General features: G+C 41.4%; 1 protein-coding gene across 1 annotated transcript; it reads right to left on the bottom strand.

Annotated features, from left to right (window-relative positions):
- Positions 1-5,767: 5,767 nt before the first annotated feature.
- Positions 5,768-37,074, bottom strand: PEAK1 (pseudopodium-enriched atypical kinase 1). The gene is made up of 4 exons (XM_010019940.1): positions 33,905-37,074; positions 24,459-24,655; positions 15,401-16,149; positions 5,768-6,925 (listed from the first exon to the last, which is right to left on the bottom strand). Exons 1-4 carry the CDS (start codon positions 37,072-37,074, stop codon positions 5,768-5,770), a joined length of 5,274 nt encoding a protein of 1,757 aa, XP_010018242.1.
- Between the last annotated feature and the right edge of the window lie 22,068 nt (positions 37,075-59,142).

The raw sequence follows: 59,142 nt of genomic DNA, 5'->3' as shown, positions 1-59,142 counted from the left end.
TATATACAATATATAATATATATATTTTCAAGCAAAAGGGGCAAAGACTACTTTTGGGATACAAAAATTCATATACATACATATATATATTAAAACATGCCCACACGCACGAGTGTATATATATATATGCATATATATGAACAAATATTTCCTCCATATAAAAAAAGTTCCAACCTCTTCTAAATCCCTGAAATCTTCCCCTTGGACTAATGGAAAAAAAAAAATCTTTATAGTCTGAAGTACAAACCAAATTTCCAAATTCTGTCGAGTGGTAAAATGCTTTCGTACAGGTAAGTCGAGTACTTCACTTCTCACTGGCAACTCTGCTCGATCTGAAAGCATTCTGTGGGTTCCAGCTAAATGCTGAGTGGAGCACCAGCGCACGGAGACTTACAGGAACTCGGTTCAGTTACATTCTACACCTATTCAAACTCTCCATCCTTCTAATACTGCATCCAGGTGAATAATAAAAGCCATACAGATCTCTACTAGAAATCCTCTGCCACAGAGCAGTGGGAAAGACTCGCTCCTTCTCTTGGAGCTGAGGGTGCCCTAAAGAAATTTCTCCCCAGTATTTCTTTTTAAGAGTATTTTTTGTGTATTCCTCCCTTGAAGTGTTTGGAATCCAGATGGTTGTTTACGGAGTATTTCCACAGGTGCATTTTTACAGAGGTATTAGAAATTCTGTTCTGCGCTTCTCCGATGTTATCTTACTGCGTAAGTACAACATCAGCAGCACATCTCTCTCTACATGGACTGAAGGGGGCTGATTGTGCTCTAGGTTTTACAGGAGTTTTAACAGAACCAGCATCACCCCTGCAAAATCAGAGTAAAATAGATAGCCCACTCATGCAGGGAGTAAGGGTCACATACTGCTTCTCCAGAGAAACAGCTAAATTCCTATCTGGGGAAAGAGGGAAAGGAAAGTGCATTAAAAGGTCTGATTCAGTTTCCATTGTATCCCTCAGAAAAGTTACAACTGATTTAAATAAATCCAGGTCTATTTAATTTATATTTACACATGAATTTAATTGCTATCACGAACAGAAGAATTAATTTAGGTGGGGCATGTCAGCACAAGAATCGAGAAACATACGTTTAATTTTAGCAGCAAATACTATTTTTAGATGCTAAAGTTAAGGACCTACAGTGTGAAGCTGCTGAATAAATTCTCCAAGAAGCTGAACCCTAACACACACGTGATTTATTTAAATAATGTATTTTCTCTCTCGAAAATGTGGGAATTCCCCTGCGTTAACATGTCAAGATGATCCATTCATACCTTGTAGGTGCTGCCGGGATGTGTGGAACAAAAAAGATTTAAGGTGGAACATTTCTGTCATTGCTAGCTTGAGTTATTGATTTCATCATGTCTGGGTATTGAAGGAAGATTTGGCTTCTCTATTTGGACATTCCAGAAGCTCCAGAATAAAGTTCTGGATTTCCTCACTCCTGAAAATTTGTAGGGAAGTTTTTACCAGTAGATTCTCTTTATATTCACCTGGTTATGCATGTTAACTGGATCAGGTCTGAGGCTGGAAAGATAACTAGTGAATAAGTAATTCCCATTTAAGAAATACAAACCAAAACCATTTTCCATACTATCTTAGGAGTTGTTTTGTAGAATTCCTGTTTTAACAGAGGTTTGCATTTCACACCACAGAGTATGGAATGCAGCACGTCCACTACCTGCAGCAGGAGCAGCACATCTTACCTTCGCCGCTTCTTCCAGACTAATCACATTCCTCATCTCCTAGAAGCTGAGTGTGTCTGCAGCAGATTGTCAAAGCAATAGGCTTCTTTTGATGCTGTGGTCAGTCTGGACGATTGACTTGTTATCCACTACTATTCTCCCTGTGCAGATCCCAAATTTGAAAACCCAGGATTTTGTTAGTTCAGGTTTATGCTGTACTACAAGCAACCTAAAGGAACTCATTCACAGAAACACTAAGACAAATCTCACTGAGTAGATCAACTCAGTGTCATACAAAGTACAGCATTTAATTGTGTGGAAGTCTTTTGCATCTTCATGTGGGCAGTATTATTTCTAGGGCTATTATGAAAAGAATAAGATGTCCACCAACTGACCGGCTACATTTGAGTTTCTTGACAAGGCACTAAACGTTGTGAATCCAATCACTGTGCTCTCTCTGTAACATTAGAGAGGTTTTAATGGCTCTAATAGGATCGGAAACCACTCATCATAATTCTTCAAACAAGCATTTGATTTTCCCAGAAATTAGTTTCCACTGGAAAAATCTTTAGAGTTCATGTTAAAAATATTTGAATGACAGCTTTTATTAATAGAAAAATATATATTTACAGTCAATACTGTTATCTTAGATTTGCAGCTCTTCCTGTTTCTTGAGCTCAACTGAAAGTGCGACATTGCTAAAAACAAACATAATTCAAGATCTGTGCACATACTCCAGTAAGTTGTAACATGCACAGCCAGGGGGTTCGTTCCTGCCATACACAGGATCCCAGTTACAAACAGAGCGGGTTTTTTTCCTTTGCTTAGCAATTATGCTGTAGCATTCTTAGGATGTGTTTACAATCAGTTTAATGCATACATTCTTGTATATTTATGTGGCACTACGTGTTGCCAGGATGGAGAACCACCACAAACACAGTTACAATCATCAGTTATGGGCATATCTGCAAAGTCAGACTCAAGCTCGCCAAGGAATAGCTCAGGCCAGATTGTGTTTGACTACTTTGACCATTCTTTCTTTTTGAAAGAAAAAAACCACACAACATTACAAATTGCTAAAGTTTACCCAGTGCTGCACAAGAAAGAGATTGGTAGTGAACATCTATCCATGCTTGGTTATACTGCAGAGCTAAAATGAGTATTGGTTCATCACAAAAAGATACAAACTGAAATGAGCTAGCTAGAGATACAAAGGCTTCGGACCAGCTGCATTAAATACAGATGGTTGTAAAACATTCAGAATTCAGCTTTGCATGTGCATGTCGACGTGAAAGCGACACTGAGAACACGTGTCCGTGGACACAGAAACACCTACCGGCTTCAAGGAATCAGCCCACTGCAATGGCAAGTGGTCCAGGAATTGCTCGTACAGCCTGTATGAGTTACGTGAGAGGTTATGTGCACACACACACTACAAAACAAACACAAAACCAGACCACAGAGAACAAGAAGCCCTACTTGTAGCTCAACACATTGTGACTAATAGCTAGTAGATAGTACGGAAGTGATTTGTCATGCTCAGTGTATTTAAACTATGAGAGCATTGCCCTCCTGTGTCCAGATAAAGCAGGGCTGCATTGAACACGTGTGTGATTCTTTGTCAAGGTTCTTCTACAAGCTGCTCAGCAGTAGCGTGGAAACTTGCTTTCCCAATGTAGTGGAAGTACCTCAACTACATACATTGCACTTGGGCTTTTAATGCACTGTCTTCTTTTTCTGCATCAATGCCACCATCCTAACCTTTTTGCCAAAAAGAGAAAAAATATATATATCACATTAAAATATATTATCCTTATCCTTGCCTGATCCTTCACTGATACAGGTGAATCAAACAACAGAATAATCATCAGAAGTTTAAAAGAAAATATCTTTAGAAAGGTCACAAAACCAGTCTATACTACGGCACAATCGATGTAGGCTTCCACACACTATTCAGCTTAGCTCTGAAAGACGCCAGAGAAGAATAATAGAGCATTTCAACCCCTCCAGATGTACGGTGTGGATCCAGAGCTAGTTTTGCTGACTTTAAGCCTGCAGGACTGTTTGTTCAGTTTCCACGTATCTGGTCCAAGCGTGCATATGCTGTATAAAGTGGCTATTTGTTTCAAGGCTGAAGTGAATTGATTCCTCACAGTTTTAACAGTTTAAATGAAACATCAATCCATAAAAAGAACACATGGATATCTGTGCATTTATGTGCCAGGAAAAGTAAAGGAAGGGGCTGCAGATCTAGCATCAGGTAAAGGCTGGTGTGTAAAGTGAACACTGTAATGTACAGCTTTAAAAAAATACATACAAGAATTGCACATAGATCCATAGGAGCGAAGCACAGGCTCGAAACTAGGGCTGGCTGCTTCCCGCGACCCAGGTCAGAATATCGGCTATCACTTTTCCCCCTGCATCCAGACCAGTTCTTCAGAGCGCTTCAGGAAGCAAGTCAGAGCCTAGCAATACTGAGCAAAGCTACTGTCTGTACAGCTGCAGAGGTTCCAGAGGAAACGGCCCTGAGGTCAGGGGAGGGAGGGAGGAAGGGAGGAAAGAAGGAAGGGGGGAAGGCAGGAAGGGAGGAAGTCAGCCAGCAATGGCCTCTCAAAGCGAAAAGCTCCTTCAGGTTGAGTTTTTAAAAATGCTGTCTCCGATCCTAATTCCTGCTCTAGTCCAAAACTCCGCAATGCTCTTTGTGCTGTCCTAACAACATCCCAATTCTAGGGTCTTGTCTATAGCAATCTTAGGAAACACTAGTTACAACAGTCAAGAGAGAAGCAGCCAAACACCGCGGTGGGGAAAGCGGATCTCGATACTGTTAGTTGTGGCTGCCAAACCTAACAGCTCCCTCAATAATTAAACAAGTGTTTTTGCCCCCTTGTTTTTACCCTTCAGAGAACTGTGTCTGCAGTAAAAGCGTCTCCATGTGGCCTGTTAGCTACACACAGACAAGCTCCAAACATTTCTATCTCCTGCCAACATACCAGCAGAGCCAATTTCAGTCCCACTTTGCAATATGGCACAAGTGACAAGAGCAGACCAAAATAAAACAGCAGAGGTGGCTGTTATTTTTATCCCAGATTCGTAGCAGTGATTGTCAGAGAAGGTTATGCATGTCCTATCCATTTCAAGTCAGGCTTTAGTGCCTTTTGAGATGGAAGGGGAATTTCAATTGCCCACCATGTGTTGTATTGTTCTTGTATAAACATGGTTATAGCTACAGTACATCAACAACCCAGGCTGGTGAATGTCACGCAGGAAATGGGATAGACAAAGTGTGCATAGGCTGCTTTTTAATGCAGAGGTCTTAAGCTAAGGGTAATGGTCTGATTAAGGCAGTGTTGTTGAAATCATGGCTCTGTGATTGGAAAGGAGATGGGCAGGCAGCGAGTCAGAGAAGGAGGGAGGAGGACTGAGCACAGATGCTTACTGCCCACTGAGACTTGCTGCAGTCAGCAGGGGAGCCACAGCTGGGGAGGGAGAAAAAGAAGGCAGGAAGTGCAAGAGGAAGATCAGGATCTGTTTGGTTGAGACCACAGGAAAGAGGAGTCACCTGCCTCGGGGGGCGCTGACCAAGCTGAGGGCAAATTCTGCGTGGTATATGGAATGGAAGCAACAAGTGTTTTGTGGCGTGGTGGATCATTCATCTCACACAACTAATCCATCTCTGCTTATGGTCGCTGCTATTCCCTAACCAATGCTCCATACGGAAATGACAGAAGCTAACCAGCAGAGGAGGGCAATTTGCTTACTGCAGTGGTAGGAATAGTGGTATCAAAGTTTGCTCTCCTTTTCAGCCAGCTATGAATCAAGTTACGTACTGTCTGATCCAAATGCAGTCATGTACATATAACCAATCCCTAACAGGCCTGGCAAAAAAGTAAAGTTTCTGTCATACTGGGTACAGGATGCGCTTTCTCCAGTTAGAAGCTATTTGCTCAGAGTTGCTGGCTTTGATATCTAGGCTATTTCTTAACACTTGTATGAAGTGTGAGCCCTGGGGCAAGCTGGAGGGAGGGCTGGGGTGGTTTTGGGAGGTGCTTCATGAAAAGCAACAGGCTCTACAAACTAGTGCTGCTGCATGATTCTCACAATGCGGTGAAGTGAGTCTGTAGTGGCAAAAGCCAGGTACTGACAACAAAGCCAGTCTTCCAGAATGACTCCACAGTCCCTCTCCAAGGACTTTTCTGCAAATTTGATCATCAGCAGCGTCCTTTTTATATCCAGCCAGTTCTGAAGTACAGCATCTCTCCGCGAGGGGTTGGAAGATGTACTTAGAGCGTGGAACAAGTCCTCACGTGGACCCCAAAGCAAACACTGAAGGATTCCCTTTGCTTCTGATATCAGGATCCTCTCTGAAGGGTTGGGATTCAGCAAGCAGCTGGCGAGTTGTTGAAGCCCTTGAGAGTAGAGGGAACGGCAAGGAATCTTGGGGAGATCAGCACGAGTATACTCCTTCTCCTTCAGCTCTGGATTCTCATCAAAGGGGTTGGGTAAGTGCAGCATTTCATAGATGAGGATGCCAGTCTGGAACTCATCACACTTTTTGTACTGTGTTGCAGTGATGATTTCTGGAGCAAGGCGGGACTGATCCCGTAGGACCTCAGGATCCACCATATGACTCTTCTGTTTGGCCTGGGAGAAATTGCTCACTATTAATCTGGCTGGGCAAGCAGTGTTGGGACCGGGTTCCATGGACTCAGAGGTCGGAGGGCTGCCTCCTGGTCTGGAATGAACGAGCAGCAGGTTCTCTAAGCGCAGATCACAGTGGGTGATATGATAGGGTTTCAGGTGCTCCAGGCCCAAACACAGCTGTAGAAGCAGCAGACAGACCTGCCTCTCATACAAATCTGGGCTCTTTGCGTGGCGGGGGGCAGATTCCCGCACAAAGTCGGCCACTGTTAAGTATGGGACCTCCCGCGTGATGACCACAACGCGGCTGCGTGGCTTGCTGATGGTCCCCTGGTTGCTTGAGCTGTCTTTCTGTGAAGCCTCTGGACTGACTGGAGTGTCTCTGTTCTTTTGCTCAGGCTCTTTCTCTTCTTCTTCCTGCTCTTCTTCTTCCACGTCTGGTGCATCAGCATCCTCCCACGGCAGGAGCCGAACTGGCACTTCCGCAAGGAAATGGCCACAGTCCTGTTGGATGTTGAAGTTGATAGCCAGGCTCTGCCGGATTGACAGGCTGTGATAATACTGCTGGGATTCCTTAGCTTTGCTCTTACAAATCTGGGGGAAGAAAATAAACAGAACAGACATAACTCTTAAATCTGTAAATGATATATATCTCTCTGTGTATTTAATATGTACTTTGTTGATGGGTATCTACAGTCTCGCCCTAAGCACAAACACCAATAAAGTTTTCCCTGAACTGACCTTGGCAGCCTATCTTAAGGCAGATGAACAGTTTCCATTGCATAGTGAGCAAGTGCAGACCAACACGTGCAGACAGCTCGCCCTGTGCCTGTATCATTCACTGGAAAACACAGTTCAGGCAGGTTGTACTGCTGGTCAGAATAGCAGCTGACACACGGCAAATGCACACTGAAGCTTACTTGACAATTACTCTTTATCCGTACAGCTTTATTTTGTGTTCTTCTCTCAGCTTTGTGTGAAGCTTGAACAAGATAAAAATAATCAACAGCAATAGGAGATACAAACAGTAGAATACCTGAGGGTATGATCAAATGATTGCAGGACTGAGTTAGCACAGCGTAACACCTGTGAGCTGAGCTAAGTGACTGGATTCATGCTCCTTGCCCGCTGTAACTGGGAAGGGAAATCTATCAGCTGCAGCTGTGTCAAGCCAACACATCATGTCTGCAGTGAAGGGTGTATCTGTGCATGGCAGAGGTTGCTGGCAAGCGGACTTGCTGTGCCTGCGATGAGGAATGGAAACCAAATAGAACATGGTACCTTAACTGCGTCGAGCCTAAGTATATGTTTTTATTTTGCCATCTAGAGCTGTATATAATTCTGTCCAGCAATATCTTGTTGATACGTATATTATCACCATAATAATTATCCTTAATAATTGTTGGCACTGCCATCGCAAGTGGCTGCTCCAACCCCCTGACAACAGTCACTGGACAACTTCTATTAGGGCCTCTGTCCTAAGGCATTTACTGATTAACATTACAGCCTGACAAAGACTCAGGTGTGTTGAACTTTGCTCGTTAAGCTTAGTTCTCCTGACTTCAGGGAGATCATTTGAAGTGTATGTTCCAAACTTTACAAGCTTAGAGCCCAAGCATTCAGTTGGTATAATGCACCAACAGGTCTTAACTGCAAAGCTCAAAGGAAGAGGAAATCATCTCACCAAAAAAACCCCAAAACTTTAATCTTTTATATGCTTATGTGGTTAAGAAGTGTATTTTAATGGGAGATTTAGTCCTATGCTTGTTGATGAGAAAAGTGCATTGGCAAATAATCATACGAAAGTAGACACAGGTAGTAACAGTATTTTGATTGTCCTCCCGTCTTTGATACTGTGCATTTAAATTGCCCGGTGTAATACGTACAAATGGCTTAAACTGTTTGTAACTGCCATGCAGAAACAAATGTGAAAAATGCACTTTCTAGTCAATTTAATTTGAGTGAGGCAAGTCACAATTCTGTGGAAATGCTCAGCATTGCCCTGTTTGGACAGTGGCTCTTGCCAATTCCTATTTCAATTCTATTTTATCCTGTTGGAGGTGAAGTCAGTTCCTGGTGAAAAGTCCCCCACTCCCTTCTCTCAAGGGTTACAAAAGTTTAAACAAATATAGTAAAAAGACAGCATTAACCTTTGAATTATACATAAAAAGAAAATGCCAGCTGATTGTGTCTTGGAGACACAGATTTATTACAGACTTAATACTGCACACAAGGCAGAAGTAGAAAAGTGTTATATAGACCCTACCAGCATGTATCAAATCGGAGTGGGAGAACAGCTATTAAGGAAAACGGAATAGCCTTCCATGCCCTGCAAGTCCATGGCCTTTTTCTTGTACAGCCAACCATGGGAATAATAAATTCCAACTGCAGAAAAAGTTCACTGTGTTGTAATCCAGCCTTTAGTTATAAAAATACTGAAGTGACCTAATCCAAAATATAAACCCATTCTGAAAGACTTTAATTTTAAGGTCACGCTTACTTGCTGGTAAGAAAAGTGCAAACAAGCACTTGCCCTTAGCTTTTGTACTAGTATTATATTCTATTAGGAATATATAATCCACAGAGTATTTGTTCTTAAAACAACTAATACTTCTCAATTTGGTGAATACAAAAAGCTTATGACAAGGATTTCTCCTTGCCAACAGAAAAAGCAAAGGAAATGAGACTTGTTTCCTTGTTTCTAATTTCAGTCCCAGGCAGCCTATTTTTCCTGCTTCAGAAAAGGGTACAAAAGCAGCTCTCACAGGCCTCTGTGGAGGTGGTAGTGCTTCCTTCTGATTTACAAAAGACTGGCCATGCACCTCCGCATTCAGCTCTTAGGGCAGAGTACGCTGCCTTTACACCCATTCCCTTTTCCTCCGAGCCAGCAGAACTGGCCTGATCTGTACACTGCCAGCTGGATCATTCCTGAGGAATGCCTTTCCAACCTACTGAAAACACCCCAGAAGTGAGTTGTCCTTCTCTATCTTCTCCTTTCTCTTTCTTCCTGTTATTCAATCTTAAGCCTATTTTACAAATTAAACTGATGCCCCTTCTAGCTGGTATATTAAAAAACATTGATTCTTATCTTTTAAGATTCTACCTGTACACTTGGGAAAATGTAATTTTTCCCTTCTTTTCCCTCATTCCTCTTATCTTTATTTCTAACTCTCCAATTCTTGTTGCTCTTTTCTGGACTCTCCCCATTTATTACATCTTTCCGAAGAGTGGTACCCTATAATGAACACACTATTCCAGTGAAGACCTCTCCAGCATCAAGCAGAACAGAGCTTTGTATGGAATGATCCTTGTAACTTCCCAGGGTGAACAAGTCACATTATTAGCTCCATTGTTATTGTGGTCCAGGAAAACCTTCAGAGCAGTGTCCACTCTAGAATCTGAATCAACAGCACAAACTTTTCCTCATGTAACTTCCCGGAGTTTCAGACTCCTCTCTTTATACCAACAAAACAGAAATGAAAGGCTAAATACTATTATGATTAAAATCAAAACTAAATTGACTGCGTTCATTAAAACAGTTGTCCCCTCCTTATTCTGCTGTTAAAGAGGATAACCAATAAACCCACAGATGTCCTATAGCGATGGCTTTTGGGCAGTTTTACTTCTCTTGTTTGAGACAGGGAAGTATATGGGTACATGAACATGCGTGCGCTATCTACAAAGTCAAGAGAGCTGAGATCTGATTAGAGCGGTGTTTTCTGCTTCTTGCTTTTGGGTCATGTAAGAGCTGGGCTGTCTACAAGCTGCACCCCAAACCCAGAGGATGACACCAAATGGTCACCTGTCTGAATTCAGAAAACACTTTCTAAAAGACAAACCTGCAATAAACTAACGTTCCTGTAAGCACCTGGCTGCTCTTCAGACTTCTGCTGTGAAATGCAGTTGTGCGAGCCCAGGTAACTCCCAGGGCTTTAGATTGCACAGCTCAGATTCCGATGTACCTCATTTGGATGAGGAGAATGTACTGAAAGCAGTGGAGACAGATCAAGTTTTCTTACTGGTCTGTTCGAAGACAGCTTATAGAACGTAAATTTAATTTACCAACAAACTTCTTGTACTATTTATCCTTTTCTGAGTTGCAGATTCTACTCAGAACTCTATTTTATATTCTCATTTTGCAACAGAGCGCTGAGTGTGTTTAATACTATTGACGGGTAACGATGCTCACCTTAGCATTTTGTATTGGAATAACTCTGCTATCCCCTAAAACTGTCATCAGAATCCCAAGATGTAACATTTTCAGAATGGTTAGAGTCAGGAATGCACCCAAAGTCTAGATTTACATTTGAAAAGGAGCAGTGTTTTAGGCTGCTTGCGATGCATTGCTAAAGGAGCGGATACAGAGCTTTTCTGTTTGTGACAGTTAATGCTGCGTCAAAACTGTCAGTAAATATATGGCCCAGTTTTCTTTGCATGATTTTTAAAGCTTTTGTCTGTTCCAGTTAATTACTCTAAAAAAACCTGGAGAACCTGTTGCCTTTTACACACCTAGTATGTTGAATTCCGATTATTTTGGGCATGGGAAAATAAAAACGTGAAAATACTTGGACGGAAACACCAACAGAAAGTAGGATCAATCAGTCATTTACCATTTGCTTTAATGAAATACAATCAGCTGAGCTATGAAGATATGGTATGTGATAGTAGCTGAAAGGAAGGTGTTGATAAGGGCTTGGCAAACCTTATTTTGAAAGCTGATAAAGAGCTGGTTGTTCAAAAGGTGAAGCAATGTTGGTGAAAAGCCCTTCCACATGATGCAAGAAAGCAATGAGAAAAAAAGGGAGAGATCCGAGTAGGAAGGAATGGAAACTTTCCATCTTCCTTTTCACTGGAATGCACTGGCATCATGGATCTTTTCTTCACTGCATCCATATGAACTAAACTTCAGTCACATTTTAGGGGTGGGAACAAGTTTCTATATATCTCACTGTTGCCACTTTCTCCCCTCTGCCCCCATCCCTAAGAAGCAAGATTTTAATCGTTCAGAGCCTCTAAAAACTGCTCTGCATTAGCTTTTCTTTTTTCTTTATGAGGCCAGTAGCCTACTGTGCCATCAGCTGACTTCCACTTTACCAGCAGGGAATCTCATTTCCACTCTGTCCTATGCATTTTCCAGGGCGTCAGTGAACTTAAAGCACAATGAATATTGTGGGAAACGAATTTACAACTGCTGAAAATGAGAACCACGGAAGATCACAAAGACTGCACCATCTGTGCTCCTGCGTTGTATTGCACAGAGGGACAACTGCAAATGAAATTCTGGGTAGAGTGAAAGCTTGCTAATCCCAAATTGATAGCTTGTTCTTGGCACAACCTTGTTTTCCAAGAAGGCCGGTTTGATCTCTGATTGACCTCATTTTCTTGATCTGGCCTTGGAATAGAGCTTTGACTTCCTAATGAAGTGCCAAAATACAGAATTCTACACTGCTGTGACTGAACTCGGAACGGGCTGAAAGCTGAACCTGGTTTTCATCTGAAGCACAAAGTTCTGGGATGACCTTTAGTAACGCTTGTGCCAAGCAGCTCCACTAGGAAACTGAATGACCAAAACCCCACCTTAGCACACTGTGACAAACTAAACAGAACTGGAAAGGAACTGTCAGCTGCAACAAGGAAACTGTCAGCCAAATTCAGCCCAATAACGATTTACTTCTGCATTGCTCTGGTTTATGCTTGCGACAGGAACCGTAGCAGAAAGCCTAAGGTTTCACTGCTCAAAGGACTGATGCTGCTGCCCTGTGTCAGTCAAAGCAATAAATTTTAACTGCTCCTTTTGAGCTGTTTGCACCTTTGCAGTTCCTGTCATCCTACCTGAGCTGCATTGCAACACGTGCCCGTGGCCAGAACACACAAGCTGCGGGCCATAACTGTGCCGGATTTGACAGCTGTATTGTTCCGTGTGGACTCTGAATCATGATTTTGATGTGTCTGTTTATGATATTGTACAGTAATTTCCTTGTGAATTTAATACCGAAAGTGGCAGTAGTTTACAGCAGTGACACAGTAATTACCTTGTCTAACTGTTACTCATTCTGAGTAATCTTTTTTTCCCCCCAATAAAAAAGATCTGTCATATCACTGCCTTAGTCTCTGTACAGATACTAAGAATTAAATGCATCCAGTCCACCTTGTACAAAAAGCTTGTGCTCTCTTCTGCTTCTACTTCAATGTAACCTTTCTACCACATATTTGGAATTACTGATAAGACTGTGGTTTCAGATGAATGTTTATCCATATTGTCCTAGATCTACCTTAGTGGTACTGCACTTAGTGAAGGGAAAATACTTCAGGGACGAGAATTTTATGGAAGCCTTTCTGGTTAGGGAGCTTCTGGATTTTCCATTTGGAAAAGCAGTTTTCTGCTCATGACTTATTTACTGGTTTTACTTACGTTTCAGTCACAATAATTTCCCCATGACTTCCTGCAACATTTTTTGCACAGCGTGTTTACTGGCAGGTGAGGTGGGAGTGAAGCAAAAAGCATAATACAATGCTTTGAACCAACACACCCCTTCAAGCAATGTTTCCTCAAGCATTCACACCAACAGAACAAGTTGTGCCCTTCATCGAGTTTATCAGAGCATCTCTGGTGATACCACCAAAATACACTGGTACATGCATCTGCACAAAAGGTTCATTCTGCTTCGTTTAATTCAGCAGTAGTCAAATAGTTAAAGCTTAATTTTTAACAGCACTTTTGTAATTCTACTTTTGGAGATACAATCTTAAAATGTAATTTTTTTTTACTTATGTATTAAGACTTGACACTCTTTGGGGGTGAATCTCTTGTTTTCTACAAAGGGAGTAAGAATTCAGAAATTCCACTGTCACATTTTTTCTCAGATCTGGTATTAAAGGCGTAGAACTTAAGAAGTGTCTGACTTGTTGCTTGAGTAGTTGTACAAAACTCGAAAGAGCTACAGAAATTTACACTGACCAAAGGTGTGGCTCCAGGTACACTTTCAAAGTATATTTCTAAGACTTGATAAAAACTAATAGGAAGACTGTATTTTGGATTCAATAGGCCAGTAATTTAAATCTCACTATTTCTGCCACCCTTTTTTGGGGATAAGGGATTTAAAATGGCAGGAATACATAGCTTATTTGTTGGAGAGATTCTATTACCTAATTTGACTCACTCAAAAAATACCCATGATGCTCAAACTGGTGTATCTGTAAAAGCTAAATTCCCAAGTCTCTGTGTAATGTAAGAGCAATCTGTTGTCATGAGATTTTGTACAAATCTGCTCCTGATGACTGATGACTTAGAAGTCAAAGATCATCTTGGAGCAAATGTGAAGACGAGAGAGTATCTTCATTTACCACATTAAGCAACAGGGAGGGGATTTTCAAGAGTAACTTCCTCTCATTGTAACAGCACAACAGCTCACGGTGACCTCCAGCTCAAGGCTATTTTGTGGATCCTTTGCTCGCTCTCAAGGCCATCACACCTATTACACTGCAGTAAATTTTGTTAGTCTGAGAAATACTTTTAAGATATCTGAATGATGAGAGAGAAAAATAGCCCATGTTTAACCATGCTACATTGCTGTTCTTTCTTCAAGCTTTCTACAACTGATTTAGGAGAACAGTAGATAAGAAAACAACTACATAGGGCTTGCCTATCAGGGAAAACTTTAAGGGCACATCCATACTGTGCAAAGAAGAATCAGATTAATGATAACCCAAACCTGCCTATATTGAAAAATACCACGTTGGGTCCTAGAAGCAACCATTTTTACATCATCCTACTGAAACAAAAAACCCTGAACTGAGTAATGCCAGACTGCTGATTCTGCAACCAGAGTAGATTGCCAGATATATCCATGGTCTGGGTTTGAGCCGTCTCGTACCACTGGACGTGGCGTCCACAAGACATCCATATTTCACTGCACATCTTATCAAAAAGAGGTCCTTGATAATTAAAGAAATACAAATGTTAGGCCAACAAATCTGCCTTAAAATGATGCCTTCTCAAGTCTCAGAAGAGCGTATCAGTGGTACCAATCTTACCTTTTCTATCGTTCTTGTAAACGACGATGCAGGAGTGATAACATTTTGTTCCAGGAAAGCACCACCCTTCTGGGAATGTCAACATGCTCTATAAGCAATAATCGATTGGGCCTCACACACCTATGCTGGGTAATAAATGCTTTATCTCAAGTTTCAACAAGGAGGAGTCAGACATTCAATGATTTACTCAAGGGCGCACAGGAAGCCTGATAGCGCCAAGTCTCAGCTGTCTTTCTTGCTATCATCCTACAGATAAGCACCGAGACCTGTAGAGATACTGCGCTCAGAATGAACAACCTATATAAAAGTCCATAAATTAACAACATCTAGTGAGACAACTGCCAACTCTTCATTAAGAGATAAGAAGTAAAACTAGCAAATCTTACTTCTGTTACGTGTTAGCTGAAGACTAAACTCGACCCAAATCAATTGTTTGTTTAGTAAAAGTCCACAAAACACTAACAAGTCCCACTTTTTTTTAGTTTAGCTTCTAAGACAACACTGATGGTTTGAGAGCGCTTCTGAAAGGCTGGTGATTAACACTGGTAAAAATACAAGACTTTGTATGGGAGCATAAAGATATATTAGCCTAGACTCCATGTAAAATTACATGGCTCTGCAAACTGAGAGCTTTGAAATCTTTCCTAAGAGAGGTGATTCAGTATCATTGCATGCAGATGAACCAAAGGATTATGTATTGCAAGTTTCCAAAAAGCTGCAGACACACGTAAGAATAGTACAGCTTTTTCTTCAGTATGTGATTAAACACTGACCATGGTAAAGACTGAGGTGTGTAGATTCTGTTTTATAGTGATTTTGGGGCTGCAACAAAACCTGATGAAACTCAACCAGCAGACACCAATGCCACCCAGGGTCCCGTGAGCAGGAAGGGCTTGTGTCCTGGGAATCTTACTTTTCATGCAGTGTTGCCGCAAGAACCATGCACTTGTACTCGTAGAGCTTATCACTACTGGCTGTGCTGCAGATTATTCTGTTACTGATGTGGAGGGTGACCGCTTTTCCAGCCCCTCTTACCTTGACTGCATAATTGTTGAGAGGATCTTTTGCGTAAGAGGCCGGGTAGTAAACTGCGTCGCCTGCCTCGCAGCACGGCTTGTCACTGGTCAGCCTGAAATCCGACCAGCTGTCCACCCCGAATCGCAGCTGGTCTTTCTGTCCAGCCATGAACAAGTCTTCACATTTAAGTGCCAGCTTCTTCAGTGAATCAGCGTGAAGGCTTCGGATCTTACTGACCACCTCTTCCCGGTTTTCAATTCCTCGATAAAGTGCTTGTCTCTGTGGCTTCTGGACACCTTTGCCCTGCTTCGTGTGCGAGATGCGTCTCCCTGTTAGAGACTCCATGCTGTTGGAACATCGGTCCTTAATACTGATAGTGGTTAGACTGGAAACACTGTTAGTTGCTGAGGTGGCTGCTCTTAGCTTTTCTGTAGGCCTGTCCAAGGAATCTCCTGACTCGTTGTCCAGTATCTTGAGCTCCAGGCTGACCGAAGAGCAGGCGCTGCTTGCTTCCCAATTGGTGTCAATATCATAGGTGGGATTGGCCACAATGCACAGGTTGTTCTCCAGAGCCTGCTTCTGGAGATCTCTGGGAGTCGGCTCTGTGTTAGCTCTCAAAATGGTTTTCTTTGGCAGTGGAGGTGGTGTTGGCTGCAAGATGTTCATTGTCTCCTGGTCTACTAGTCCTCCAAAGGCAATGGCATCATCCAAAGCTCCCTTCGGCTGCCTCGGCTGTTTTGGAGGTATCATGGCTGCTCTGGACTGTCCTGTGTAATAAGAAGATAACAGTAATAGAAGATTAAAGTACTTTGCATCTGCTGCTCAGATTTGCACTCTACAAAGAATTTTAAGGAAAACGAAATAAATTAAAAAAATCTCACTAGGATCCCCCAATATTTGAAGAAAACCTAAATATATATCTGGGAAAAAAGAACTCATTAGAGAGCAAAATGACCAAATCACGTATCGTCACATACAGCCAGTCTTTATTTGATCATGGTCTATATATTCAAATCTATATATTCAAATCAGTGCCAGCAATGCTGGCATTTTGCATCCCATAGGATTAATGGCAAAAAGCATAAGCAAAACCCAAACCTCCATTTCCGCACTCGGGCAAAATCCCAGTGTCAGTAATTACAGCCAGCCTCCCACAATTCCTTCTCCAGGCAATCCAGTGTAATATTCCTCCTTACTTCCTATTTAAATGTGCTAAAACTATGGGTGGATGCTGCTAAGTGGCTCTGTGCACTATTTCTCTGAGATTCCAAATGGCAGGTTCCATACCCAAAAGCATGGGATTCACCCTGAGAGGATGGTTTCAAACATTTGTGTGCCTCTAGGGAAGAGAAACTTCCAGTCATGTGTTTTGATGGCTTTTAGAGAGGACAATTATGCTTTCTAACTGCCAGAGTCCTTGGAAATGAAGAATAAATAAATGACTCTAATATAATAGAGAATAAACCCCACTAAACAGACAATACAAATAACCAGCTCGCTGCTCTGGGACAATTAAGCAGTTGTTATTCATATAAAAATGAGATTTTTCTACTCTTAATAATCAACCACTATTTTCAGAGAAATTATTCTCTAAGTTTTCTACTGCTCCTGTGAGGTTCATTGACTAAAGTAGGTAAAGGAGGAAGCCAGTTCTTACAGTTGCAGCACAGCAGCCATGAGATGGATGCTCTCTATAACTGCAGCTGAGTGTATCTTCTAATAAGGGAGCAGCAGGTAGAAAGACACTGTGACTATCTGACTGTTTGTAATATCTGCTGAATCACAGAATCATTGACGTTGGGAAACTTTTAAGAGCATGGAGTCCAACCATTAACCCAGCACTGCCAAGTCCACCAAATCCTTGTAAAGAGAAGACTGAACTGGAATGCTGAACTGAACTGGGGGGAATCTCAGATTCGAATTGGAATTACATCACTTTGGTCCATAATTAACAATAAACGACTTTGCAGGCCATGAAAAGAAAACACAATAGCTTCCTTTGCACTGCAAGATAGGTTGTTACAGTTTTTATGAACACTACAGAATCTAAGATCCTCTTGGCCAGAATGCACAAAAACCTGGAATGCTGGGTTAGAATGCTGAAAAGGACTTCCTAGTTTCAGAAGATCAGGGAGGGCTGTGTTGTTATATGTATCCACAAACAGAACAGCCTTGGCTCTTGAATTCTTAACAATCTCTTTTCAGTCATTCTAGAGCAGATGGCATCACAAATGGAAGCTGTGTCTCTATATTTTGTTTAAGCTCAAGAAACCCTCAGAAGAGTCTTATGGACTTTGTGATGTGCATGGGTATTGTGATAAACCTGCACGTGACAGGAGGGCTGGAACTAGATGTTCTTTAAGGTCCCTTCCAAGCCATTCTGTAATTCCAGTATTTAAAGAACTGAATTTTGAGCAGGACATTCTGTTAGCTTTGTACCTGCCTGTTTGTCAGGGAAGATTGCACAGGACTGCTCCTCTGGGTCATCACTTCTTAGCTCCCATAAAACACAATTGTTCAAAGGCCAGCAGCACTGCAGAGTCCCTCATCTCACCATTTGATATGCTGAAGCATACACCACTGGGGCCAGCTGAGCAGTACAGGATCTCTATCACAAAGCTACCTTTTGCAGAGACAGAGAGTGGCACGATTCAGAATCAAAAGCAGAACTGATGTCTGCATGCCAAACACACACAGCCAGATGCCACAGGCTTTTGCTTAATCCTCAGACAAGTTCACTTATACTTCATATCCAACGTTCTTACTCATCCAAACATGTGTAGTCGTCCACAATTGCTTGCTCTTACAAAATCTGTGACCTATGTACTTGTACCCCGGCAATATTCTGTGTTAAAGATCCCTTGCCCATTTTCTCATTTGTACCCTCTTCCCCACTGTGCTAAAATAGCCTAACTGCTGCTCATTTCAGGAGGCAGTTTCCCAATACATGTTGCTTCTGTGACCCGCTCATCGAAGGACTACGCAGATGCTAGAGGGAAACAGTAAGATGCACATCTCAAGCAGTAACAGGAGAAGGTCTTTCCGAGAAAGGTAAGATTTACAACAGTGTTTCTTCTCGATTCCCTTACTTGCCATCTGCTTTAATGGCTCTGCCCTCCAAAAGCCTTTCATACAGAAAGGAGTGTTGCCAATGCAACCAGTGACTTTTGCATAGCTGTTGGAACTGCGACATCCGAATTGAAGGTGGTTTTCATAACCAGAAGTTGTCTTTGCAGATGTCCGGTGGGGGTGGCAGGACCCAGAGAACTGCATGTACAAGTCCTTATGTAGTTACTTGTCAAGTATTCTCATCTGAGGAAAATGAGTTTGTAAAACATGTCATGTTACAGGACTGTTTCTTCCCACAGGGACAAATCTTCCATATTGTAATCTATCCATCTGTATCATGTGATTGAAAAGCTTCATATGTGAACTGGTTTTATGCTCAGTTCTTAATGCTGTACATTTCTTTCATGCCCAATGGCCTATGCTTTCCAGCTCAGCTTTCCCCAAGCATGGCACGATATTACATTTTAAATTCATTGCCTGGCAAAACAAAAGGTTGTCTTAAATTCTGTCCCTGCCAAAGGCACAAGAATGTTCTTTTGCATACAGGTGCTGACAGACCATTTGCTTCTCTTACTTGCTTGTCATCTCCTTCTCCTGTTGCAATGCTTAAACCCCATCATTTCCTTACCTGCTGCTCAGACTCTCCAACATTATAAGGTTGGAAGGCAAATGAAAAGGAGGAACAGGCATAATATTAGGCTACCACTTACAGCCATTTAAAGCGGCTTCCAGACTGCTCAAAGACAGAAAGAAAATTAACTCTTTATAGACAGCATCTTTCTAGAAAGCTTTAAGTAATTCCACAGTTCAGTAACATCTTCTATTACAGACTCTCTCTATACTATTTAGATACTGAAGTCTCCAGATACCATGCAGAGCTCTGAAACTCTAAATCAGCCCTAAAGCATTTAACTTTTCTTTTTGTGGGTAACTGATTTATCATCAGACTTTGCATTGCAACCTCTTTATGTCAGTGCATGAACCTATTCAATCCGACACACTGAACTCAGCTTGAATCCAAATTCATATTCCATAAGCATGTTTTTCTTAGAGTAATGGCATGATTATTGTTTAGATTTCTTGACAGCCCATCCATGTTTTTTGCTTAGACCAGATCAGCTGTATGCATTGTCAGGAAATTTCAGAACTGTGAAGGAAAATGCTTCTTTAATTGGGAAGCCAAGTAATGGTGAATCAGGGAAGCCAAGGGGGTGACACGCTGCATGCTTCCAGCCTGCCCTGAACGCATATTGTTCTACAAAACATATGTTAGGCCAATACACCAATGACAGCAGGCTGCTTCTGTACTTTCTCCAAACTCATTTTACTCTTGACATGGTAATCTATCCTACATTCCTCTTGATTCCTGAAAGTGGTTTTCTGATTATATGGCATTACCACCTCTCATCCAAGGATAACATCCCTTGTGGGAAGATGCGAATTAGAAGACAGAGCTGTAAACAATACTCCAGCATTCACAGTAGTAACTAGGTGACTGCCATGATTACTAACTGTTCTCAGTTTTAGTGATCATTATAGTACTACTCAGTCCCTAATCCCCTAGTGCAAGGATTTAGATGAACGAACAAGACCCAGAGGGCTGAAATGGCCAAAATGGCTCTCACCTCCGCCATTCTCAAACTGAACACACCAGTTTGACAAAAATTCCTCATTTTATATTACAAAGGACAACAAAAATATAATAATCGTGCATGTACAACATGGATTACTGATATCCCAAGGCCACATCTATGAAACCCCCAACTGAACTAAAATCAAAACTGTGGACTCTTTATCTTTACAGTGGAGACAAGGAGAAAGAGGAATTTCTGGTGGCTCTCAGGTGTCTGCAGGAAACCCACTGCAAGTCAGGGCTGGGCTGATCACACAGCTGGATCTTACAAAATCCAGTTGTAAAAAGCTGATCAAAGTATTCACTAAGTAAAATCCACACTGTACAAATTCTGCCTCTCTACCCTTGTCCTGATACTTCCCCCTCTTCCCTTTGTACTTGGATATTCATCATCCTTTGCAATCTGCATTTTTATTGCTATACAGAGCCTGGAAAAGATTTCTCTGTATAAGCAGCAGATCAATTATACTGATCTTTAATACCAGCACAAAATACCCTCACTGAGAAAAATAACCAAACCATGAAACACCCTGCAAATGTGTGAAGTGTCTTCCAACCACTGCAGAAGCTCCCAGCATACTTCATAGCCCCAAATCCAAGAAATGCATGTTTATCACTTCTAAGGATGATAATATATGTAACAGAGAGACATCACTTCTTAAGTAACATTCATGATGCACCTCCAGTTTCCTACCAATAATCTGAGACCCTGCACAGAACTACAGCGAGATGGGCTGCAAGTACTAGATAAATAAAAACTTCAGATGCAACAGCTTGTCTGCCTTGGTGACTTGTCAGGTCTTGCTGCCCGCCCTCCATTACACCATGTTAAAGATATTACCTGTACTAATTATATATTATACAAAATGCCTCAGACTGATACTGTAATCACTGCCTGTCACTGAACTGTCAGTTTTAGTCAGCAATGATTTCACTACCTTATTTATAGCCTGGCTAAAGCACATTGCTCTGGTCTAACTTACTGACTGAGGCAATACTCCATGGCAGATGGTGTTATTTGGGTTTTTTTCCAGTGTCAACAATCATAAAACCTAGAAACTTAGTCTCTTTTTCTCACCTTTCTTTAGGTGTAAGGAGAAAAATAGCTGATGATAACATGACCTAGTCTTTTTTAAATGATAGAAACACTATCCCGAGTATATTGAGAATATCTTCATCTATTTACAGCAATGCAAGTTCAATCAAGTCTATTTCCTTAACAAATTCAAAGACATAAAAAATTAAAGATTTATAAAGGAAAATACTTTAACAATCTAGTCTCTTGTCTTCCTTATCCTAAGCTACAAGGCTTACCTGAATTAACTTCTGTTAGAATAAGGGCACACCATAAAAAAGAAACATCCAGGCCTGACCTTACACATCTGAACATTTGTTTCTGCATCTAGATTCCACTGGCAGCTACTGGGGTTTTAAAATGTGCTGGCTGTTGATAGCAAAGGTATCCCTCATCAGAGTTCTGCTCATCACTTGAGCATCCAACCACGCCAGGATCGAGCCAGACTGTTTCTTTGATAAGCTAAACAGATTCAGCTTCTTCAATTAGTCCCTGTAAAGTGCCTGCCACAATACTAGGCATTTGCAAAGCTTTTCTTTAGAGCCTGTGCAGTGTTTTCTTAGCCATTCTTCTTAAACTCCTCCTGCTCAAACACCCAGAACACCTCTTTTATCCAGGGCTCTTTTATCCTGTCATCATGGTGGGACCTCAGGTTTCCTGAAAGCCCCAAGTCTTTTACACCATATCTGATTCCCAGAGAAGAATCCTTTACCTTTGTAAGGCTTGCATTTATTTCTTTAATTCCTAGATGGATGATGTTACAGGTTGGATGAAATAACAAATACAGCCCAGATTTTATACATGAGCTAGTCTCAAACTCTGCATCTGCAGTTTGTTTCCTGACAAGTATCTGCAGGCACACTCACAGGTTTTGCAGGCAGGACTGTAAACTGATGATGGCACAACTCCTGTGGGAGCAGGAGAAGGCCAAAACCAGCTATATTTGAGGGCAATACCCAATATAAACTACTACCTGACTGCAGATGGAAGTTTACCAAAGCTTGCCATAATTTCTGTTCATAAAATTTCATGTGACATGTCACAACTGCAGATTAGATGTCTACCAAAGTAATGACACAGTATTGCCTGCTTTTCAATAAAACCCCCATAGAATATGTATTATATCAGTATTTAAAAAGTGGATATTGTGAATTATGCTGCAAATTGAAATGGCCACAATATATTTTCCAAACTCCAAAGTGTAGTATGTAGCTATAAAAAAGGTAACTGTAGAAACAACTGCAGTTGAAGCAAGAGTCAAATGCGATGTAAATTCTTGTTGTATCCTTTCTTTCAGTTATGTAGATCAGTATTTGTTAACTCTATGAAATAGATGATTTTGCTGCTCGGTGATGTAAGATGTGCAAACAAGTAGGAATTACTCTCTATCCCTACCTAGTAATCTCTTGATAGCTATCTGCATTAGTGAGGCTGTTTTAATAAACCAGAGAAAGGCTTGAACGGCAGCCAGAGAACTCAGTGCCATTTAGGGTAGCATTGCTTTTAACAACAAGTAGCAAGCTTGCCAAGCCAGACGCAAGCCAAGCCTAAAAGTTAGTTTAACTCTTTCAAACCTAAAATTTACTTTGGTGACAGCAAACCAAGGTAACCAAGGATGAGGAGAAGATTTTGAATACAATGCTATGAGTTCAGTTTTATACAGTTTTACACAGGAAAAACACTGCCAAAAATAAGGACTGATGGAAGTGATTTAGGTGAAGCATTTAGGTTGGAAGGGACTCCTGAGATGGTCAGGTCCAACCTTCTCTGCTCAGTCAGAGCCACAGCTGGACCAGGGTGTCCAGGACCATGTCCAGTTGGGTTTTGTGTATCTCCACAGGTGGAGACTCTACAACTTCCCTGGGCAACCTGTTCCAGTGTTTAATGGTATTTTATTGCCTTTCCCATGATAGGCAATTTAGCTACGAAATACAAGTAGTCTCTGGACTGTACGAGTACTCTGGCTAAAAACCAGAGATCTCACCATGAGGAGTAAGTGATATTTCATACGTCAAATGATACCTTAGCTTGATCCTTTTATATGTCTGTCTGGTAAGGAACATGGGCTAACCGTGCCATAAATAGTTTTGATGTAGCTAGATGTACTGACTGGATTCTATCTGTAACATCGTTATGTCCTAAATTCAGAAAATATACAGATACACATATATGTATATCATATATATATATGAAAGCAACTCATTGGATCTTTCAATAATTCACCATAAAAATATAAATATTAGTTTTCTTCCTTGAAGTTACAATTTCTTGGTAGAGGTTAATAGCACTCTTGGGCAGGATATTTTCCCTCCTGATGCTTTACAAACAACATCTAATGAATGTTTTGGTAGCAGAAGACATTAATAAGTTGGCCACTAATTCACATTTTGGGAAAAAAAATGCAACAATATCACTAAGTGTCTGAGGAATGTATACACCTGAGGCTTTGAAATGTAGTCCTTGATCCCTCAAACCTGTGTGGACGTGCCAAACCCCCTGTACGTGTGAGCCATCTCAGTGCAGTCAGGTTACTCTTGTCCAAATGCTTAATAAATTGTCCAGATGCTTAATACATAATACAAGTTGGAGCACTACAGAAACACCTGCATTCAGATGTTCTTGAACATCATAAATGAGAGATTTTTGTTCACTTCAAAATGCTTTACAAAATGAGGCTGGTAATATTGATTGATATTATATCTCAAGAGATGCTTCTTTTTCTTGCTCACTTATTTCCCAGAGAAGCCCTGCTCACATGTATCTTTTTAATACGTGTCAGGAATTTAGTGGTAGTTGAATAGACTGCGCAGTACCTTCAGGACATTCATACCTTCAACTGTTCTGAAGGAGCAACAGTAAACTCACAGGCTGGGATAAGAAATGTTTTCATAAACAAAAGATGGCTATAAATATTTTAGATGTTATTGATGCTCTAAAATAAAACGTCCTAAAAGTCGATCTGCTCTGTATGTTAAACTTCTTGGATAAAATCTCCTCCAAACAGATCAAACAACGTGCCTTGTGAAAGTATTTGAGATGTTTATCATTAAGGGCAATTAAAAGATAGCTTTAAAATCATAGGAAAGAAAAACCTTTGAGTGTGTGGAATCTTCATTGTCTTGGTTGTGTACCTCAGAATGAGGCAACAAAACTATCTTCTATAAACTAATATGTAAAAGATTGTCCTTAAAAACTAACCTTACAGAAGTGCACTGAGCTGTTCTGAAGGTTCTTCATGCCCCAGAAAGGTGTGTAAGACCTGAGATAACTTAGATTTTCTGCTGTGAGAACACACTTACCTAAATTGCTGTATGTAGCGCTGCAAACATTTAAGTCAGGAGAATTTGAGGTTTCTTCCTTTTCTTCCTCCCCCTGTGGGCCACGGACAGATGATACTGGTATGACCGAGGCACTGCCACCATTGTCCTGCTTCACAAACACAGCTCTGGGAACACGAGGGGACAAATCCTCCAGTGTCGTATCATCGGGCACTTGACTGAAACAAAACAAGGCAAAATCACCTGGAGAACAAAGCTGGGTGCTAGATCCTACTGGCAGAATACCAGATGAGGCATTAAATGTCTTCAGGAAAGGGAACGAACGGGTAAAGCAGTAAAGCTCTTTTCAGCCTGCTTGTTAAAAAACAACTTTCTATAATATTTATTTTCCTTAATAAGAAGAAACAACTTTTGACTGAAATAGTAACATGTTCATGCCTTTCATACAAAAGGGGTCATAAAATGTTTAACAGTCGACTACAATCAAGATACGTGTGCCTGTATATGCAGGCATGATTCTGCATAAAACATGTAGGACTCACAGGACAGCAGCAGAGTTTAAGGTGCTTTTTACTAATCAGTGATTTTGCCTTAATCGAAGATACAAGGTATAGCATGGGGGCTGTTAAATCTTAACAAATGCATGAAACTCTAATCATACATCTTCATATACTGGTAGGATTTGGAGAATTGACACTTTGGGAAACAGACCAGTAGCTTATCTAAGCCAGTCATGTATTTCCCAGGTAAAATTCTCCAGGATTAAAATCCATCTGCATTAGACCAATTGTAAAAGGCCATGAAGACATTCCTCTGTGCTTGCTCTTAGCTATGAAGTTTTAATCAAATTGTGATGACTTATAAACTTAAAAAGTGTGACAATCAGGGATTCAATCGGTTGCCATGGATATATTTATTGCAGTATGATTTCAAAATTATGCAATATAGGTATTAAAAAAATATCCAGGTTTATTAAAAAAACCCCAATCCTAATGAAAACAACAGCAATTATCAATAATATGCCACAAAACCACGTCAGAGCAAAAATATTTTTGTGCCTTTATGCTCTCTCTCTCTCACAGAAACAAATACTCACGATAAGCCAATCTCAGTGTCCTGCTCACTAATCAAACAGAAGCAAGAATTTAAGTACTCCTGACTTCCACAAGGGATAGGAGTAACACTTCCTTCACAAGCTGAGCACCACATCATACATCTGGGCAGATAATTAATTTGTGTGGTACAGATTTAAAACTTCCTCAAAGACTTTACATAAATTACAGGCTTATGTCTCTCTATGTCAAAGCCAAACTACTGAAAATCATGATACATAATCTTCTAGCAATCCCAGACTACAAAGATTAAAACATGCCAGTGCTTTGCATAACACAAGGCTCCGTGTACGGTGCAGTGCGCACATGCTGTTTCTACTCAGACTCATGAGTTCTAACTGCAGGCTGATACAAACCAAACTCATTAGAAGTTGTTAGTAAAAGAGGGGAAAATGGCATAAGTTCAAAAAGATGTAATCTTTAATCAGAATCAATTTTTTTTGTACATTTTTAGTACCATGCATAGGAATGGTGTGAAGAACATTCCATGTGCCATAAATATATCCACGTGAAAGAGTTAACCTCGTATAATTCCAGAGCAAAGCATACATGAAATTAAAGCAGTAACAAGGCTCTCAAGATGATGAAAAAAATCATCTAAAGGCTTGTAGTTGCTGTAAATCACATACATACCTGCATTCCTCAACAATAATATTTCCTTTAGGAAGAAGGAGGTTCTAATGGCTTTACAGTTCTGTCATTGCCACAAACCAGGAATTACCGTATCTCGAAGTAAGTTTTTAGTATCGACCGGTGAGGTACAGAACATTCTCATTCTCCAAACCAGACACATGCAAGCACATTCACTAAACCTAAGCTCAGAAGCATTTTGCCAAAGTAAACCAACAGCTAGAAAGGAAGAAAGAAAAAAATACCAACTCACCCACTGTACTCACTCACACAATTCCCCATTAAAGGAAATTCTTTCAGGGCCTTCTTGAGTCTTTTAATCATGTCTTGAAACTCTGGCGAGCCATTGATCCCACAGTGTTCTGATGTGCTACAAGTTGTGCAAGCTGTAAGCAACAGGCTGAACTCTGCACAGAGTGATACACCTCCTGCACCTTAGTGTTTACCTTAGGGGTTGGGCCCAGGGACTTGCCAAAGCGCCCCAGGAAACCAGTTAGCTACAGCCCTGCCTTCTTAACTCTTCCACTGCCTCCTGAGCTGAAAACAGTTCACAGTCTACTACATCACTGTTCTGGTATGACAGCTATGGTCTTAGTCATGGTAATTAGTTAAGGAAAAGCAGGTTCCAGTTTCAAGAGGAGTTTTAAGAACTTAGACTAAGCCACTGGTAAAAGTAAGTGAATCGCTCACATCTGTATTCCGACCAGTCTCAGTGTATGAATCTAATACATTTTAAATCTTAGCACTTCGGTGTCAGGCCATGAAATCCCTGGGGAAAAGCTTCCCTGTAACTGAAAAGAAAAGATGGAGACATCCAGCATCCATACGCGGTGCAGCGACCCACGAGCAAAATGCCAACCCATGACCAGCGCCGACAGACCCCAGAAGGAACAAATGGGGAAAACATCCTCACCCTGCAAGCTGCAGGACCCAAATTCCCACTTCCTTTTGCTTCATGGGTAGCCTAAACAGTTAAAACTAGCAGTTTTCAAGAGAAGCGGAGCAGCTGATAAACAAGCAGCTCTCCGAGATTAGAGCTATTAAAGCCTGATTTTGCCTAACTTTGTATCTGCTTGTTGATAGCAAGTGATACTTAAAGCTATCTCCTTATTTGGGATATTTATAGCTATTTTGCCAGGATGGATTCTTTGATGCCTTGCATAAGAGCACATATTTAGCTTTTACCATAGTGGGTGCAGCCTCCTCTGTCCAAGCCTTGTTCTCTTCCCTTTTTTATTTCAAACCCAAACTTCATAGGAAATGAATTACCTCAGAGAACTCTGCTCGCCAGAAAAATGACTGTCCTTCAGACTAACATCCCACTGAACTCACATGCTTGTCATTCCCACGCACATAAGCTCAAAATGGTTTTAAAAGTGGTTTTCTTCTGTGGGGACAAATGCCCCTGACTCCTTCCCTCCAGCTCTCCTCCTCCACAGTTTTTGGAGGGTAGCCAAAAGATGATGTGCTCTAACTTGCCCTGGTCTTTTTGGAATAATAAGAATCCAGAAGGCAGCCCGTGCAGTGTGTTGGTTTTCATGAGGACAGTGGAATCACAGCTAGTGTGTGACCTGTGTTTTTCTCTATTCACATCACGCCTTCTCAATTAGAGTGATTCATAAGCAGCGATGAATATAAGGGAGAGGAAGTGGAATATTTGTAAGAAGTGATTCTGAGAGTGCATTCCTGAATTAGGGTCAGCTCTAGAGGTCAAGCTGAGGGAGTACAGCTCTGTGCAAGACAGCACATAAATCCAAGTGGCAGAAACTAGTGACAGCAACAGAGGAAAGCTGATGTGGCCTTCGACCCAGCTGAGACTAGGATCTCCTCCCTCAGTGGACATCAGCAAAGCAGTAGGCAGGTTGAGATGAGAGAGCCAGACAAGGAAGACGACTCAGTTTTACACAAAAAAATCTGTGTAATTTCTAGATATAGTTAGTTTCAAAGACATCCCTTTGAGATCCCCTCAGGCCTAACACTTTTAAACTAATAAAACTAATATAAAGCCTAAATTGACTGAGTAATGCTTGAGGAAAAATGCAGAGAGGTTCATGGCTTGGAGGCGGTCAAGGCCTCCTTACACAGGAACTTCTACCCAGAACACAGATCACTTTATTTCTGCAAAACACTAAGCAAAGTCCATCAGTGCCCAGGTTTCAGTCAGAGTACATATGGGTGTACATATGCAATGGCTCATGCACTTCAGTTCCTCATCACCCGAAATAGCCAGAAATAGTCACTTAAGAAGAAAGTGGAAGAAACTTCTCAAATGATAACCTGAAATAACTAAGCCATCAAGGGTATTCCTATTTCTTAATGATTTAGAAGTTGGATTAATCCTGAAGCATGGGAATTTATGTATTTTGTTTTAAATCTGGTATAAAGCGATGTTTGCATGGATAAAGGGAGTACATTTGATAATCCAGTAAAGACATCCTGCTAAGCTCTTTAGTGTCAGTGAAACTTAACATCAGTGAGTTCCACAGATTAACTGTGCATTCTAAAAAAGACATTTGTCTTTATCCATGTTAAGTTCTCAGTCTTCCCCTTTTCCAGACTGTATCAGAGGAGTTAAGAACAATAATACACGATTTACCATTGCTTAATCTAAATTTATAAAACAATAAATGGTAAAATCCCTTCTACTTGGTTCTTTAACAGTGTTTGGTGTTTACAAGTATTCACATAAAAGGTTACTAAACTTCTTGCTTAACGAATGTGCGTGATTCCCAATTCTGTTAGCAGAGAGATGTTCTAAAGAAAAATCTCACACAAGTTTTTCGTTGATGAAACCAGGTAAGATAGATGGTTAATCCTTTTAAAAGCACTGTTGAGTGCTGTTAGGGTAAATAAACCTTGCTAATACCTAAATCAAGACAGATTTGAGAAGGTGGGGGAGCTGATAGTTCCACATGAACGCTGCAGTTGGGAATTTCTCCCATTTCAGTAGACTTGCTCGAGCAAGATTATTCTTTTGTTCTATAACATCCTTGAATTCTCCTCCCAAATTTATGCAAGCTACTCTTACAGTGTTTTGGATTGAGGTGAGAACCTTACCTTAAGACTTACACAAGAGGTTCTCTAAACTGGGAAGGACTTTGTTTTGAACAGAGCCCTACTGTGATTGAAAAGATTTTGTTCTCAAGTAGTTTCTGAAGCAGCTGTGGAATCTGCAGGATTGGATCAATGACAGTGAGAAAGTGGAATGTGGCAGTGGTAGTTATTCCTGCCTGTCTCTGGATGCAATCCTGGTCTTAATATATGACTGTATTTCTGAAGAACAATGATTGCAGTTGTTTTCACTGAGTAATCTGTTACAACATCCATATTCCTCTCGACACACAGAGAACTCACAGTAATTTCATGGCTCCTATCCCACTGACTCAGGAGAGCTCCATTCCTTATGCTGCTCGGGTTCAGAAGGCCCAGGCCACAGATGATGGGCACTGTGGCACTCCCCGAGCCTCAGTCACCCATTTTATCTTTTTTTCCCCTTAAATAACAGTTAATGTCATAAATAAAATTGCTACAAAACCTACTGAAGAAATAGCCCATTTGGGGCCTTTTAAGTCTTGGTGCTCTAAATGACCTCACTGGAATTGTCTTTCTTCATTGCCTGCATATGGAAATTCAACGCCTAGCTCAGATTCTAGAAATCACATTTGACTTAGTGTAATGTAAAGCAGACAGTGGGAGCAGTCATCAGCAACCTCAAGGCAGTCAGCACAACAAACAGCATTTGAGAATCACTTATACTCCTGAAATGCTCCCATAGCAGGCGGGAACTGTGCAAGGTTTTGGCCAATTTTCTCCTGTCACTGACATTTATGTTCATTCCAGGAGCAGCAATCTGTCTGGAAGTGACTCAAGGTGTGAACTTCATCCTACAAGTGTGTCACTGGGGTAAGATTTGAAGGATAGCAAGGCATTTCCAAAAGCTTTGATATCTATGTCGTCTGATAAATAGAGAGCCCATGAAAAGTGTCCACTGAAACACCCAGGAGCTGTTTTAACAAGGAAAAATGGCCTTAAAAGAATGCCAATGGCTGGGGTAGTGTGTAACTGTGATGCTTTTTAAGAAAAAGGTTCAAAACAAATCTTTAAAGTATGTATAAGCATTTCACCCCTTTTGGAAGCAAGACACAACAATAGGGTAGTGACCTTCTGCAGCTACGGAACAACAGAACTCAGATCTAGAGATTACGAGCTCCAATGCTTTTGACACAGTTAACATCTTTATAGGAATTAGACTGGTAATCCCAACTTTAACCATGAATTAACGTTTTCTTATCTAAACCAGAATGGACCCAATATGCAGACCTCACTATCTGAAGGAAGTACTTCAGTAAACATACAGTTTATCTTTACTTCATCCAAGTCTGGCCCAAAGATCCTATAAAGGAAAGTTATGGCTGATTTGTAGCTATGAAAGGAAGCTATTCAGTTTAATACATAACTGAAATGGAAATGGCTGTGCACAAATCAGTTGTACCTTGATTTACAAAGGCACTGCCATCTAAACCAGTGCTGAATGATGTTTCAGTTCAGCTCTGCTGTGGTTTATGAAGATAGGAAAAGAAGAATCAGAAGGCTGTTCTGCAGTTTTCTTTTAGGAAACATCTCAATCTAAAAATCTGCTACAGTGATCTCTCTATAAAGGTGAAAAGAAGCCTTTATCTTGTGAAATTCCAGTAGCAACAGCCTAATCCACTAGATAACAAAGCCTTTGATGAATCTCTTTTTGTTTAAACGTGTGCTGTGTGGATGCCACGCTGTGCTGTACCACCTACATCAACTACAATGAGGTAGACAAAAATAGCACATTATATTTTGAGAGATAAATTTCAGGTTTTGCCTGAGAACAATTGCTGCATCATTAACCATGGTGCTCTAAACCCATCTCATTTTCATTCCAATTAATGATAAAGCTGATGTGAGTACTGATTTTTAGCAACAATTAATCTGTCTTGCCAGCACAAGAGTGGGGCACTAAGGAGGTGGGAGCAAGTGCATCTCCTGATGGTAATGCTGCTAGAAACAAAAATGTTGGTACAACCTCATTTTCTTTAGGTTCCCCTGGAGATAACAGAAAGAACTGGTTCCTCTAAAGAGGGGTTGAGAGCACAAACTTCTCCAGTTGTTTAACTTGCTCTCTAAAGTTACCTACTTCTTCCCATTTGATTTAGGGTAAGTCTAGAGAGACTAGGCTCCTATCAAAGGTTATTGTAGCCCTGGGTACATTCCCCAGTCTTAAGCCTTAACCTGTAAATACCCTCTTTTGTCATCGCCCACAGCCCTGTGTTACTGTGGTGCCATACATCTTGCAGAGATGCTGAACGCTTACAGCTCCATAACTGCTTCGTGTTTCTGAAACTGCCCCCCCCAGATTGTACTGGGACTTTTTAAACCCTATTTGTTAATTTTCAAGTACTTTTTTTTCTTTTTAAAGTAAAATCCTTGACCCTGAGACTGCAGTTCAACCGAGTCTGTAGTGACAGGCAGTATACTGAGGTTTTGAAGAGCATCCTATCTTGTATTTGGGGCAATTACTTCAAATGTAAATCTACAGAAACCAGCTTTACATCATACCATGATAAACCCTATCACCACCTTACATTACAAACCCCAATGCTGTCCACATCTGACAAAAGGCAAACAGTCTGAAAAGTAGTCCTGATCTTTGTCAGAATGCTGTTCCCAAGATGTGATGTAAAAGTGATTTCATTACTTGGTGCAAATGGTCACTCTCGGTTAGTTTGAACAGTTATTTCTCTTTAAGACAAGCAGTAATAGGTGTATGGTAAACTCAAAACTGTGCTCATGAAGAGAATTCTACCAGTTAAGTCAATTTTTAAACCATTTTAACTAAAATTCACTGCAACTCTCTTGTATAGACAATGGAGAAAGAAAACCAAACACTGCTGTGATACATATTCTGAGGCTCACACATAGCTCAAGCGTCACAACATTTTTCACTTCCTACCACTATGTTATTGTGATAATGAATTAAATAATGCAAGTTTGAAGCTATTTTGGAATTGATGTGTATAATAACATTGGAAGACATTCTAATACATCCACAGCTGTGGTCTCTACGTAGTGAAATGCCTACTCTGCCCGTGGGACTGACTGCAACAAGCGTCTCCAGCCCTCTTAGGTTATGCACTGCCATGAGCTGTAGGAGCTCAGTGGTATGTTGAAAACAATGCATATCTGGAAGTAAACACACTCCTTCATGTTCAGAGACAGCCAAGAAAGCATGTGTACCCTTGATAAGGGAACAAACAGACCCTTAGACTAACAGACAGATCTAAGACATTGAACTGTCACAGAGTTATAGGAGTAAAATAAGTATCTACTGGCCAAACACTTTCACAGAAACCGAAACAGTGAATCACAGAATGGTTTGGGTTGGAAAGGACCTTAAGATCATCTAGTTCCAACCCCTCTGTCATGGGCAGGGACGCCTCACACTAGACCATGTCACCCAAGGCTCTGTCCATCCTGGCCTTGAATGTTGCCAGGGATGGAGCATTCGCCACTTCTCGGGGTAACTTGTGCCAGCGCCTCAGCACGCTCACAGTAAAGAACTTCCTTACGTGTAACCTGAACTTCCCCTGTTTCGGTTTAAACCCATTGCCCCTTCTCCAGGCTGAACAGCCCCAACTTTCTCAGCCTGTCTTCATACAGGAAGTGCTCCAGCCGCTCATCATCCCTGCGGCCCTCCTCTGGACTTGCTCCAGCAGCTCCATGTCCTTCTCACTTTAAGGACACCAGAGCTGCACGCAGTGCTGCAAGTGGGGTCTCACGAGAGCAGAGCAGAGGGGCAGGATCACCTCCCTCAACCTGCTGGTCATGGTTCTTTTGATGCAGCCCAATATATGGTTGGCTTTCTGGGCTGACAGTGCACACTGAAGCTGGGTCCTGTTCACTGACACCCCCAAGTCCTTCTCCGCAGGGCTGCTCTGAATCGCTTGTCTGCCCAACCTGTAGTTGTGCCTGGGGTTGCCCCGACCCAGGTGCAGGACCTTGCACTTGCCCATGGTGAACTCCATGAGGCTGGCATTGGCCACCTCTCAAATGTGTCAACGAAAACACCAAACAAAATTGTCAGGCTTAACTGGAGCGACCAGCTCTACTGAATCCAGTGCAGATAGGGACCAAAGTATATTCATCACTAAAGGCCTTACAAGATGCAGATATTTTACAGATAATCTAACTCTATTATTACTTTTTTTACATGGTTTATTTTGGGAGTGCTGCAGTGATGTTGCAGTGTAGCATCAGGTTAATTTGCATCTATTGTGTTCTCGGGTATGCAAGATAAAGTTAGCACACCACCTTTTGTGAGTCATGGACCTTTTCATTTCCATTATCCTTTTCAATAGCTGCCTTCTATTTCTGCAGGGAAAGTCTTCATAGAACACTTAAACTAAAAGTTCAGGGAAATGTATCCAACTCAATGTAACATGGCTATTGTGACATGTTAGTGAACCTGCAATGCAAACTCCAAATATCAGCTACTGTTCCTAGCCAATTTTTCTTAATCTTTTCTGATACCCAATACAACTCAAAGATTCTAAAAATATGCTTTAAGTTACATGAAATAAATACACTTCCAAAAAACTAAACTTAATGTAATAAACCTCCTTATCTTCTCCCCTTCTCAGCAGTATATACAGGACAGTTCACTACGAGTAAATGACTAAAAAAGATGAGCAGTACCTGGGGATTTTCTTGGGAATCTGAGGTGGTGATGAATGGCTCACTGTTTTCTGATCCAAGTTCTCTGGTGACTTCTCCTGTGTTTCTCCTTTGTCTCTCGCTAGCGCATCTGCGATAGCAGATTCCACTCCACTCTTGTTCTGATGCTCAGCCTTTGGTTCAGCTTGTGCTGGTTCACATCTATACATGAAAACAATCGACGGCTTCTCACTGGAGTCTGACTTGGCCTCAGCGAACCAGTGATGACGCTGAACTGGAGGAGGGGGGAGCATGTGTATAACAGTTCCATCAAGACCCACCAGTTTTCCTTTCTCTCGTTCCTTCTCTTTGTCTTCCTCATCATCAGCTTTTCTGCGGCGGAAGAAGCTCTTAAACGATATCCAGCGTTTGGGTTTCGCATCAGCAGCTCGCCGACCTTCTGAATGAAGGATTGACTCGGCCTCTGTCGACCTGGTGGGACTGTTTGGTTTGCTCCAGTTGCTGAAATGTTTTTGCAGCAAGTTACTTGCATGATAGGGTGAAGAAGTGGACCGTGGAGGAGGAAATGGTGGTGCTTGCTCTGTTTTGGGACTTGCGGTATTTGGGGAGGCTCTCACTGGCTTTGGAGAGTGAGTGGCAACTGGCTGCGAAAGTGAATCTTTCTGCATCTTAATGGCAGCGTTTTCCACTGTCTTGGATGACTCTACTTCAGACTGTGATGTAAACAGAGATTTGGGTCGTACCAGGGTGTTTTTAGTAGCATCTCCATCAGGGGGTAAGGAATACAGTTCTTCTACGCTACAGGACTTGGGTCCAGACTGAGGCGTTTCAGGAGGAGACTGCGGGGGCTGGATAGAAGCCACAATCTGTGAAAGCACCGTGCTTGCGTTCTCTCTGCTGCTGCTGCTGCTGCTGCCAGCAGAAGCCTCTGGTGTTATGTCTGGTTTTGCTGCAGGCTCCTGTGTTGTCTTCTGAACCCTTGGTGGGGAGCTGTGGTCAGAACTATGACTTCTCTGTGGCGATATCTGACTTTTACCGAGACAGCTATTAAACTCTTGGACCTTTTGAGCCACAGAACCCAGCCTGCATTCAGAGCTATTAGCCACCCCTTTTGCTTGGGAAAGTTCAGTGGGTTTGCTTCCTACGGCTTCAGTCATTTTGCTTTCTGTTTCTATTTCTTCATACGTGTGGCTTATTACACTGGTAGTTTTATCTTTGATGGACAGCTCTCCACTGGTCCCCAGGAAACTTTTATAGATAGCCAGGTTATCATAGGCATTTGGATTGATCACAATAGGAACTTTAATAGCATTTTTGGAACTCTTAGCATAGGTGGGCTCATCATGAATGATAATAGGAAAAGGTGGCATGCCAGCATTGTTGTAGCTGTTGAATTTTATCTCAGATAAATTGGGAGACTTAACTGGGATAGTTTTGGAAGAAATGTTTGTAGCTGTAGGTGAAGTAGGAGCTGACTTGTGGCTTGTCTTCCTGGGAGGAACAGAAGGTCCTGAGCTGTTGGAAATTAACTCCACCTTAGGTATCTTCTGTCTTGGACTAGTGCTAGAAGTCCACACTTCTTGATACCTGATTGCACTGGATTTTTTCAGGTTAGCATTCACTCGTACAGGCGATGCAGCAGAGGATGTAATAGGTGTGCCTGGAGTTACTGGTGAGCTTGGGCTAGATGATGTATTTTTGGTTTCTGAGATTTCAGTCTGATTCTCCTTACATTCATTGGTCATGGCAGCTGATACATCTACTACAGTATATGGCTTGCAAACTGGTTGTTCCATATTGACCACCCTGTAAGGTTTAGCTTGCTCTTCCACAGGCACCAGATTTATAGTTACAGCTTGACCAGCAACATCTGAAGAACTTTTATTCTCTTGTTTATCAGTCTGCACAGCAATTTTCCCATCCTTCTCTTCCAGTCGAAGTGCAAGGACTGCCTTGTGAGTTTCCAGACTTTTCGGCACATTTCGGGGAGCTTTTGACACATCTTTCACTTGCTGACTGTCACAAAGACTTTCATATTCTGGTTCAATCAGTTTGAGATCCTGAGGAGTACCTGGAGACAACCCTCCATTACAGAGTTTCTGAGAAGAACTGCTGGTTGTTCCAGAACGAGATTCTTCTGTCAAAGAAGAATCAGGGGATGTAGAATCAGAAGATACCATGCTCTGCATGCTCTCTTGCCCATAAAGAATCACAGCCTCTTCCCCATAACCATTTAAAATCTCATCGTAACTGTCGTCATAATCTACTGCACAGATCCGCTGGAGAGACTTGTTTCTGAGGGGCACGGTATTCCATTTCTTGTCAACACAGAACTGAACAGGAGACAGGGTGTTAGCTCTAAAATTAGCAAAGCGAGGTTGGCCCCTCATACGAATTTCCATTGCTAGCAACTCCTCATCACTTTCATCCCAGCTCTCATGTTCTTCTTGCATGCTGCCAAAAAACGTGTCATCCTCACTCTCATCTCCGCTGGAGAACTCTGGGTAACAGAAACGTCCACCTTCATTGCTTATGACTTCAGTGCTTCCACTCAGAATAACGTGCTTACCGTGTGAATCCTTCATTCCACCCATCATGCAGCTTGGAGGGATCTTTCTTTCTAATGATTTTTTATAGCAATTATTTATTCTTCCCAAGAAGTTTTCTCTCGAGTTCGTTTCATTTCCCGATAGCTGAGGTGTGCTATCCAAACCCGCAATCTCCTTCAAAACTTCTGTCAGTCCATTATTATTGTTATTTGGTATCTTACCTACACCATCATTGTCACCATAAGGCCTATGAACATGGCTATAACCTTCAATTTCATCTTCATTATTATTGTTCAGTGGTTTCTTGTTCAAGACAGCTTTGTTTCGGTTCCAGCCTGCAGGCACTGCTTTGTTCTCACAATGATCCGGCGTGCTGAGCTCGCCACATACACCCTGCCCATCCACTACCATCATGGTGGGTTTCACAGCTATGGTGGGTTTCTTTGCCACGGGCGGTCGGAAGCTTCCTGTATTTCTCCCACGCTGGCTGTTGCTTTGGTTTGCATTGGCTTTCAGATTTCCATGGGAGAGGGCTTTCTTTTCTGACACGGGGGGTAACTGATGCAAGCTTTTGGGCTTAAAGCAGTTCTTACATTCACCAGGTTTCCAGACGTGTTCAGTGAAAGTGCTGCAAGCAGACATTTTCCCAGAGCTCTGCGCCGGCTGCTGTGCTCTTCAGTGCATGGTAAGAATTCCACCCATATGTTTCCGCTCTGTTCACTTAGTATGACTCCTGGCTTGAGCAGTGATCATTCTGAAACACAAAGGAGAATGAGGATAAGAACAGGGAAAAAACAGGTTGATCACTATACATATATTTTCTATGCTATGAACACCCTGGCACGAGCAAGTAGCTTTTTGCTGATGTGCTAGCTCATTTTACCTACATTTACAAAACTATGCAACTGAAATGCAAGAAGAGTTGCAAGTATCATTCATGTCGTCCATGAAGAATTAAAGCTTTGGCAGCTGAGCCCTGTATTACTGAAAGCAGAGCAAGAGAGAGAGAAATGGCAACGACTGAGAATCAAGAATAATTCTCTTGACTAGTTCAGGACCATTGACCTTTAATTTTGCCCAATAAAACAAATGCTAGGAAGAGGATATAAAAGTGAAGATTAGTGCACATCGCTTTCAACATAACCACTTGAACACGAGACAGGAAAGTAAGAGTATGTTTACTCTCCTAAATGCAATTGAGATCATTTGTTTTAGCTTCAAATATGAACGAGCTCAGCTTAAGTGACAAAATATGTTAAAGCAATTCCAAACTCTGCCATTTTAGCACTTTTTTCATCAGTCACATTATAACTGGGCAGGTATTTTGGTTGAAGGCTCAGGCTGGACTGCCCTCCTGGAAAAGTCACATAAAAATGCTGGGGAACCTTCCCAGAAAGTCACTGTTTCTTCTCCTTTAGCTTTCAATAGTAGCAGAATCCAGTCTTTTATCCTCAAAACAAAGCCATGGAGTTTTAGTCCCTGATTTGTTTCACATGTAGCTTTTCTACCTAACCCCTCTAGAAATAACAACTGAAAAAGAACTGAACATCTCTTTCAAAGTGAACCTTTTTATTTCCTGAAACGATCAGCCTTAAGTAAAAACCAAACACCAATCTGCTGTGCTTTAGAATCATTGGAGCATTCAGGATTTGAAAGTTTCATGAATTAATGCCTGAGGATTTTAAGCCTTCTAAGCCAAATCCACAAGTCTGGTCTCTTCATCACTGTTGCGTAACTCACATTATTGGAGGCTTTTTACTGAGGTGAAAGAATCCGTATGTCCACCGCTGCTTCTGTAAACACAGGCACTGAAAATCAATCAGTTTCTATTCTTACAGGCTTCAGGTGTAAATCTACTTGCTGTTCACATAGGTACACTGAAAGGGCATTAATAAACTTGTTCAGTTAAAGAGGCAGGTCTCTCATGGTTAGTAACTCAGCAGCAGGACGTCTGTGCTGGAATTCACCACGGCCACAACTGGTTTTCATCAGCGTAGCAAACAATAGAAACCATTAGTAAACCAGGCACTTGTATGAATTTGTCAGTCTCCTCACGTACTGCTCTGTGTTTTGGCAACGGGCTCTCCTATGCTGGAAAACTAATACAGGAATCCTGTTCCAACACCAGATGGGGCTGAAGTCTAACGCTATTAGAGTATCTTCAGACACGTTTGTGGTACCAGGGCTATCATATTTCATATGCTGACTAAATACATTTCCAGACAAAGCTTTTTGCCAAAAAGTCAGTGCCAAAAGCATTCTATGACCTAAGAGATAGAAAGTCTGCCAGATAGAAATCTGCCCAAACTTTAGCCTTTGTTTTATATGTGCAGAGTAAAATGTCTTTGTATTCTTTTTGATCTCTGCCAACATCTGTTGCTTCAACACTTTGGAAGCCCATATATCGTAAGCAGAAAAATTACACTAAGAAATAATTCTCCTCAAATCAGAGAGTGAGTGGACACATGCTGGAATTTCATACTCTGGTTAGCTCCTTTTCATCTATTTAACACGTAAAAGGAGTCAAGTTACATTAATGAGAGTCTCAATTAAATGTTTGCTTTGAAAAGCTATTTCTGCATCACAAACAACCTCTGATCAAACAACCTAACACAAGGGTTAGTGCATGGGTGTGGGGTTTAGGATTTAACTGGGTGATATGATTTCTCTGAAATGGCATAAACTGCACTTGCTTTACAAACCTCTTACAAAGCAGACAGTGCCATGACCTTCCAGGCTAAGCACTTCCTGCTAATACTGTTGGGTAGAGACGAGGAAGCGCTCTGTTGCACACCTTCTGTGACTACGTTTTTGTTTTACACTGGCTGTGCTCACTCTGCGTTGCCCAGAAACACTGATTTTCCTCTACCCCAAAGGAGCACTACGCTCAACATCAATGTGAACCGCAGGACACTTAGCAGAACCACCACACGATGCTCCACTTGGAGTGAAAACTACGGCACAGGCAAAAATATAGCTCTGTGCAAAAATGGGTTACGTGTCCCAGGAGTTCCACCTGCAGCCATTCAGCTTAAAGCCAAAATCCATGTTGACGTGTCTGTGTAAAGGCAGACATATATCTTGTATAGAGAAAATATATTAATAGATATTTTAGATCTTTTGCTCTTCAGCACCTAATGGAAAGGATTTAAACAGAACCATGCTCTCTAACACCTTTTTTGACACAGTGAATTGGCTTTGGCACCTGCAGGATGAGCAGTTCCTGCAGCTGTACCACAGGAAACACACACCTTCCAACAAGAGGAAATGGATCTTAAGAAAACAACCAAAAGAATTCCACCTTTGTGCCACTTCCGTACTTTGAAATCAGAAGCACTCCTATGCTAGAGCAGACTGAAGTCATCATGACCGTTATATGTCTGAACATGTAATTCGCATTCTGAAATTCAGGCAGTTTCTTCATTGCTGTAAAACTAGGAGGGATTTTTCTGAGGTTTTCCTCTCCCTTTAAAGAAAATACTGTTTCAGCTGCAGGTTCCCAGTTGTGAGTGATAATTACAGCGAGAGTGATTAGAGGTGCTAACAGAAATGAAATCTTTTGGTATTGCCAAAACAGAAACCATTCTTCACGTGTTCAGGCCGCTGCTCCCATTGCTGTTAGCAGCAGCTGCGGTTTGGTAGAGGGCAGCAGAGCCCGCTGCAGGTGAGGCGAATGCACCCGAATACAGCAAGGAAAAACACCCTCACACTGTACCTTTCTAGACCCTTACCCTGCTCTCCAACAAGAGATCCGGGCAGTCCCACATCAGATCTCTTAGGATTAGGTATCCTTTCTTTCCTAACTCCCTGTTTCCGTGACAGCTCATGCAACGGCTAAGGAACAGGGATGCATACTCCGCAGAGCTCCTGCCTCTGCTGCAACGAGGAGTTCAGATGGCAGAACTTACTTGAAGATATTCAGTCTCCACAAAATCAAGGCAGTAACAACCTCAGATGTTAAATACAAAACCACATTAAGTTTCTAAAGAAAGCATTAATAGTAAATACGTAAGATCAACACTGTGCATTTCATCTCTATCTCAAAGCCTCTCATTGAAGTTGCTAAACATAACTGTTCAGGATTTAACATTCACCAAGTGAGTCAGTGACGGGAACGAGCACAGACAGACAAGTTCTGCTCCAAATGTGGTGCTGCAGCCAGCAGATCGTGATACTTCATTCACTAAACGGTTGAGTCAGCAGAGACAGTTTATTGGCTTTAAAGGCCAAATCACTCTTTGTGCAAATGGGAATAACGCTCCTCATTTCAGCAGATACACAACTGCACACAGGAGGGCTCAGTCTGGCTCTGTTCAGCTGATAACAGACGAACAGAAATGCAAAAGCATGTTTCACTTTCCAGGTCAGAGGGAGGTGACGACAGCTTCAGAGTTGCAGTGCACAAGTGAAGATGTAATCAGCTGAGATACCCTCATTGCGCAGAAATGCAGAAGTATTTTTGTGGCTCTGATTTGTTGACATCATCTTTGTTGAGTGCACAAAGATAGTAATGAACGCACATTTGAGGCATTTTCCCTTTCTAAGTAATTTCAGGCTGGCAGGTCTCCTTTAGATGCATGCTGGCTGCATCACAATGAAGGCCTTCTCCAGTAATACTTTATACTAACATAATCCAATTAAAAGGAACTTAATTGGTGTGCAACATTCCCTACAATTTCAACATTTTAAAAATGAATAGTCTCAGTAAGTACCAGATGGTGACATGCACTAATTAATCAGGCCTGCTCAATGAATGAGCATATTAAAATGAATGCACCTATTAGACATGTGTTTTCAATGCTGCATCCTGCAAAAGAACTCCCCTTAAGTGAATGCCTGCTCTATTGCAGAGCAATATGCACAAGTGTGTATTTCATCATTTGTACTGTAACACTATCACTTTGATCTCTTCTTAGATCTCCAGATACTTGGTACATGCTTCCTTTTCTTTGTCCTCCTCCAGGGAAAAGGCATTTAACTTTAGCATTGCTATCCATGAAAAGGGGCCTGCAGTTTTGATGCTGCAGAATAAATTGCATTGATCAACCTCCTTATCAGACACCAGGCCATTAAATTACTCCTGAAGAATCCACAAACTCCTCCAATGACAGGCATGTCCTTAGTCTGAAAACAGCAGCAGAGGGGATCCATCCTAGGTTTCCTAAATAGGAGTGCCCAAACACCACAAAACCACTATGGCTTCATGGGTTTGTCTGAACCACTTACAGGGATCTGGACACTCACTGATCATCATAAACAACAGTGTAAGTCTAACGTAACAAGGATGAAGTGATGGTTATTCTTTGCCAGTATCTAATTTCTGTTTCTTTTAACCTTTAATATAATTGTAAACATTTTAAGTGACCTTTTGGAAAACCTGGAATGTTCTGACTTCACACATCACGTCCTCCCTGGGTGGCAATGGGCAAAGAAATGCTCCATCTCCCTGAGTCTCGACTTACCAACATAGGGCTGCTGAGCCATCTACCACAGGTAACTGGGCCCACAAAGGAACGTGATGTGCTCATTAGGGGATTTTTTTTGTCCTTCATGCCATAAAAAAATAATCCCTTCTTAAATTTTACACCATTTGTCCCACTTTGAAGGAAAGCAAACCCCAAATGAAGCTAACTGCAGCATCTGTTAGTTACATAGAGTCATAGAACAGGTAGGGTTGGAAAGGACCTTAAGATGATGAAATCCAACGCAGAGAAGAGCTGCACAGCCAGAGAAGTCACGGTCCCAATTTGAAGGCATGTGGAGAAGCACACTTGTTTGCATTCAGTACCCAGGAGCACTGTGCTTTGAACAATCCTGCAGCACTTACTCATGGAATGTAAATTGAGCAAGAAAAAAGACAGAAAGATGCTATGTAGCACCAGAGTTTGGAAAGAAAATCTAACATATTGACATAAAAACACATGAGTGGTGCCCTCAGAGATCTCTCAGCACTTCACAAAGTTGAATGAGCATTTTACAATACAGACTTTTGTAGTGAGGAGCAGTGACTCACAGTTTGGTGGAAGATCAAGACACAGACTCTTAAGTGTGATGCCCAGTTCAGTCACAGCACTCACTTTACACGAGGTATGCCAGGAAAAATACGTGAAAGTAAATCATGGCAAACAGCATTCTGGACTGCTGCGACTTTCTTCTCAAAGTGGACTAATATTCTCTAAATACCAGAGCATTGTTGTAACAGGCCAGAACTGTGCCTGTGGCAGACAGCACAGATGGAAATTTCCATAAATGCTAAGCATTATCATTGCTGTTAAAAAAGCAAAGTTCTATCTTGTTGCAGATAGGTTGGGTTTTTTTTCCTTCCAGTCAGAAGCGAGTGCCCTGGTAACTGTCCAGTGCCATAAAATGACAGCTCTGCAGAAAATGTAATGAATCTGCAGTGGATATTGAGCAATGACCCAGAGTGAAAAGCTGCCAACTTACTTTAGAACCTCTCTTCAGCACCGTGCTGCTGTGCTGCTGAGATTGAAGAGGTATGATGGATGGAGAGGACAACAGAATCACTTCTACCTGAAGGACTGGGGAAAAACCTAATTGCAAACTTGCTGCAAGACAGTATGAAACAAAATCACGAAAGCAACTTGCAACTATTTCCGGTTTTATGCTCACACACTCTATTTTCTCTCCTTAAAAAGAGTTTAAACTACATAAACATTTCATACAACTAAGTAAGTGAAAGAAACCCTTGAATATGTTTGGGGTTTTTTTACCTAAAACTTGTCAGAATAAAACATGATAGAAATAATCAATGAACTGGAGCAAAACCTGCCTGGGGCTAGACAATCTGTAATGCTTCAGAAGAAAACAGGCATTTCTTTCCAACTTACCTAACCCAAAAAGGTAATGCCAAAGAGCAGGGAAAAGGCAAGAAGTATCCTCAGGATTTGCTCAGCTAATCTGATTAGATTCTGCATCACTATATCAAGAGCACAAGGAACAGTAAATAAGGACAAGCTCTCATACCCGGTGTCGAGGCCCAATAGACCAGCCAATGCATGAATTCTGAGTTCCAATAATTAGAAGAGATTCTTAACTGGAGAAAACTAAAATTTTTTTTTTCCTTTTGCAAAAATATAATAATCATTTAGCATTAATAAATTTATAATGACCACATACGATCATATTACAGTGACCATCCAGACAACGCTGCACAGTACATTCTTTAGGGGTACTTTTTACTTGCACAGAAAATGAGTTTACACTTTTTTTCTTTTTTAACAGACCCCCCCCCCCATAAGATAAACCAGACTTAGGAACAGTTTGGGTCTACCTTAATTCCTAAAAAAGGCTGTGTACAACATTCCAACATCTAGCAGTACATTAAAGGTAAGTGCGTCAGCTGACAGGAACAAGCATGATAATAATGATAATGAAGAATAATCCTCAATTTCAGCACATTTAAGTTTCCCTCAACACTATTTAAGCAAAATAATGAGAATTAAGCCCTTTACAACATATTCAAATTGCATTGGTATGACTGTGCCTTGACCAATCGAATTATCTTGGATTTACCTCTCCCAGGCTCACTTGAAATCCTGCCCTTTGATCTTTTCTGCTTGTTGTTTAAGTCCATGAAAACATGTAGAAGAATAAACTTCACCAAACCTTTACTAAACTCTCCAGTATGCATCCACAACAAACAAAATACAAATACCTGAAAAACATTATACTGCTTCTGTAGTTACAAAACCAGTAATGGCTGTGGTTAGCCTTCTGCTGAGCACAGCTTGAGCATGAAGTAAGTGTGTATCATCATTGTATTATTGAATCCATCAATTCTGCAACTTCGATTTACTTAAAACTCTCTCCATGGGACTACGGCAACCTCCGGCTCCAGAGATCCTTATGCTGAACCCCTGATGCAGCAAAACCCACTATTGCCATAAATATACCAGTTTCAGTTTAGCAAAGTAACTTCTGGATAGTAAAATACCAAATAGTATCAGAAAGGATATGAAGGATCTTACTACAAAGTTGCCAAAGACAAACACCCTAGTATCAGGAGCAGGCAACTTAGGAAAGAACTATGGATTGCAGCAGTGTACGAGGTGAGCTACACTGCAGAAGATAAAACCCACTGCAGAGAAGCCAGGTGAGTTCTCCCCACTGGACTCAAGCCCTTCTGGAAGAGCCTTATGAACTGTTGAATAAAGACTTGAGAGAATTAAGTTCAAAAATAAAACCCCACCAGCCACTATGAAAAATGGAGATATTAAAAATAAATGACAAATGAAGGCCGACAGCAGTAGGGCTGGACCATGTAAAGCCAAGCACTGTGGAGAAACCCAAAAGCCACATGGTGGAGCTACACATGGAATTGTGGGGTCCCTTATTGGAACCAGGAGCTTAGCACAGGACCAATGGGATGTTTCTTCATCAAAAGCTCTGGGAAGGAAACTTGCTCTTCCTCCTAGTGTGAAGAGTGAAATAATGGGCAAAAGAGAAATGGCACAGTTTTATTCTAGGTTTTTAAGAAGTTCTCACAATTGCTTACTACAGGACATGCAAATGGTGCAACAGAATACATGAGGCAACCAGCAGATCACACGCTTTCATTGTAAGAAAATCGATGATATGACTTACTGAATATTGTGTTCAGTTCTATTTACAACATGTCAGGAAGAAATGCATCCACCACAAAAACATTTTAAGGGATGAAAAGCTTTTTGTATTCAGTGAAACATAAAGATTAAGATAGTTTAATTCAGGACTGAGACAAATAAAACAATATGAAATGATGCATCACATAAAGAAGATAGACTGGGTGTTTCCATTTAGTGTCTATCTCAAAAAAAAGAGCAACAAACCCAATGTAGCATATTTAAATTAGTAAAAAGAAAATCACTCCATATAAAATGCTTTCTGAACCAAGCTGGCACTGAGATGAAGAAGTCAGCTGGATTAGCGAAAACAATTAGATGTTTACACATAGGATGAGACACTGAGCGTTGTATTAGGTGGGGTGAAACAAAGCTTCCACTCACAATGCTTACCCAAAGCATCAACTGTCTGAGTTGAGAAGAAAACTTGCTTATTAGCACTATTCTTTTATTGCCCATGTCAGGTGTTTGGGCAGCAGGAAGGGCCTGGTGCCAGTGCAGAGCCAGCACTGCCTGGTGCCGTGCTGCCTGCGAGGGACCAACCAGCCGTCAGCATCCTCACGCTCCCACATCCCATCTCCTGCATCACCAGAGATGCACCGAAGAACCACAGAACACAAGACGTTGTCTTACAGATTCCAGGTCTATACTCTTCCATCCAACCTGCACTACCCTTATCGCTTCCCCCTCTGGATGTCATTCTTCAGGATTTTACCTATGTAAGCCTTCCTCTGGCAAGGCCCTTCTAAAAATGAATCTCTTTGATAACAACAGGATTCTGTTTTTCCCTTTTTATCTGAGCCTCCTCTTCACTTTCAGTGGTTTTAGTTTAATATAGCGAAATAGCTAAACGGTGAAATATCACTAATATGCCATATCACTAAGGCCCTTCTCTTCTCCTCCCACACTTTGTTTCATCACACTTGTGCCAGGCTTATATCTCAGCTCTGGAACCATCCTCGAGTTCATTTTGACTTTTTATGACTGTACTATCACGTTTGATATAGGGAAACTGGGACCTTGGGCCATGAACTACTTGGGCCAAGTGACTGTCTCTTATGCTAGCACTTGTCTTGCAATGATCCATACAAATCCACAGCAATGCGTGAGGTGGTGGTAATTGCAGAGGCAAGGAAGCCAGATGGAAGCCTTACAAAAGATGAGTACTGTTTGAATGCTGTCACACTACAGTACGGAAAAATCAGGAGAAGATGACAAAGGGGTTTTTCTACAACTAAGTTAAACAATGTAACTTTTGAAGATGCATATGTTACTAGTTTATGGTGGAAAATACAAAGAAAAATCAGCCACATGCTGATATCTCATTTGCTACTCGGTGGAGCAAGTGCCTGGAAAGGGCTTGAATCTCTGTAAAATCTCCTTCAGTTTCCCATTCCACAGCAACCATCCCCTCCCACTGCCTTCCACCTGGTGCAGTCATTTTGCCTTGTTGCTAGCATCTATGATCAAAGACAGACAGTGGTTTTAGTTTAGTTTAATTGGGGGATCTCTCTGATAATCTTGAGAAACTAACACAGATCATTTTTTGTCTATCAAAGCTAGTTCGTGCAGCTTATTCTCACTCAGGCCACTCCCCTAATTAGCATGTCAATAATTCATCCCAATAAGCCACTTTACAAGGCATGATGAATGCAGTCAGAAACGACAGCAGTGAGATGAGCGATGAGCTGGAAGTCAGAGGGTTCACGCTATTGCTGTTTACTGATGTTGATGTTGAAAAGAAACCAGCAACAACGCTTTACAACACATATTCTTAGACAGGTACTCCTTAGGCATTGCCTAGAATCCATCCCCATAACATGGGAAGCCACCACTGATGAGAATGCATTAGGTAAAAAGCACCATCATAGATGAAAGTCATTGAAAGAGTTGGCAGATACTGAACTTGCGTGCTTTTAGCATTCATAATAAACAAGAACTGATTTGTTACTTATGCTGATCAGTAAGTGTTGTGCCTGACTATCTTTTAGGATAACACATCCCTGAACACCAGGACTGTGCCCTCTGTGCCTCCTCTATGCATTACCCTGCACAGCTCTCCACCACCCAATCCTGCTTGCAAAGCAGTATCAAAGGTAGGAAAAGGTGCTTTTCTGTAACTATGTGTGCAGAGGTTCTCACACACGACTAAGTTCCACTGACAAAACAAGGCTTCTGCTAACAGAGAGCCCCCTGCTTCTTTTTATTGTTTGGTACCAAAGTGGATTTACCATAATGGTATCAAATACAACCACCTGCATTATAAAGGATTCACCACGTATAAAATCTTTGTATGCTTTAACACACTGTTGTGTGCTGCAGACCACTGAGAAGAAGTCTTCGTGCAGCAAAACACAGGGCATCTAGTAGTCACTCATCATCTTTTTAGGCTACCAAAAAAGACATGAGGTAGGACAGGGTAAACAAGACAACACAACCCCCCAGCCACTTATTTTATTTCACAAAATCTGATTCCATCTTTAAAAATAATCCATACTTGGACGCACTATGCAGCTAAGGCATCCTTCAATATCATCAAGGACAGAATCAGAAAAGAAACGTAACAGAAAATCTGCATTAGTTTTTACCTTTACATTCAGTGACTGTTTTTTGCAGCCAGGGAATTTGCTCAATTTACTTCATGACAGAAGAAACCACCTTCCTTTTTAAAGTGAGATGTTTAAACCCGTCAAGTATGTAAAACACTGTAATTCTTACCCAGTGCTGTAAGAGAAGGAAAGGGAAAAAAAGAATTGCCTACTGCTTCTGAGAAAGCTGACTTCATGCAGGCAAAACCTCCCCTAAGGATCAATCCGTGTTGTGGGCAGCAGGAGCAAACAGCCCCTTGAAAGCCAGAGGTGGCTTTTAGAGCAACCCAAAGTGGGGCCTGGCACACGTCCCCCCACTCCCACAGCCCCTTCTGCTCCCAGGACCCCTGCGAGCACAGGGTGCTCCTGAAACTGTTCCCTCCACCTACAGAGACAAGAGCCACGCTGTCAGAGCACTCACGTACTCATTAAGAGGCTGCTGATTACACTTCAAAATCACAAGCTTGCAACCTGGCCAGTGCTTACCGTGTCAGGACACAGTATGAACCAACAACACTGTTGTTGCACTGTGAGCAATCTCTAGGAAAGGAAAGAATGGAAATCAACAAACATGTTTGTTTGCAGGAACAGCACTCCCGAAACATTTTCCTTATAGGAGCTGACTGACAAACATGAATTTTGCTACTCGTGCTCAAGAGAATCCTAAAGTGCAAAGCTTTTTCTCGCCAGGAAAAACAACAATGTGAATTTTCTAGTCTCGGAACGCTAAAATGACTCAATCTACAGGGATCTGAGGGTAAAAGCAAAATCATGCCCATCGGAATTCTTTCCTTTTCCAAGAAGATTTTTATGACAGTGTACTTTATTAGCACACAGGTCTGCTACGAGTCCATCAATGTACAGGAATGGACTTCACAGTTGGGCAATTGCATTCTGTTGCTACCGGCCTGAATAAAATACAAAAGGCTGCTATTGCCTGTCCTCGTGCAGGGTCTGGAGGGAGGTTTTTTCCTGCTGCATGCAAGACAATGCCATTTGAACTGAACTAAATAGTAATAAGAACTAGTCTAAGAGAAAGGGAGAGACCAAGACCCACTCCTTCATCCATGTAAGCAGCAAGTTGCAAGGCAGCAACAATACCCTTCTCATGGCTCCCGGCTGAGGTTCTGGGCTCAGTCTTTATAGACAGGACAGAGATCATATCAATACCCAATTGAATGAGGAAAATTGCTCAGGAATCTAAATTACGCTTCCCCAATACTGCTTCATCAGCACTATGCACATGAAGGTGATGTGTATGCAAGGACTCCCAAGTATGGTCCACAGAAGAAACTAAATGCTCACTGTGGTACTTAATTTTGCAATTTATACAGGAAAAGAAAATCTGTACAGCAGACTTCAAAGTTACGGGCTCAAACTTGGCTTAATAATGCATAACGGTGTATGTTATGGATATTTAAACAGTACATGGGATCCTAACTGTTAGTCAAATCATGAACTGCAATGGTAATTAATTACAACAGGTATGCAACACAGTGTTACTCGTTTCTTTGGTCCCCATACTTCAGTAGCGCTATTGGTCCTACTTTGCCTTTGTTAATAAAAAGGGCAAATGGAGCTCTCAAGTCTTGTCTGTGAAAGAAGCTGCTCACACCTTTAATGACTGGTGACTTTTGAGAACTGTTATTAGCACCCTTGGCCTGTTGCTCTCTAAAAGACAAACAGGCATTCCTGGAGCTTCATACCAGTGACAAACACAATGGAAACAACCCCTTCCTACTCCTGAAATAGATTCCTCTGCGTGTAGAGTCCTGGCACTCTCCTTTTCAGTGCTGCACTCATGATAACAGGGTAGGCATGACTTGCACAAGCTTCTGGGGATCTTCACTTCTCTCAGTGGAGTCAGGCAAGCCTGGCCTAAACTCCGTATTCCCAGTTTACAATTGCACATCATAAATACAAATTATTTGCTCAAGCCTTTGCTCAGTGCAATCAGTGAGTACCTCTGCTTTCAGATTTCCTGCTCTCCCTATTTACATTTCCTTTCAGATAACTCCTGAAAAAAACTTGACTAATTTTAGGCATAGATTAACCCATAGCATTCCATCCTAAATCAGTAACAACTTCCTACTTACAATCAGTTTCAGACCTGTCACCTACAGCCAGGCCTAATCCACATAATGTATACTGCATTGTCATCATTTCAGATTCTTAATAACATACCAAAATGAAATGAAAACATACAGTATTTAAAAGTTAATTTAGTCTTTTGTATACTTGTTAACAAAGAGATACCTGTTCATAGCTCACTAAAATTCAGGATCTGCAAAGAAGGCACACAGAGGCCTAAGGAAAAGAGGACACACGTTTTGTAAATGCAGCGAATGGGCTTTCTTTTAAAGCTATTTTCAAAAGCAAACCTTTAGGTTTGCAATAGCTTTGGGCAGATATTCAATAGAAAAAAACACTCTGAGTAATTTGCATTCAAATTTCAAGGTTTAATTTTTTCAGATTTCTACAGAGATTTGCAGAAATACTTTTTGGCATAACCAGAAAATGAATCCTCCTCACGCCACCTTCTATGGCTGTTTTAGGTTCCGCCTACTCAAATCATTTCTCATGTTACAATCACTTGTCAGCTTTTTTAAGTCAGCTGTTTTAAAAAGCCTTTTGTCGAAACCGAGGATGTTAACAGTGATCCCAAAGCTTTAATTTTCATAGAAATTGCTGTATGTCAAACTTGATAAAGGCAGCAGAACCATGCTTGGATGCCACAATGCAGTATGTAAAAAAAGAAATAATGAAATTCAATAGTAGGATATTTATTAGCTGCTTATCACATCTGAATGCAGTTGTAGGGCTTGGCCCCTCTGTTGCTTCATACAAATACACTGGGAAACTGAAGCAGATTTGCTCTGCACTGTGCAGGTTTTCAAAATTCATACTAATACAAAAGTTTTTGATACATAAAAGTATTTTTTCCTCCTTTTTTCTGCAGAGAGCAAAATAATTTCCTTACTATCATATGGCACTGCAGGGACAGGAAGACTAGAGAGAGGTGTGGAAGGACACACAAACGCCTTTCTCAGACTATGCTGGTTATAAAGAGCAGCTTCCCATAACCGCTTATTTACCTTACCCTCTGGCTCTACCAAAGCAAGATGCTGCCCCATCACCCCCCGCTGTGGTCAAGCCCAGCCCTCTTCAACCTGCAGGCACCAGGATGCAGCCAGACAGCCCATCACACACACTCCCACCAGCAGAGCGGTGCTTCTGCTCCCCACTGCCCCTCTGCTGCCAACCCCAGTGCACTTTACCAAGCGCGTCTCAGTACCAACCTCCTGCACCGGCGCTCCAGCACAGAACTCTTCCAAGTCTAAGGTTATTCAACATGATTAATGACAGGATGGGTTCGTAAAGCTAATTAGCATTGTGTAGTTAGAAGATAGACTGCAGGCCTGTATCTCTCACGTCCTATGTTAAATTTGTTCACCAGACATAAAAGACTGGTACATTAACCATGGCTTATTTCCACATCTCTTTTTTCAGAGGAGCCTGGCTGAATTGTAATGCACAGAGATAGGCTGAAACACTCACCAGATGATTTCGCTTAAATATCAAGTAAGACAAATTAGACAAGATCTTCAATCACTGCCTTGGGATGTGTGGGCGATGGATTACATTTTACAAGGAACTGCATTTGGGAAGATTCAGTTTTCACTCTTCAGCCACTGTACTCTTTTAATTACATGCTAAAACTTGGAGAAAGAAGAACTGGAAAAGAGCAGACAGACTTCACAGAGATAATGAGATGGTTGCTTGCTGAAATCGGAAACATCATCTTTAATGTCTGCAGTGCTGGGCTAAAGAAATTCAAAAGTGAATTCCTCATACTGCCCAGTGCCTTTCCTTTCAGCAATGGACCCTTCTGCAGTAACTAGTTTTAAGATATGAAGCTCTAACAGCAAGTTCACTGCTTGAGTGAGGGGTTTTATTCCACAGGGTGTGATGGAAGGCCCGGTTTGAGGCTCTGTAAAAGGAATAAAATTAAATCTGCCTCAAATCTCTGTGAACCTTTAATAGACCAGCATCCACAGACAAATGAGTCTGAAAAGGTCCCTGGAACCTTACTGCTTGGTTTGCCTCTTCATTTCCTGGTGCTTTTACACTCTAAAGCGTAAAGAAAGAAATGAGGAAGAGCTGTCAAACTCATTTTTTTTGAGTCGAATTTTACTCTTCCCCGTGAAGAATGTGATGCAAAAACTCTTACAGTTACTGTCCAAGGATTGTATTATTTTTAAGCTGTTTGAGCGAATTTGATAAGTTACCAACAACAATCAAAGGAAAACCAACCAAACAAACCCTTTGTTTTCTTGTAGCTGCAAACGTTGGGTTGTTACACCAAGATTGCATATTACTGTTGCTGCTAAAGATACTCGGATCTCAGGAGAGTACAAACTTTTCTCACAGTAGTAACCAAGTTGCAAATTTTACATGTTCCAAGGTTCACATGTACATCAGGTTTCTGCCTTAAAAGTTTTGCACAGCTCAAGCACAACTGAGAGTATTATATTTCCTTCAGAACTATTGTAATAGAGAGGGATAAAGGCAACGCTGCAAGTATACAGCTGCAATGGAAATAAAACCTGCTTGTTGATGATGCCTCTTTCAGTTCTCCTTTTCCAATCATGAAAGTGATTCTGAAAAGATAAAAATCACTATCTGAAAGTCAAGTATAGTAGGTTTTTAGATGTTAAAGTCACATGAATAGTGCCACCTTTAAAAATACACCAGTAGAGTTTGCATATCTTAGTAGAAGAGAACTGTATATTACGCATATTTATAAACACACACACAAAAAGGAGTACATTTCAATGTTGGTGTAGTTCTGAGATCTTCAGACTGAGATCTACACGAGACATACACATTCTGATCAGATAAAAGATGACTTAAAATATACTAGTAATGAATCCCAGGGAAAATGAAAGTAGAGAAATTATCCCAGAGAAAGCTGTAAACCTAGGGAATGTTTAACACATCTCCATAGAATCCAGTCTATCATCACACAGCTTGCAATAACACACTAAAACCCAGTCAGATGCTCCTGGGTACCTAATGCAGCTGACTCCATGTGAGATGAGATGGCTTTGTCCACAGCAGTGGTTTTAGGAATGATTCCCACTGCTGCGTTCACAGTGGGTCTGCTGTACCAACACTCACACTGGGAGCACTGCACCACCACACCATTTGGAACGTTCAAAGCAGTGTTTTAGCCTGTGGTGAAGGTAAGCAGCGATGGCTGGTTGCTGCCATGCTTTTGCTAGTGTGAGCAGCCGAAGGAGGTTCCTTTTGGTGTAGTATTTACATGTGTTCATACAGGCCTACACATCAGGTAAAGTTCCAACAAAAAACTTCCAATACAGAAAACACCACCCAGCTTTTAAATAACCACTGTAAATCTGTAATTAATATAGTAACTTTGTGGACATGAGCACATTCAATTTATGACAATTTCTTTATAGAGGAGGAAGAGAGGAGTTATAATACATAATGTTATGAGCAAGGAACTTCCAAATCCAGTTTTAAAACAATCTTCAACTTTGACAAATCCAACTCTATCCCCCACTCCCTTTTGCCTAAAGTCTTTCTTCTTTCTCCTTTCCTCAGACGCCTCATCTGCTTAATCTGATCCAAATGGTTTAAGGATGTCAAGAGGATAAATACTGCGATTAACAGCTCTGAGTTTCCATCAGCTTTTTAGAAATGGGTGCCTTAGACTCTGAGGCATTACGCACACTGTTCAGCATTCACAGGATGCACTGTTACCAAGAGACAATACGCAGAGGAACAAGTGGAGACTAAAACAGTTTTTGGATTAACAGGAAGATCCTCCAAGTGGTTTGCAGAGTGTGCTCCAGGGCCCTTCAATTGTTCTGCAGTGTTAGTGTTTCAAGCAGAAAACACTTAAAGCTCTTTCTTCCAGGGCTGAAGTATAAATGCAGGAGAATCAGGTATTTATTCAATGCAGGTAACAAGATTGCTACCTGGCAATTTTCTGCAACTTAACTGTAAATGATGCATGAAAAATGTATTCTTACTTAATGTAAGAATTCTTAATGTATTCTTAAACCACAAGGATTTTAAGAGAAAAGGAGGGAACGCAGCAAAGAGCTCTGTGTTTTGCCAGCACCCACAACTGCAGACCTACAGCCCCGAGGAGCCTCCAGTTCCTACCAGTCTGTGATCAAATTAGTACAGAGCAAGTGCAGCTTCAAAGAAATGATGGGTACTTTATTATGTGCATTCAGAAAGAGACAGCCATGAAGCATTGCCTTGCTAAATGTTATAAAAGTTCTTATAAATATTCATGTGCATTTGTACATTTGTACTCGAAGCATTTAATCATTTCTTAAAAAAAAAAAGGAATGGGGGAAGGGGAGAGGAAGAAACGACTTTTCCCTCAGTTCCAAAGAGTCCAAGGCAACTGAGAAGACAAACTTGTGCACAAGTGCTCTACAGAATAGACAGCACCAACCCCAGAAACGTACAAATCAAAGAGTTTTTTTCAGGTAGATTTTTAACTTTTTAAATTAGAGCTGAAGTTTTACAATAGTTTTGCAGGTACCAAACTAATGACTTTTTGATCATTTGAATTTCTATGTCATTAGCTTTGAAAAACCAAGATCAATCTGTTGCTTCTGACATTTGTTTGAAGACAGATTTAGCTGCCTGTACTCCTCTGCATTTTCAAGTCCCCTCTGTCAAAGATGAACGTCACAGCACCAGATAAACGCGGCTGCTTTGTGAGCTCAGTCCATCCATACACAGCCATCGTGAGCTGAAATAGCAGGGCTGAAAATCCTGCCACCACCCCTTGAAAGCACTACTTTTCTAGGGCTTGCAGCTCTTGATTAAGCCTCTCTGACTTCAAGTTTATCCATACTAGTGTGAATTAATGTAGATGGCTGTAACACATGCTGACAATACAAAAGCCTGTTCCAAAATGGCTTCTGCACAAAAGAGAAAAGACTGCAACCCAGCTTTGACATAAAATTATAACCCCAATATAAAAGCTAAAGGGTGTAGAGTAGTAGCATCTGAACCCTCAGAAATCACACAAGCACAGACAGCAGTGAGGGACCAGCTCAGACCTTGTGCCTTGCTGTGATCCTGCCTCCAAGCCAGACCAAGATAACAGACTCTCTGCCTTTGACATCCTTTCACCTACCTTTTTGTACCAGGAACATCACTTCTTGTCTGGGAAAAGCATTACCCTACAGCTTTGGGTATGACTTGCTTTGCAGTATCTTTTCAGATACTACACTCTGGACATAGCTCCCCAGTCAAGATGCTACAGCTAGAGGAAGAAATAATAATAACCTGAAGAGATGCTTATTAAGGTAGACCCAATTCCTTCACACATACCTCAGTGGACAAGTAGACCTAATTTTGGCTCAACATTAGCTGTAAAGCAATGTTCATAGTGCAAGAGGCTTATTGTTATGGTACTTTTGGTTCCCTCTTTGTATCAGTCAATCAGACTGCTGTCAGATGTACCTGACTCTGCTCTCAGGTGTATTTGCAAGCCTCAGTGGAATTATTCCAGAAATATACCATGTTTAGAAATACAAAGCAAAATGAAAAGTGGTGCTGCCTTTCACTTCCCTCAGGAAAAGTGCCTCTTGCAAATGGTTTTATCATTTTCATTATATCCTGTTTGATTTCCTTTACCATCTTGACTGGAACAATAACTAAGACATAATAGAAAAAGATTTTTCCACAGGCTGGTTCTAATTACATTAAATCTCAAGTGAGATAGGACATTTAAATAAGAAACAACTACTGCAGAGTGTGAGATAATAACATACAAAAATAGTTGGCTTTTTGAGAGTACTGTTAAAATGATGCATTAAACATTACAGTGTACTCCACTCAAGTTTCAACAGGAGAGCTGCTCCTTCTGTGGCACACCACTGCAGAAGGTTAGTGGTTATCGCAGTCAATACTCAACTCTGAATGATTAGGAAGCATTATCCCTCATGTTGGAAGTCACACAGATCTTTGTAACATCAACTGTGAAATACATGCTTAAACTCCTGCATGAGATGAGGCAGTTGAGAGTGCAGGGTCACGGCAGGATGAATCACCTTGGGAACCACCATGTAGAGCTGAGGAAGTTTTGAAGAGCTCCTGGATTTTGTCGCAAGTTTTACTTTTAACATTTGCCATGATAACTGAATTCTCTTTTAGTGTGCTTAGAAAACAGTTGTTAGACTGCTGAAAACTACTGAAATGTAAACATGTGAAATGGCAACTGTGGCAATGTCATCTAGAAACACAGTGAAACCTGCCCTAGTCTCATAGTTGGTATTTGATGTTGTAAGTGACCACGCAGCTGTGCCTCCAATATCGGTGCTTATGGCACCCTGCAGCAAATTCCCCTGCTGGAAACCAAAACTGAAGAAAGGGCAGGAGAAGAGTTGTCCTATAGGAATGATCAGGACAAGGGGGTTGAGTGCACTTGCAGTAAGTTTACAGACACCAAGTTGGGTGGGAGTGTTGGTCTGCTGAAGGGTAGGAAGGCTCTGCAGAGGGATCTGGACAGGGTAAATTGATGGGCCAAGGCCAATTGTATTAAGTTCAAGAAGACAAAGAGCCAGGTCCTGCACTTGGGCCACAACAACCCCCTGCAATGCTCCAGGCTTGGGAAGAGTGGCTGGAAAGCTGCTCATGGAAAAGGGCCTGGCGGTGTTGTTTGACTGACAGCTGAACATGAGCCAGCTTGTGTCCGGGTGGATGTGGTGCTTAGGGATGCAGTTTAGTGGTAGACTTGGCAGTGCTGTGTTAATGCTTGGACTCTACGATCTTAAAGGTCTTGTCCAACCTAAACGATTCTATGATTCTATAATGGGGGAGAGGAGAGTTCATCAATTGCCTTTGCTTGCAGCTATTTACTAGATTGACTTAACTAACATCAAACCATGTATAAGGGATTAACTAGGGTATGGCTAGAGCTGAAACTGTTATGTATGGACAGATATGGCTATCAGTCACTTATCTGTTCAGCTCTTTCGCCATAGTTGCCACAGTAAAGTTTCAAGGAAGTTCTCTAGATACTGAGGATTAAGAAACTTATTTTCAGTTAATAAACAGAATCTATGACTCTAAATTCTATGCTTACAGAATATAAATTTTCACAGCAGCAGCTCAGTAAGTAAAGCATTCTTGTCTAAATAGCACAAAATATATTAATTCTCTATTAATAATGTAATCAAACACAGAGAAGCAAATAAAAAAGGTTTATTTCAGCACACAAAATAAAATTGATTTTCCTGCGTGTATATTCTACATTTCAGACCTGCAACACTGCAAGTGCTCTTATGCACTCATTACCTATGTTTGTCTAGTGAACAATGCCATGGCACTGGAGAATTATTGCTCACGTGCAGAAAATTGAGTAATAACAATTACATGACTTCAGTGCAAAACCATTTTCTAAATGCAGCTCAGATACCCGCACAGCCACTGCTGGAGCTGCCTGTCTGAATAGATCTAAATCAGAAAAGAAAATACAGATATGAAGGCAATCAGTAAAAGACTCATGCAGCAATTGCTGCCTATGAAAAGATTTAATTTGCATTTAATAAAGAAGAAGGAATTTAACTTGTGCACCTTCCCCTATCAACTACTGGCTTCGTTAACTTCCTTTAGGCCATTATGCTGATAAGACATCAGTAACCTTAAAGATGCTCACCTTCACGTACCCTCACCACTTGTCTTGAACTGGCTCTGCTGTTCTGACACGTCGTAACAGACTTGGCTTTCAAACTGCAGCAAATCAACCTGTGGATGGGAAGGAAGAGTCGTTTTCAGTCAGGTCAGCAAGTTGAAAGGGCTCATGAAGATAAGCAAGAACCACTGAACATTCAGCCATGGAGGGGACACCACCACACAGCTCAGAGCAGCGGTGAGGTGGCTGTTGGCGCAATGTTACCCTCTGCACCCCAAGAAGTAGTCAGTAGAGATTTCAGCAGATGAGAAGCAGCATGGCCTACAGACAGATACTGTTCTGAAGCTCTTGAGCTCACGTTGACTGACTTACCATGCTGCATAAAAACTTCCAGAACACTTCACTTTCAGAACACTTCACTCGTTTCAGATTGCTGGAGCAGTCTGGCACAACCTCCCCTGCAAGGGCCACAACAGCACCACCCTTCTGTCCACCAGATTCCCTAGGGCCAAATGCTTTTCTTGGGAACTGTGAGTGGCTCAGGTAAATCACAAAGACATGACAACCTTGTTTTACCTGTTCTCAAGATACAGATTAGTGCACTTTATGTGGGGCTATGGACTGGAACTACCTATTTACAGATGCTCTGGAAGTAATCATGTCAATTGCACACCCCACACTCCCCTGTCTTTTTTGCACAATTCCTGGCACGTACCTTGCCCATTGGCTACCACTGAAATACCAGTGTGCAATTTTACATGCAAACTAAACAAAAGGCTATTTCTTCCTCAAAGACAGTAATCATTTGAAAACTTGCTATTCTTGATTGTGGGTTAAAATAAAGGCTGATAACAACAGAGCACAGCTCATGATGACCCCAGTACTGAAAAGAGAAAGCAGGATGAGGGGCACCTCCTGCCGCTAGGATGTCTGTAAGACTGAATACCAGCACTGTAGTGCCAGTAATTCCACAGCACAAGGACAAAAAGGCAAGACTTACTTCAACAAATTGGATGTGATATATCTCACTGTTAGTGCTGTATCCCATGGCTACTGAATTACTGAATGTCCATTGACTGTTTTATGTCACATGCCTTCCTGATTTGCTATCCAAGTTTTTTCCTACACAGCCTGGTGGTCTCTCATTAAGACCAAGATTTACAGAGCACAGATTTCAGCTTTTATAGAACCCACTGTGCTTTCTAAAGATCCGCCTTTTCTTCTCATCAACTGAAATAGCACTTTTTGGCAAAGACCCCTGGTGGATTTTTTTCCCTTTTTTCTTTGCCTTTTCCCTTTTATTGTTTTTTAAACTTGCAATGCATATTTCTCACTCAGTCTTCTAAGGATGTTAGTAAGATTTATCCGCAGAGCCTCTCTCCCCGTTTGCCCCCCCTTCAATTCTTTGAGCTACAAGTACTTTTATGTTACAGGAAATGAGGACAACAGAAAGCTGCAGATCCCATGAATGTAAAAATTGTCTTGAAGGCATGGAACAATTCAGCCCTAATTACAGCCAGCTGGAGCCTGCTCTTTTTGCAGGGATACTTCGATAATTAACCAAATACTGACTGATGCAACACTCAAGTATGTCACCACCATGCAGATATTCGAGGTTAATTTCTGTATCCATCACTAAAATCAAGCTTAATGAGTATTATCAGCTCAAGTCTTGAAAACCAGTAACACAGGCATGCAGTAAGACAAGGATGTTTTTTCCTTCAATGGGCTTGGTGCTATCTTTCATTAGCTGCAGAAGAAACGTGTTTTTCCAATAAAAATGCAAAGTAATAAATTTCATATTATAATT

The sequence above is a fragment of the Nestor notabilis genome, unplaced genomic scaffold (assembly GCF_000696875.1).
Source record: "Nestor notabilis isolate BGI_N333 unplaced genomic scaffold, ASM69687v1 scaffold9698, whole genome shotgun sequence".
NCBI lineage: Eukaryota > Metazoa > Chordata > Aves > Psittaciformes > Psittacidae > Nestor > Nestor notabilis.
The sequence above is the reverse complement of the archived record's forward strand: the minus strand, read 5'-3'. Positions and strand labels throughout refer to the sequence as shown.

Bases quoted from the DNA above. Each gene is read 5' to 3' on its own strand.
- PEAK1 (XM_010019940.1), bottom strand. From the start codon at position 37,074: ATGTCTGCTTGCAGCACTTTCACTGAACACGTCTGGAAACCTGGTGAA. The intron at 16,150-24,458 runs GTAAGTGTGTTC...CTTATTACACAG, and splicing joins CGCTACATACAGCAATTTAG to GACAGTCCAGAGCAGCCATG. The intron at 6,926-15,400 runs GTAAGAGGGGCT...TTCTTCCCCCAG, and splicing joins TCAACAATTATGCAGTCAAG to ATTTGTAAGAGCAAAGCTAA.